Genomic DNA, 61110 nt, shown 5'->3' with positions numbered 1-61110 from the left:
TCCTTCAGGTATACCGGGCCAAGGCAGTTTAGGGCTTTAAAGGTCAGCACCAACACTTTGAAATGTGCACAGAAATGTACTGGGAGCCAATGAAGGTCTTTCAGGACCTGTGTTTTATGGTCTCGGCGACCACTCCCAGTCACCAGTCTAGCTGCCACATTCTGGATTAGTTGTAGTTTCCGGGTCACTTTCAAAGGTAGCCCCACGTAGAGCTCATTGCAGTAGTCCAAGCGGGAGATAACCAGAGCATGCACCACTCTGGCGAGGCAGTCCTTGGGCAGGTAGGGTCTCACCCTGCGTACCAGATGGAGCTGAATAAAGATCAGGTACAGCCTAACCCTCTACATGATCTATGTGCAAGCAAATTAGGATAAAACCTCAATAAACAGGCAATCTGGAGGAGCCCTTAGACTGAAGAGGAGTTCCTGGCAAAATGTAAAAATAGATCCACAGTGCTCCACATTGAAGCAGAAAAGCACTATTTTTCTGTCATGCAGAAGTCCCACATTCAGTTTCTGGCATCTTGAGTTGAAGGCCTGCACCTGAGACCCTGGAGAGCTACTGCAAGTCAGAGCAACCAATAACGGATGAGAGACGGACTCTGACTCAGTAGATGGCAGGTTCGTTTGTTTAATTTGAGCTGACAGCAGGAAGATAGCTCAGCTTTCCCACCCACCCTTCACTCCCACTCAGGTCAAACACCTGAAGTACCGGGTTGATGAGATGCAAATCATCCTTATAATTGGACATTGCTTCCCTGCCTTGTACTCAAGGAACAAAATACTAAGAGTGATGTTTTATGGGTAAGAGGAAAGCAAGCCTGCTTAATTGTCCCAAGTGCACCTCCTAGTGGCCAATAGGGGCATTGCACATATAAGTGGAGAATTAACGGCACACACTCCAGATGATGTAATGCAGCCTTTGCCAACATGGTGCCCCCCACAGCTACTGGATTACGACTCACTTTCAGCTCCAGACAGAATGAGCCTGATGGGAGATGTAGTCCAAAACCTATAGAGGGCACCAGGATGGCAAAGGTTGGTGTAATGTTTGGAACAGGATTATTTTTTCCATGGGAAAAGAAAAGTGTTATGAGAGGGAGAGAGGAATGAGACACACAAATGCTCTTTGTCAGTATTTGGGTATCAGAATAGACTATATATTTTGGAAAGTTTTTTTGTTCGTTATATCTTAAGAGGTGTCCAAATGCATCAGATATGATGCATCTTAAGATAACCAAATTTTGTGTGATGGTTCCTGGACCTAATGGTCAGGGGTCCCTTTATCCTTTATCCTCAGGGGGCATGTTTTCATCTATGTTTAGATGCCATTTTGAATCAAAGCTGCACTGATTTTTTTGTGGTTTCTTAGAATTCTCAACCATTGCCATGTATGGGGCTGCTAGTGGCATACAGTGGTACCTCAGGTTAAGTACTTAATTGGTTTCAGAGGTCCGTTCTTAACCTGAAACTGTTCTTAACCTGAAGTACCACTTTAGCTAATGGGGCCTCCTGATGCCGCCGCGCCGCCAGAGCACGATTTCTGTTCTCATCCTGAAGCAAAGTTCTTAACCCAAGGTACTATTTCTGGGTTAGTGGAGTCTGTAACCTGAAGCGTATGTAACCCAAGGTACCACTGTATATTTTGAAGGGATATGTGAGGAACTGTACTTTTAAAGGTGTTCTGAAATGGAAAGTAATGTTCTGATAGAATGGTTTGGGCAGGATGACCATCACATTAAAAGCAGACACCGAATAAGCAGAAGGGATTTTAGCCCACAATTCTATATAAAGGATGACTGGCTGCAACCAATGCGAGGCTCCAGGACCTTTAGTTTTTGGGGGGGATGGGGAGAGAATTTCGACAGGCAGAGCATAACTATTAAAGGTACAGCAACCTTGCCCTGTACTGCATCTAGACATGCTTCTTGCACAAGATGCCACAAGCCCTGTTGGTTCCAAAAAAAACTTCCTGGGACAGAATTTCTGAGACTGGTTTACTGCAGATTTCTTTAAAAATAAAAATCTGTATCTCACCTATCAGCACAAAAGCTGCTAAGCTGGCTGTCACAAACATTTGGGTTTTTAAAATATATTTCTGAGGAAAATTCAAAACAAACTACAAAACAAAAATATAGTAAAGAAGGCAATAACTCAGTGCTTGAGCCTTGTGTGCAAAAGGTCCCAGGATCAATTCCTGGCCTCTCCAGCAGGACTCACCACTAACACTTCCCTTCCCCCTCCTCTCCCATTAAACCCTGGTTATTTTTTTTCTATTCCACTTTTCATCCAAATGAATCCCAAAGCGGCTTACAATCAATAAACAACAATAACATGATAGAACATCACAAGTACAGCACAAATTGTATAGAATAATTAACAAATATTCTGTGAATTGATTACAATCTATTTTTAAAAAAGTAAAGTTAAAGGACCACTGGATGGTTAAGTCCAGTCAAAGGTGACTATGGGGTTGCGGCGTGGGAGGCGTTTGCCCACTGACAGCTTTCCAAGTCAAACTGCTAGGTTGGCAGGAGCTAGGACAGAGCAATGGGAGCTCAACCCGTTGCAGAGATTCGAACTGCCAACCTTCTGATCAGCAAGCCCAAGAGGCTCAGTGGTTTAGACCACAGCGCCAGCTGCATCCTCTACCTCTACAATCTATGAAACACTGTTAACAAAGGAACAACAAAAAAGAAGCTAAACATCACAATTAAAGCAGAAGTCATATTATATGTTTAACCAGTCAATTCAGCATTTATAATCTATAAAACAATACTAACGAAACAGCAACAAAAAAAAAATAAACTGAGCAGGACTACATTCATACACACACTCTCCACCCTCCCCATGACTCAAATCACCGCCTGGAAACAGATAAGAGGGCTGCAAAACTCAGCAGCGCATGGGGTAAGATAGCCAAACTTCCTTCAGTAGCCCCTGCCTTAAGATTTCAGCCTCAGTATATAGGTAAAGTAAAGGGACCCCTGACCATTAGGTCCAGTTGTGGCCGACTCTGGGGTGGCGGCGCTCATCTCGCTTTATTGGCTGAGGGAGCCGGCGTACAGCTTCCGGGTCATTTGGCCAGCATGACTAAGCCGCTTCTGGCGAACCAGAGCAGCGCACGGACACGCTGTTTACCTTCCTGCCGGAGCGGTACCTATTTATCTACTTGCACTTTGACGTGCTTTCAAACTGCTAGGTGGGCAGGAGCAGGGACCAAGCAAGGGGAGCTCACCCCGTCGAGGGGATTCGAACCGCCAACCTTCTGATCGGCAAGTCCTAGGCTCTGTTGTTTAACCCACAGCACCATCTGCGTTCCTCAGTATATAAAAGGGGCTTAATTCTGCACAGGATGAAACTGGACCCTTTCTAGGTGTTCTCAGGTTTGAGGTAATGGAAAGGCTCCAAGATCTGTCCTCTTGACCCCAAAGGACAGCATGGGGAGCCTGCATGCAGCTAAATGATTATTTACTTATTTATTTTAGATTGGGCAGGTTGGCGGGGGGGATGATCCGTCATAAACCACTTGCAGAAAGCAATTTCCTTCCTTCTCCCATCCCACGTCCATCAGCTACTACAGTGAAGAGAGTCCCTTTGTTTAATTGGTGCCTCGTCCCGGCCTGGCCAGTTTGTTTAGCTGGCCAGGACAAGCTGTCCCTTCTGCGGAAACCCCTTGCATAAGAATTAAATCTAAGCTGGGTTGAGAATGATGCTGGGCTAATCCACTGGAGCATGCTGGGAAGGCACATTTCAAAGCCATCCTTTCTCCCTCTCCTCTCGCCTATATGCGTATCACTGCTGCTGCTGCTCTTCCCGCAGAAGGATGTGCGCTTGTCTCCTCGCTGAACTGGCTGGTTTCGTAACAGCATGTGCTGCCCCATCCAATCCACATGGGGGCAGCCATGCCCACGGAAGTCCCCCAAAGCTCAGCGCCTGGCCTACTCACCGATGAGAAACAAACAAACAAGCCACCACCCTGAAGCTCTGCGCATCACTGCCCGCCCACGCACAGCACACATGTGCTGCTGCTGCTGCCACTCGCTAGTCAGTAAATCCGCATTCTCGCACAGATGCTCATTGTTAAAACGTGCATCCCCCCCGCTCGCCGCTTCACAAATGTGCTGCGCACGTGAATCACATGTGCATCACATACTCCTTTCAAAGCTGCAACGGCTTGCTCTGAATTCAGCACATGGACACATGATGCTCACGGCCCTACCGGTAGGCCGAGGCGGATGACAAAGGGTGGAGAGTGGCAGCAAGGAATGAAAAGCGTAGAGCTGTGTGCCACATGGTCTGCCCTGTAGCCCCTCAGTTAGCCTGCTGCCCCAGGAGCAGGGGAATAAGAGATGTCGCTCAGAGGCTGAGCATCTGCACTGCATGCAGAACTCCCTAGGTTCAATCGCCTGCATCTTCAGTAGGGCTGGGAGAGACTCCCTTTCTGAAAACCTGGAGAGCCATTGCCTGCCAGCGCAGATAATAGATAGACCAATGGTCTCACTCGGTATGAGTCAGCTTCCTATGTTCATATGAGGACACTGTCCTCTTCATCAGGCAGTGTGACTTAAGAGTCAGTTCCCAATGGAATTAGCTTCTGTGTATGGAAAAGAGTGGGAGGCCCCATATCGCCTTTCAACTGAAGCAGTAAAATGTGTCGGGCTTTATGCACAGTCCTCCCAATACGATTTGCTTTAATATTTGTATGCCACTTTTCCGGCAGGAAAAAACAACCACTCTGTGCCCAAATCAGCTTGCAGCAATGGCAGCTACATCAAATAGCATCCCAGTCCAAGTAGCAAAAGCAGTAATGAAACATATCAAAGCCACAAAGGAAATAATTCAGAAACGGTTGGTAAGAATGTAAGGAGAGCCTGCTGGATGAGGCCAATAGTCCACCTAGTTAAGCATTCTGTTCTCACAGTGGCCAACCTGTGGGAATCCTGCTAGCATCGTTTAGTCGCATAGTAATAACAGCCACGGCTAACTGATGCCAATGGAATTGCTTTACAATTAGCAATAATATTTACCAGCCTTTTGATCGTGAAAGCAGGGTGTGAACCTCAGGCACAAAAGCATGACTCACTGGCGTGATTGCAGGATGCTTTATCTGTCAGCTGACTCCCCAAAAGGCTGCTGACACTCTGAGCATTTGGCACACAGCACATGCGCTGTCCATATAGAAGCGCTCCTGGGGTAGGGGGTGTGGAGGTGATGCCCGTACTTAGTCAAATTTCCCCTTTGTTGTTTCTTGCCTTGGTTCCCCAGACTGCTTCTTAAAACTCTTAAACAGCAGTTTGGAGATTGGTTGAAAGGAGCTACTAACGAGAAAGTGCTTATCAAAATAACATCAGAACATAGTGAATCTCATTCTTGGCACATACACAACGCTATCTGTAGAGTGCGGCTGGCCAAGGGGAAGGTATGCCTGAAGGCAGTAAAAATCACACTTAGCAGTTGCGTCTTCCAGAAGGGAGAGGCCTCTTTAGCTGGTGTTACAAGCCTCTCTGCTTTGACTTTCCCCATCACACAGCTGCAATTCCCAGCACCCATAAACTACAGTTCCCTGGATTCCTTGGAAGTAAAGGAGGAAAGCAGGGGTTGGAATAGAATATCCTGGAAGGGGAATAAATCCTTAACAGAAGGACTTTACATGGCACCATTTTGTTGCAAATGCAGCTTGCTAAACAGGAAGCTAAAATATCTGCAATATCCTCTGAAGCCAAAGTATTTTGATTTAAGATTAATGGATGTTTAATGCCCTTTTGGTGTAATAAGCATCAATGGCTCGGGGTTGGCGAGGGTTCCTCCAGGATATGGGGGAGGGACGATGAACTGCAGCCCCTCACACCTGGAGAAACTGGGGCCTTCTTGCCGCATCTTTGAGGGGCAAGATTTGATCCTCTCACCCTTATTATGCCCAAAGGGATTTGCAATGTATGCGAAAAACGCTTGAAATCTCCCAGCTCATTGGTACAGCTGGGCTGGTTGCTATTTCTAGTCGGCGCTAACACACACAGCCTGGTGGATCAAGGCTTAAACTGACGGAGTTAGTGCCTTAATCATCTTTGCCCACAGAGGGCAAAGGGAAAGGAGAGGTGGGGGAAGAGGAAGGCCGTGGTGGAAACAATGACAGTCCGGCATGCAAAAGACACTGGTGTCACACTCACACAATACATTTAAATCACTCCTGTTCCACTTTAACAGTCATGGCTTCCCAAAAGAATCATGGGAACTGTAGTTCATTAAAGATAGCTGGCTCACAGCTAGATTCCTAGCACCCTTAACAGTTTCCAGGATTCCCCACAGCTCTTAAAGTGGTATTGTTGCAGGAATTTATGTATAGGTTGTGGGGAGTTGTCCCTCCAGCAGATATGCACATGCAGACTACTACCAAAATCAGCACAATCACTTTTGTGACTTTTGTGATTTGTCCCCACAAAACACTTCATCAGAGTTTCATCCTATCTATTCAAAGGGCCTTTGCTGGACGATACCAAATGTAACAATTCACTGATAAATGTATCTATGTACTGGCTGACAGGGAAAACTTCAGAAATTCATATAGACATGTGAGCTCAGCTACTCAGAAGCCCCTCTGCCTGAGTGATAATTCCGGGCATCCTGATACCTGAGTGCCAGACAGGTAGCCATTCCAGAAATAACAAACCCAGATGAAGACAAAAGGGTGTGATTAACTTGGCTGGAAAACAGGGAAATGTAAATATCTCTTTTCTTACACTTGATGGGTGTTTGGTGGAGGGCAAGGAGAACCATGGGGCAGGGTCCAGGATGATTAGATTACTGCCACCAGACCTCCCCTTTCATGATGTAACCATGATGTATTAGTGATGTAGTTTGGGGGGGTGTAACATGGGGATTAGCAGCTAATAAAAGTTTGGGGGCTCTTTTGTTTGGGGGTTCCATCTTGTTCCACCTTGTGGCAGGTGGGAGTCCTATCGCGACAGACTTCAATAAAGACCAAGCCTACTGGCTGCTGTTTTGCTCTGGTATTCCTGGCTGGTGTCCTTGTTTTTTGTCCAAGGGAGCCCTCAGATTTCTCCGTTAACAGTATAAGAAACCGTTATATGTCTGGTGTGATGGGACCCCCTCCCGCTTCCCTCCCCCTTGTTGTTTCTACTGCCACCCACTAACTTACACAATTTAGGACAAATCACTTAGTTTTTTTTCTGTATGAGGGGGCTGGTTTGTAACAGCAGCTCTCCCAGCCCACAATTTAAATCCCAAGGGAATTGATAGCGTAAGCAGAGTGTGGTAATATCACAGCTTTGCCACATTCAAGCATGAATTCAGCTGCAGCGCTTGAGCAAGGGCTTTGCAGGCCTCTCCCGTCCCCAGGAGGATTTCATGAGGAGACTTGGCGCCAGCCTTGAATCCCCAGAGCAACACTAAATGGCATTGTTGTTCCCAAGACCCATCAGCGCACTCCTTTTGAACAGCAAAGGTGCACAGACAGGTGTTATTGGTGGTTGCGGTCCCAGTGGCACAAGTCTACTTGGCACAGTGCTGCAAGGAGGTAATTTTGGTCCCTGGAATTCATGATTTTACAGCCCCTTACCCTTCTGCTTTGGACAACCCTGTGGATGCACAGTGGTGAATTAACATTTCCTTTTGTTCCCTTCCCACCACCATTATATTCTTTTGTAACGACCATTTTTACATTCCTGATACCTCAGAGTAACAAATAAGAACAATTTGCCAAACCTGACCAAAAAAAGAAAAGAAAACAAACTCTCAGCACGTACAGTTTTGCACTACTGTCTCACTTAAATCATAACAGCATCGCGACTGTAGGAATAAAATGGGGCTTTCTTCTACTGTCCTGCTGCTACACAATGACATTATGGAACACTCTCCATGTCAACAAAAAAACAAACATATGCTACAATTAGTACACTTTGCAGATATTTGAAGTCCCTTCCCTAAATTCTCACCTTCCATTATAATTATTTTTAAAAGCAAGTCTTCATTTTGTTTACTTAAGAAGACATGGGAGGGGGGCAGCGGGAACATGCCTGTCTTAATTGGACCCAGCTGCTGAAAAGGCAGTAGAGTCTTCTTCCGGCTTATAAGATTCTGGCCAGTCTGAAATGTAACATCAGTGACATTCCAAGGGTGGCATTATATTTTCATAATGAGAAAATACTAAATTTATATATCCTTATGCATTATTGTTTTGCCAAATGCAATGCTGTAGTTGCTTTGGATTCAGTGGCAATAACAGTAGTGGAGAGTGTTGGTGCTTTTATTAAGTACGAGGCTTCAGTACAGAATAAAAGGCAGTGAAACCAGAATAACACAGCATAAGGATGATAAAATACTTCCCCGTTCTATTATCAGGAGCTCCAAGGAATGACAACAGAGAAACTCCAGCTGGCACCCAAGAAGTCATGGCCTACACCAAATCTTGAATGTGAGAGACCCCATCAGGGAGAGTTCTATATTGTTACAGAAGCCGGGTGCCAGACCCTTTCTCTACCAAGCAGTGGCAAGAGCCAGTGGGGTCCCAGGCACACACACAGGGTCTGTGTCCCTTTGGAGAACAGAAGACACGGCGGAGACTGTCATGCTTTAAGAAATATGGTGTGTTTACCTATTTACACCTTCATTCTGCATGTAGGAAGTCCAGCTCTTACAGCATGACAACCTTCCCCCTCTAAGATGGATCTCAGCTCTTTCATCCTCCTACTTCCTCCCAGAAACCTTTGCTCAAAAATGCACCCCATCACCTTGGCAACCCTTCAAACCTCAGGGCAGGGGTAAGTTTTCTTCCATTGGCAATTATCCTCAACAGCCTTCTATTGTTCCCTTAATGGTCCTAGCTTGGCCAGGCTGGTTTGCATAAACTAGCCCAGGAATTCCAGGAATTCCCTGTCTGGGACAGTTGTGCACATAAATCCATATCCCAATTAATGAAACTCCTGGCATTTATTAATTTCTAGGGTTTACCCCAAATCTATAACAAGACATTAGACCTTTAGTGGTTACGTGCTGGCTGGCCTGATATCCTAAATCCCTTACACCTGTTCCAGACGCCATTATTGGGATAGTGTGAGGGATGTTACATCACCTGCCAGGTGAGATAGGCCAATAGACAGGAGCCAGCACAGTTAATTAATCCTGCAGGTGTACTACTGCTGACAGGCACTCAGCCTTCATCCTGCCAGCACTTATCCTTGAAGCCCAGACAGAATCAAGACAATAAATCAAACTGAAAACCCTTCAGAGTCCTAAAGGGTCTAACATCATGGCTGGTGTTTACTGTTTTCCCTTCTCATTTTTGTTTATGCCTTATTTCAGAAATGAAGATTCATGAGATGTATCCCCTCCCCCCACAACTTTTAGTTGGTAGAATTGTAAAAATTCACTAGAAGAGTCCCAGGAGTCCCTGTTATAGGATATAGCTCTGAAATTGCCAAGGTGCTTATTTATCAGTGGACGTGATGACCCAGTTACATAATTTTGCGTGCATTTCTTTTAAAAGAAGGATTTAGGAGGATGGCAGAAATTATATTCACGTGTTCCTAGGAGCAGGTGCCCTCAAATAATCCAGGGGTGCACGTATGATCAACTGTGAACAAGTAAGGGGACATGACAGAGGTGTATAATATTATTCATGGCATGAATAAAGTTATAGGGATAGATTTTTTCTCTCTTCCATAATCCTAGAACGTGGGGTCATCCAACCAAGCTGAATGTTGAGAGATTCAGGACAGACGTACTTTTTCACACAATGTATAGTTAAACAATGGAACTCAATTCCACAAGAAGTTGTGACAATCACTACTTACTTGCAGGCTTTATAAGGGCATTAGGCAAATTCAGGGAGGATAAGGTGATCAGTTGAGTTGCTACTGCTTACCAGGGTGAGGAAGAACAAGGTGGCAGGGAAGATCAGCGCGGTGCAAATGCACCAGCAGGAGCAACAGGTTGGCTCCACCAATGCGTTCACACCATGCCAGCCTCCCCACTGCCTTGTGTTTGCCTTGTCCCTTCCTCGTAAGCAGCAGTGACTCAGCTGTCAGGAGGTCAGGCAAGTGCCATTGCCCCATTATACTGTCTGGTACTGGGGTGATGACTGTATCTCCAGAATCAGAGGCGATATGACTGAGATGCTAGTTGCTGGGGAACAAAGTGTAAGAGAGAGCTAGTGATTTCTTGCTTGCAGGCTTCCCATAAGCATCTGGTTAGAACAGTATACTGGACTAGACAGGCACTGGTCTGATCCAAGAGGGCTCTTCTTTAATTCAGAATAGGAGAAACATTTTCCAAAGGGGTTGCCATGCCAGTTTGTTGCAGCAAAAGCAACAGAGAGCCTTAAGGCACCTTAAAGACTAACCCATTTATTATGGCATATAAGCTTATCTATATGCACACACAGGTTGGTGAGGTCAAAGGGAAATGAAACACAGAAAGTACAGACAATGATACTTGCGCTAAACAATGGCAATTAACAAAACAGTGGCTGGTGATAACATAGACATCCTGGGCAGCTAATTAGCATGTGAATACTGATTTATAAAAACTTTATCTCAGTTCAGCCCTTAAGTGATTGGAACTGAACCTCTTGATGAATTGTAATTCAACAGCTTCAGGTTCCAGGATCCCTCTGTACAGTAATTCCTTTGTCTGAGAGGGCCCATTTTGTTTGATTGGACAGCCCCCATAAGAACATAGGAGGCTGTCTTGTACTGAGACAGATCATTGGCCCATCCAGCTCAGTATTGTGTATGGCAGAGCCGAGGAAACCGTTTGGCTCTTGTGGGTCAGATCCTTAGCAGAGCCTAGCCTGAGGGGCCAAATTTGGCATGTGGGTGATTTGAGACTTGGTGATTGGCTTGCAAAAAGCTTTGTGCACTATTTTGAAGGTGATGGGCACTGGAGCCGACGCCTGCTCTACCTTGCCAATGCACACTTTAAGGTTCCAGATTTTGCAATGTCAGCTGTGCTTCTACCAGCTGTGCCTCTGCCTGTGATCACGCCGCATATCTGGGGCTAGATGGATATGGTTTGGGGAAGAGAGCCTCATGGGCCAAATGTGAGCCCAGTATTGGCCCATGGTCTGGAGGTTCCCCACCTTTGCTCTAGGGTTTCAGAGATGTCAAGTACTGAAAGTGGGACTTTCTGCATACAAACAGAAGCTCTTCCTCCGAACTATTGCCCTTTCCTTTAACACTCCTCAGCATACTTCTGCTGTACCCCACGGTCTGATGAAAAGCACTGGGGTACCTACAAACACTGGGTAGTAAGTGCTCACTTTATAACTAGTTCCACTACTGCCATCTCCATTTTGCTTCAGCTCCTAACTTCCTGGTAAGTACGTGACCAGAGGCTGAAACTCTTGCTCCCTTAAGAACAAGGGGTCTTCCATAAAGGGACTTCTTCAAGGTAGCAGCATAAGAAGTTTAAGTGGGAGAAAACTGGTGAATTGCTCCTTATTTTCCCAGTGGATGCCTCTGAGTCTCCAAGTTGGCCTGACCTGCAATACTCCCTTTTTCTGATGATTCACAGCTGTGCAGTACTGAGACAACATATTCCACATACAGTGGTACCTCTGGTTATGTACTTAATTTGTTCCGGAGGTCCATTCTTAAGCTGAAACTGTTCTTAACCTGAAGCACCACTTTAGCTAATGGGGCCTCCTGCTGCTGCCGTGCCGCTGCCACGCGATTTCTGTTCTCATCCTGAAGCAAATTTCTTAACCCGAGGTACTATTTATGGGTTAGCGGAGTCTGTAACCTGAAGCGTATGTAACCTGAAGCATATGTAACCCGAGGTACCACTGTACTCAGAAAGGAAGTTTACTTGAGCATTCAGCATATGAAATCGGATGTTATGGAATTAAAAGGTGCTGGTCTCTAGATCATATGACCCATCAAAACCCAGCAGGGAGGCCCTGAGGAGAATTGCTAAGATGCTGAAACTGGGATTTCGGTATTATGGGATTTTGATGTGACTAGATCTTAAAGATACTTGAATTCCATGTCAGCTGGAAGGACAATTTATTTGTTGCTCCACTTTGGTAAAGCATTGTTTGGGATGGTCCAGGTTATAAACAGTGGTCCACATAGCTGACTGAAGTGCTAGGATTCACCACAGTGACATTTTGGAGGCTAGAACTATCAAACAATTCAGTAAATTTCTCAAGCGGGGGCCTAGGACAAGAGGAAGGTGGGATGGAGGCCAAATCCATTAATTCACAGACAAACCATGAGGCAGAGATCTATTGACTGTTGCCTAACCTTCATGTCTACAAATTCACCAAGTATGACAGTTGCCATAGGGATTGTGATTGTGACTTGGAGTCTGGAGGGGGGGGGGCTGTGAGCTCTATCTCAGAAAGACTCCATGGTATGAAAAGTCTGGAATAGACAACTTTGCTCTGACTAAGGAACTAGGAATGTTCCAGTCCCGGCTTGGCCTTTGTTATGATGGAAGAGCTCAGATCTTCAGAAATGAGGCCACCTCACCGATTCCTCACAAATGAAGAGCCATTTTGTCAGGTGAGTGAGGCCTAAGCTACTGATGAAGTAAACTCGGCCTCTATGACACCACTTGATATTGACTTGGGCAGGTAATGTTGTCCATTGCTGGTTGCTTGACAGCTTGGCTTTCTCCTAGCCTCTGAGGACTACCTAGAGTACACTGAATCCCCAAGCCCTCATTGCAGAAGATAAAAGGCTGGAGAAAGGTATCTAAGAAGCCGGGTTTAAAAATGGAAAGATTATGAGGACAAGAAATCATTGGTCTTGGGTAGCTGAGATAGTTGAGTCTCACTCAGCTTGGCTGTGAGCCAACTGTAGGCGGTGTGGAAAGAGATGGAATGTTAAATTTTATGTTTGGTGAAACTTTTATGTTTATGTAAGTTGTAAGCAGCTTTGAGATTTTTTTCCCTTACAAATATAAAGCTGTGTAGAGTAACATTGTGGGCATCTGTCTGTCACAAAAGACAAAAGATGTCCCTTCAGGCAGAGGGTAAAAGCAGTATAGAAATGATGATGGTAATAATAATAATAATAATAATAATAATAATAATAATAATAATAATAATAAATGTCAACTCAGGATAGTGCACTATTAGTGCAGTCGTCACTGGCCGGGGGTCCTTCCCCACTAGACGTTTACAGCGGAACTCCTACCCACTGGAATTGTGCTCTTCCAGACAACCCGTGTCTTGAGCATTCACCCTTATTTGCTTGCACAAAGTTTCTGTGAATGTCAGATTGTATCTGGTCTTTACTGAGCATTTGTTCCAATATATTTGCAGAGAGGTTATATGACAATGAATAGTCACTCTGATTTGCTTGTGGGGCATTTATTCAGTTTGCCCTTCATTATTTGTTCATTCTGCACACTTTTCAGTGCACTGCCCATCACTTTCCTAACTACAAATAGTAAATTTTAAATTTTTTTAAAGGGGATTTACTGTTCTAGGGGCAACAGAATGATTTAATTCGCTTCAGTTGCACAAATTTACTGGTATACACTTGAATCTCTTCTACAAAATACTGGGTTTGGAGGCATCCTTTGTTCAGTCACTTTTTATGGGGTATCAACATGACATCATAATCACATTGTTGTCCTCTTGTGTGTCCCCTCTCTCCCAATGTTCTTTCTATCTTTTAGATCTTAAAAAAAACAGTAGTCCAACATCTCTACAGGTGTAGATCACCTTGATGCTCCTTTTCCATCCTTTTGAAGAAATGTGGTTTTGATGTGCACAATAACAAACTAGATGGATGAGCCAGTTTAGCATCATGTTAATTGTTCCCCTCTAATCTGGCACTAAAACACTTTCTAATTTACCTCTCAGAAAAGGCATTGAATTTTAGCATTTCTTTGTTAAATCTGTGTCGTAGAATCATAGAATTGTGGTATTAATTATCATTAAGGTCTTCTATGAAACAAAATAACTTTATTTAAACAAGCTTTCTTTAACTCCTAACTCTCTCTGAACATCCTGGTCTCTCTTTTTATACTTTCTGTGCTGAATCACTTCCTGGTAGCTGTTCCCTTAACCTGCGCCTTCCCTGTGTGTCTCCAAGTTTCTCTCCTTGACTGCTGTTCTAAGCCTCTTATTCAGTTCCACATTCTGTACATTGATATAATGGTGTCTTTCAAAAAGTGATGTCATTGAACATATTGACACTTACTCTTGAGTAAACATGCCTAGGACTGCAATGTTATTTTTGTTTATAAAAACACGCACACATGAATAAAAACATAATTTTATAGGTGCGTAAGATGCTGCCTTATACCCTTATTAATAAATTAGCAGCATCCAGTCTGCCACTCCTGAAATGAAGCCACATGTTGGAATTGTGGGGTGGAAATTGATATAGATCACCTGTGTGGGGTAAATAATAAAACAATTGGCTGGATCCGTAGGTCTAAAGCACAAGGCTAAACATACTCTCTATCAAGAGACTGCCCCCAGCAGTTTACAATCACATAATTACAAACTCCAAATGCCATATTCATGTGTTATTCCATGCAGCAGCAAGTAAACACAGGCAGAAATATTGGGATACAAAATATAGTGAAATAGCTCTAAGCACGGGGGCTGAGCTTGTAAAGAACAAGTTCGCACAAGTCAAGTCAGGCTTACAAAGTGATGTTAGACTGCAATTCTGTTTCAAATTCTAAGAGTGCACCAAAATGCCCTTTTATCACGTTGAATTTCTGTTGATTTTGTCCCTCAAGAATTTTTTTTTCATGTTTCCTTCTCTCATAATTCTGAGTTAGGGCTTGTTATTGTGCAATTTTATACATGTCTACTCAGAAGCAGATTCCCATTTAGCTCAATGACAGTTACTCCCTGAGAAGTGTACACAACATTGTAGCCTTAGACTGAAACCCTAAACACAATGGGTGAATTATATTCATAGTAGACCCATTAAAATTAATGGCTGCAATTCATTTGGCTCCATGAATTTCAGTGGGTTTACTCTGAGTAGAACTTAGTTCACTGCAACCCATTTACTAGAAAGTGAGCCTCAGTGAACATATTGATGCTTACTCTTGAGTAAACACGCCTAGGGCTGCAATGTTATTTTTTGTTTAAAAAACCTATTAATAAAGGCATAATTTTATAGCTGCATAAGACGGTGCAGGATTTCAAACAGGGGCTCTTTCAGCCCCACCTGGATATGCTGTGCATTGAAGCTGTGATCTCCTGCATACAAAGCACAGGCTGAACTACCACTGAGCTACCGTACATCCCATCCTTTTCCCTAGTGTTTTCCCTCACATGTCCCTCAATAAATTGATCCAGTTTTTAAAAAGTAAAAGGCATGGAGCACGAAACCTTAAGACAGGGTAGTGCAGGAGTCAGATTTAGCTTCTTGTGAAAGGAATTTGCAGGAAAAAAGTAACAGTGTCCAAACTTACCATTAAAAAATAAAAGAAAAATATCTGTTTATTCTGGGCCAAGGACAAGACAACAGGCAATTAGAGGGACAATCCAAGACTGCGAACTTTTTGCCTCTTTTGTTCAATGCTGTGCAAGTCTTTGTGTTAAGTGGAGCACAGTGACAAATCTTAGGGTACAGTGTGAGTCCCTAAAACTGAATGCATGCACCTGAAAATCATACGTTTGAAGTAAAATGAAACCATACGGTAAAAAAGAGTGGGGAAATCAATGGGTGGGGGGAAATGCACTTTTCCTTGCCTTCCTGCCAAAATCTATTGCATAGCCTTCTCAGTCTAGTCATGCCAATGGCTAGCGTTTGTCAGCAAACTTATTGAGGTCTGGTCAATATATCCTAAAGTTTGCCTAGAGCAACCCTGACACATTTACACAATTCCGTAGACTCTGCTGGTTAGATGAATGTGTTGCACAAATTAATAACAGATGGGTTTCTGGAGTTTGTGTGAGCTGCTATACTCCCATGGGCAAAAGGTGCTTAGGAACATTGGGAGGTGACAGAGTAAATTGTTGCAGCATTACTTTCCTGTAGGTGTGGCTGTAATTAATTTTGTCTGAGGCCAGCTTAGCTTGCATACGAGCCAACCAATGAGGGGTTCTGGGTGCTGATAACAGAGCCTGCTTGCTGATATCTTTAAATTACTCAAGAATCTTCTTTCTCTGCTTAAAAAGCGTAAAGCTGAGTAAAAGAAATCCAAGTGGATTCTTAGAGCTTTGTCAACACATGACATACTTGTCACCTCAGTTTTCTGTTGCCCAGAAAACTAATGCAAAGCGCTGTGAAGAAGTCTGGAATTGTTCCAGATGTAACAGGGCAACCAAAATATCCCCATATTGATATTTTGGTGGATAGCTGGTTTTATTATGTCTTTAACATGAGTTATTTGTTGGATTGTCATGTTATGTCACAAAATGATATGGGTCACATCCACCTCACACACTGAAAGCTCAGATCTTTGCCAGAAAATCCTGGGACTCTTAGTTTCCTAGAGGTGCTGGGAAATGAAGCTCTGCAAGAGGCTCGACTACAGCTCCCAGGATTCCATGGGGAAAGCGATGTGTCTTGAGTCTTGACTGTGTTTGAAATGTCTGGTGTGAATGTCATCTTAGTATTTTGTTACTGTAATGATATCTTGATCTGCATTTTTGTTGTTCTGTTGTGAGTCACTTTCAGCATATATTTATATGGAAAAGCTGCATACAAATTTAAATATATAGCTTGACTATCAGCCTTGACATATCCTCTATGAATTTGTCAAATCCCCTTTAAAGTCATCAAAGCTACTGGCCGTGACCACATCCATGTGGCAGTGACTTCGAGGAATTAATTATGTGTGTGTAAAAAAAATAATACCCTTTTTTGGGCTGCATTCACACCACAGTTTATTCCATTTGCCTGATGTTTCCCTAACTAGTTAATTTTTGTGTTATAGATGAACTGTCACACCACATAAAAGCCACTTCTGGAAATATAGCAGAATATAGTGCAAGTTTAATATTTGTGCCCATGTTATTTGCTTCCAGAAAAAACACACGTATGTAAATAACAAGGAAATGGGTGGGTGCTAAACCTTCTACAGTACAATATTTCCCCAAGTGGTTTTTACACTGTGGGAAAGCTCAAATATACTGTGGAAATTAACAATTTGGGAAACAAAATAAACAGTGGGAAACAGTGTGAGTAAAGCCTTTGTCTGTCCAGTAGCCACTGTCAATCAGCTAGAATCATAGATTCTAACCTTTGAAGTTATCTAGCAACTCCAGCCTCTTGTCTAGTGCAGGATCCGCAACACAGGGTGATACAGCAGCATCATTGACAGGTGGCTTTACAGCCATTGTGTGAAGCTATTTTCACATGTATAACACATGAAGCGGGTCCTTGACAGAGGGAGAACTTCCCTCTATCCACTTTGAACCTCAAGTGTAATTTTATAAATTTGCTAACTAATTTCATTTTTGTGTGGCTACAAGGACACCATTGTGGAATCATCACTGTACTAACACACATACACATTAGAGACCCAGGTTGAGTTTTGTCACCAGACAAAATATTAGCCACAGGCAACAGGGTTTGCTGAATCCAGACCAAGCTTTGTGTCTTCACTGGTTGTTGTTGTTTTTGTAGGAATCCTACTTTGGCCATTGATTGATTGCATTTATATCCTACCTTTTTCTCCAGGGAGCGCAAGGTGACATACATGGCTCCCCTCCCAATCCCAGGTCCTAGTCTGACACTACTCTACCGCATTGGCTTCCTCTGGCTACCACAGACTGCAGCCACTCCCAGATGCTTAGGGAAAGGGAACAAGGGTTGGGCACCTCAGCCAAATTACATGAGCATACATACGCACTCCTTGGTTTGGAAGGATGGCCAAGCTAGAATTGGAGTGACCAAGCTGAGAGAGGCTGTGTTCTAGGAAGCTATGCAGCACCTCCAGTTAAGCAAGACAAGGATGTCTTATGGCCCTAACCATAACCAGGGCCACAACCTAACCAGGGCAATTGCTGTACGGCATACAATTGCAGTATTGTGCAATTATTTGATGATAGATGCTGCCGACCTTTTTATCTGCTCTACTTTTGTTAATGGAGAGGTCACATCAACACCATACATTTAAAGCACACTTAAAGTACATGTTTTTCCCCCAAAGAATCCTGGGGCAACTTGCCCCTCACAGAGCTACAACTCCCAGCACCTTTAACAAACTACAGTTCCCAGGAGTCTTTGGGAAATGTATGGTATGGATGTGACCGTAATCTCCAAGTGGTGTATAGTAAGGTTACAAAAGATACAATAAAGAGACTGTAAAATCAGTTAAAGACAACAAAAATCAGAAAACTTAAATTGCTTGCTGAAATTAAGTGCCGGAAGTTCAACAGGGAGAGGGCCTGTCTGATATCACCTGGGTGGGGAATTTCACAGAACTGGATCCACAGTATTCAGGAAGTAGTAGTCATGCTTGTCTTGTGACCTTTGATCAAACACATCCAGAGAAATGTGAACCATTTCAGAACATTCATATACAGGTATGTATATGAATGATCCAAAGACTGATGGTTCTAATCAAGTAAATGTTGTTTGATAAAACTATTGGCTGGAAGATATGAGGGAGAGGAACAGCCATTCTACAGGCAATGCAAATGACAGAATGCAGCCTGAAATGTTTATGGTTTGGATTTTGTGTTTGACTTTAAGCTGAGTTTTGAAGACAAGCATACAGCCCATTCCTAAGCGAGTTTCTTGGGATGTTCCACCAAGCACCATGAGGCAGATTGAAGCAACTGCCTCAGGCAGCACATGATGGCTGCACAGACATGTCTGAGAACAAGCACTTGCAAATGGCTCAGGGTCCAATGAGTAAACAAAAGCAAATAAATGTTGTAATGAGTCTAGAGTGTTAAAAATATTTTGGTGTGGAGACTTGAAACATCTCACATTCTCCAGAATACAGTGGTACCTCAGATTAAGTACTTAATTCGTCCCGGAGGTCCGTACTTACCCTGAAACTGTTCTTAACCTGAAGCACCACTTTAGCTAATGGGGCCTCCTGCTGCCACCGCACCGCCAGAACACGATTTCTGTTCTCATCCTGAAGCAAAGTTCTCAACTATTTCTGGGTTAGCAGAGTCTGTATCCTGAAGCGTATGTAACCTGAGGTACCACTGTACAGGCTGGATGTTATGCAAAGCAAGCCACAATCTTGAGATTTTAGGAAACACAGGAGGCTGCTAGACCTTTGGTCTTTGCAGCTCAGCACAATGGCCTGTGCTGACAGGCAGCAGTTCTCCAGGGTTTTAGACAAGGGTCTCTCTCTCCCAGCCCTACCCCCTGGAGATGCTGAGGGTTGATCCTGGGACCTTCTGCAGGCAGTGCAGATGCTGTCCTACTGAACACTGCCCTTTGTTGTCAGAGGGATACTTCCAGCTGGATCCTGTGCATGTTTGGCTTGGTAGGAAGTCTTAATGGGATTTACAAAAAGAAAACGTGTGGAAGTTTTGGCTGTTAATGCACTAACTACATTGGGCCAGGCTTTAGGACTACAAGCTCCCACATCTCAGCCCTTTGTCCGCAAAATATAACTTTTCTGATCTTGAGGTGTTTATCTGTCTGTGGATTATGGGTTTGCTAAAAAGCTTTGAGCTGTGCAACAGAGCTGGATGCGTTGGACGCCTACCCAGAAAGTTAGGATGAGCTCAGCTTCCCCTCCAGCTTAACATGTGCAGAAGCTTGCAGCCTCTCTTGTCCTGAGCCGAGCAATGGGCGCCTTTTCGTTTACCCAGATGAGAGGCATTTGGCGGCCGTTCTTCTGGATTCCGCGCAACGCGATAGCGATGCACTGCGGTCCAGGTGTGAGCTAGACAGCTGCTAACAACTTTCACAAAATTGCGCCGGTACATATTTTTTGGGGGATGGGTAGCGGGTCATTTCAGAACCCCCGTCCCCCGCGCGTTTATTCCCCCCCTCAAAAAAAGCGGTTGCCAGCGTGGGCTACCAGGAAGCCCTCGCAAAGCAAGAAGCAACAAAAACAAGCCACTGCCCCTTTAAACCTCCGAGGGAGGGCCCAGGGCTTTGTAGGATGACATCAGTGGGTTTGGCCCTGAGACTCAATGGAAACTCAATGAGCGAGAGCCTCGGCTGTACACACACCGAGGGAGGCTGGAGGGGAAGGAGGGAGGCAGCTGAGCAGGCAGAGCACAGAGAAGGAGGAAGCGGCGGCGGCGGCGGCGGCGGTGCTCAGAGCTGGCTACGGCCGCCTTTCCCAATCCTCCGTCATCCTTCCTTCCCCGGCGCCTTTCCTCCCTGACAGCCCCGGGAGCAGAAGCGGCAGACAGGCTCCTTCCAGGCGGGGTGAATATTGTGGGGATCCGGGCAGGTTTTGGGGTGCAAATCCGGGGGGAAAGGCGGCCCCTCCGTCCCTTTGTTTTTGTGCTGAGAGAGGAGGATAAGGCGGCGGGGGGGGGGAGGGGGAAGAGGCTCTCGCTCGCTCACACACAGCACACAACGCGCACATACACAACACAACGCACACTTACACAACACGGCGCACACAAGGCTGGGCTGGCATAGGGCTGCCCCCCCCCCCGTGGAATTTGGTGACAGGCGAAGGAGGAAGCTGTAACCGAAACGGGGGGACGACAACAAAAGGCTCGTTTTCTCTCTGTGTGTGTGTTTTAATTTTTGACGGAGACAAAGGATTATGCAGGCATCTTTCTCCCCCCCCCCATTCCCGGCTTCACTTTCGGAAGGACACATTGAGGGGCTCCTGTATCGCTTTCCCCCCCGTTCCTCCCCCCCCCTTGCTGTCTACATGCAGAAATGGCTCCACTGACTTTATATATATATTTAAATTTTACTTACTGGGGTTTATGCTCAACCTAATGCCCAAGTCAGTGTGTGTGTGTGTGTTTGTTTTTGAGAGGAGGGGGTGATTGCTGCTGCTTCTCCCCCCTTTCTCCCTTTTCGTTTCCTATACTTAACATCTGTGTATGGCTTCACAAACAATTGGTTGTGAGTAACGGGTATCTCTCATTTCTCCTCCCCCCCCCCCCCGCTCCAACCTTTGGCTGTTTGTGAGGGGGTTTTTTGGGGTGGGGTGGGGGGGACACCAATAGTAAACACTGTTGAATTTCTAAAAAGGTTATATTTGACAAATAGGGTTGGTATTGTGAGGTGGAGGGGGGAGGAAATGGCTGTTATTGTAAATCACTATCTCCTTTTGTGCACTGGGAAGGTTCGGTATTGTAGGGAGGGGGGTGAAGAGGGGGGTAAGATCTCACCCCCACCCCCACATCTTTTCTGAAATGTTGCTTCTTTGTACCAGCTCAGGGATTTGTAATGAGGATTGCATAGTAAATAGAAGTTTTGCTGCTATTTCTGCTGCCTAATTCTCATTCCTCGCTGCATTATTCTCCCCCCTCCCTATTTTATAAGATGCTTCTGGCGCTGGAAGAGGGTGATTTAATTTTAAGTTATACTTGTGGCTGAGTGATGAGATGATCTTATCAGTTTTTATCTTCCTTTTAATGCTTGCATTTGTTGTGTGTGGTTGATCTGCCTTCTTTAGCTCCTTTTCTTTTTTGGTAACTGCTCTGAAGGGAAATGGAGAGGAAAGAGAGGAGGAAGCAAATATCTCTGTTGTGGCACATTGCTTTTTAGAAAAGTATTGCTATATTTGTGTGCACACTCCTGTTCCCCCAATCCTTTGAAGCTGATATGGAATACTCCCCCCCCCCCCCAGTTCTTCAAACCCAGAAGCATCCATTATATATCTGGTCAGCTCTCGCACAGTGTGGCCTGCTGTAGTCCTCGATGCATCCTTGATTTCTAGCAAATAAAGTAAAGCTGGTATGGAAGTCCTCTTGTTTACAATAATTGCTTGGGGGGGGTTGCCTATGCTGTACTGTAAAGTGCTGAATACCAGATGTGTGGGGCCTGCTGTGTGTTTGCACACATATTTTTATTATATGATTGCATTTACATAATGTAGAGTAGGTTTGTGTGTGGTGCTGATTCGAATACAGCTTTCTAGAATGTGTGTGTGTGAGAAAGAAAGAGGGAGAGAGATAGAAGTGGCTATTAATATAGTATAAGCATCCACTCATGCAGAGTATATGCATTAGAGTGTGTGGGAGTCTTTCTAGTTTCATGAGGAGGGAATTCTTGGCTGGCATCTTGACTGCCTAGGGCTGTTGCTCTAGTTTGAGGAAGGCCATAGAGTTGGCTTAATTCCTTTCTGTCTCTCTGGATGGAGGAGGTGAAGGCCTGAGAGTTTGGAGAGAAACTGATGTGGCAGCAGGGTGGGTGGGTAAGTGTTCCCATCCCCAGCACCTGGAAGCAATTCCTAAGGTGACTGGTTGATTTGTTGTTGCTCTTGGCATGAACTGGTCTTGCTGCCTTCTCCGAACCCTCTGTCCAAAGCATTGCTTGCCTTATTAATGTTTCAATCATATGCATGCTTACTAGGAAGCAAGTCTGATAAAACTGGAGGTACTTAGGTGTGTGCTTCATTATTCTCTTTATGAAAGGGAAATTGGGAGATCTCATTCTTTGTCTCCGCCCCCCCCCCTTGAACAACATCTGCTTTTTTAGAAAATGAGTTTGAAGGCCAGTCAGCTGTAAAGCTGTGTGGGGTACTTCCGAATTAAGCCCTAATGTTCTTGCAGGAAGTTAAAAGGTCACAACTAACTGCAAACCACAGTGAGCAGCTGGGCTCCTGTTTGCTTGAGCCCAGTTGTTGTCCTGAGTGAGATGGGTTACTAGCTGCTGATACGCCGGTCCCTACTTCTGCCTGTCCTCTTGGGTTATGTGTTGAAGAGAGCTGGCAGAGAAACCTAGGAAACTCCTAACCTTTAGGGATCAAGCATCTCCAGAGTAACTTCTGAAAACTGCTGGCTCCTTCCGGTTCGTGTGTCACCAGTGTTTATAGGAATAAAAAAAACTTATCTTGTATGGAGAGCAAGTTAGAGTATGAGTCAAATGTATATGCAGTTACATTCCTAGTTTAATTGGGGTAGTGGAAGGGATCAATCCTATCTTCTTGCTCGAATATAACCTCTTGATTCCTGTTTGTTCCCCAGGGCTATACTTGAGCTGTGTATTCTGCTTAAATTTTAAGACAAGAGAATAACTCTGTAGTCCTTGCAGATTAACAATCCTGCATGCTTGGGTACATGTTTTAGCAGGAGACTCTGCCTTCTGTTGTGCTTTGAGTAATTGGAACTGGGTATTTAGGGTTCATGATGCCCTGTTAAAGCTTACAGTGAAATGTGTGCCTTTAAGCTCCACCACTTCTCTTTTTGCAGTACATGATTAGTTTGGATATGACTAGAACTCCGCTTTACTTTGCTTATTCTGGCATATTGCAGACCTTGGGGTGCAGCAGAAAGGAAGCTGTAGACTCCATCAAGCGAAAGGACCCCCTGTCTGCTTAATCCTTGCCTGTTCTTTCAAGCAGCCTACCCACCCAGGAGAGCAAAGCCTGCGTACAGTACATTAATAAATATGCATTACATAAATTAACCATACAGCAGCATCCTTTAAAAAGAGCCACAGTCTTTCAAACAGATCCACGTTACTGGAACAGTGGTGGGGCGGGCAGAAGGAGACGGGAGAAACACAAGATGGTGGTCTTCTGGGAGAGGATATTGCTGGGAGTCTCCAGAACAACATTTGGCACAGGCCTAAAGGAAGAAGTTGGCATGCATGGCTGAAGTGAAGGTGGTAGTGCTGGGGTTTGGGTGGATCTCTCATGTTCATGAGCGTGATGTGTGGGAACATATGGTGTGCCTAGTGTCAAATGTGGCATGCAGATGTGCACCTTGGGCCCAGTAACTGGTTGTGAACCATGCGATTGAGGAATTTGTCCTGTACTACCATGCTACTGCCCAGAAGGAAAGTGAAGCAGAGTAGAAATGTTGTGTGCCCCAAATCCCAGTTCATTGGAACGCATGCCAGGTGTAGGGTTCTGGCTTATCCTTGAGAGGGGTTCACTTTCTCCACCATAAAGTTCTCTGCTATACATTTTGTTTTAGCCAGAGACCCACATTCTGGTTCCAAGTGTGTTTTATGTTCAAGTCTGTCTCACTGAGGCTTTTTTCTAGGTAATGTTGCAGCCAAAGTTGGCCTTGCAGTCAAGGTTACTTTAGGTGACTGGTTTGGTTGAACTGTTACTTCACCACATCTTCTGAATGCCCCCCAGCCTGGAAAAAAACCTGTTAAGAAATATCAGACTACTGTTTACTAAATTGAGGGTTTTATTGTGACAGTCCGAGAGTCCCAAGTGTTTAGGCAGCAAAACTGGACCCAAAAACTTTAATTGAAGAAGGAATAAACCAGGGGTAGGAACCTCCTGATGTTGCTGAACTCTCATCACTTATAGCAAGCATAGCCAGGGGCCAGGGTTGATGAGGAGTTCCCCACACCAGAAATAAATATTGGGTCTCTCGTATGGTAGCTGAATGTGTTGACTTAGGTCATCTTTCTAATCTTACCCTGTATGTCCTCTGTTTTATTCCCAGAGCAACTGAATCATGGAGCTTCGAGTGGGGAACAAGTATCGGCTGGGAAGAAAAATTGGTAGTGGATCCTTTGGAGATATTTATTTGGGTGAGTTTGTCCTAACTGTAGGAATGCATCTTCTAATAGCTTAGAACATTTTGGAATAGTGAACTGGTGTATGTTGGTTCTTATGTGTTTCTTCAGCCTTGTATTCTCCTCTTAACTAAGGAGGCTAAGGGCCAGAGGAAAAACAACTCCTTTAGACAGAGACCGGGGGGACATACTCTTTTTATCTGATGCCTGGAATTCATACTATTTTTAAAAATTGAGGTGTGGTAAGATTTCTGTACTACTGTAAAGACGGCAAGCATTTCTCACAGGGCTTCTGTTCCTGGCCCCTGCATTCGTGTTGGTGGAGCGCGTATAAATGTGCCCTCCTTTTCCCTCTTCTGGGTCAAAAAGGACCATGCATTGGCTATTGTGCGAATTGGATGCACCTAAAATAGTTGCCGCCTGTATTCATTAACAAAGATGGTGGTGGAAGTTCTCAAGCTGCAATATGTTCAGCACTGTATAACAGTCTGACCCAGCCTGGTGCTTTCCAGATGTTCTGGACTTCAACTTTCATCAGTCAGTAAGAGTTGTCAATGATCGGGGATAATTGAGGTTGTCCAACAACATCTAGAGGACATCTGGTTGGGGAAAGTTGCTATAAAATCTTGTATCTGTTTTTTGGATTTTGTATATAAAGTACATGTTTGTTATTTTATGAACATTTATAACCAGCTGAATATAAAAGTATTCAAGCAGTGTATAAAACATAATATATAAAAGCAACAATGTTTTCTTTAATCTCCACATTATAATAATAATGGTAAAGTCAAAATAGTTGGTACAGGTTTCAGCTTTCAACAACCTGATGGATTACTTAGATCAGAGTCCTTGCTGGTAGCGCTATGTCTAGCAAAGCTAGGGCAAATGAAATAGGTCTTTAAAAAGATGTCTAAAACAAAGAAAAGAAAAGGCAACACATATGGCAGAAGGAAGAGTGCCAGGGTAGTGGTGTTGCTACCAAATGATGGTCCATAAGACATGGTGCTACTGGTAAGGAATCCTCAGATAAAGAAATCTAGCAGGTGGTTTTCAGGTAACCTTGTTTTAAAAACCTTTATATCCACGTAACCCTTCTACTGCAAGGTATTCAAGATAGCTTATAAGCCAAAGCAATCGGTTAACAAACACACCACACAACAATGGAAATGGCAGCAGCAAAATAGGCAGGCAAGAAACATCAATGACATGTTAATGGCCGAAAAGTTGTGAGAGTATACTGGGACTTGACATCTAAAAAATAGAAGGCCAAGTATCAAATGTGGGTCTTCCTGCAGAAAATAAGCCCTGCCCTTAGTCTCCGCTCACCTGTCCCCTTTGACAGTGGGGGCACCCAGTTCAGGACTGTAGGTGTTACGCTGTGTTGCGTGCGTTTGTTCCCTAATTGGGAAGCTCTTTTTGCTAGCTTGTGGCAACTAGGCTATGAAGCTGGCTGCTCTCGGGAAAACTGGCTTGTGTGACAAAACGTGCTTTGCCACTCTGCTGTGTTGCACATCCCTGGTGTAGAGTATGCTTGCTAGGTTATGACAATGGTGGTCTTAAGGATTCCTCCTCCTATATGTCTCATGTAGTTCTGATCACTGAGGGCGTGCAAGGGCCAGAGAAAAGAATTCAAATGCTTACCTCCTGTATTTCTCTGATTGGGAAGGGGGAGATTCTTTTAGGATACCCCTTGGGTTATGAATTGGGGGGGGGGTGCTTGCCTTTTTTCTTTTTTTTACTTTTGAGGATGGTGGACTTAATTATGTTTGTCAGTGCGTTGGCTTATTTTTATACTGCCAGGCTTCATGTCTTCCTCTTGACAACCCAGGGATCTCTTCTCATAATCAGACCAAACTATCTATTGTTCTGAATGACCCTACCTTTTTGTGTGTGGGGGAATATATAAAAAAATTAAAAAATTGTCCAGTAGCACCTTAGAGACCAACTAAGTTTGTTCTTGGTACAGTATTAGCTTTCGTGTGCATGCACACTTCTTCAGATACACTGATACAGAAGTCACCAGACCCTTATATATAGTGGGAGGGTGGGGCAGGGTGTTTTTGTGTGTGTGTTCACTTAATGGTGTGCCTAGAGGTAAATAAAAAGTCCTAGGTGCGGCTTCCCTTCCCAGGGCTGCATCCGAAAGGGCTACCCTCTGAGTGATCTGTAAGGTGATGCCTCTGCATGCATAGCTTCTGTGTAGCATGTAGCTGGCTTTCCCAGCTTCTAGCAGGGTGTCACATTGCAACCTCCCATCTCCAGTTTCCACTCTGGCATTGCCACAAGATTTGCCAGCCCCACTGTTTCCCAGATTCCTTCTCTTGAGTGTGGTTGCTTTGGGTTGTTTTCTTCTGAGCTGCCCTGCCTTAGTTTTCCAGCGTAAACCTTCCATTTTCTGCTTATTTTATTGATATATTTATATATATTCAGATTTTTATAAGCTGCTTTTCCACCTAAAAGAGTCCTCAAAGTGGCAGGTGACAATGCAGTTATTAAGGATACAACTAAATTAAAACAATACAAATTAGCCTGTGTTGTCATCCTTCTGGCTGTGTTTTGAGTCCTCCTGTGGGTGGATCATAATACTGGGCCTGTGTTCTTTGCCCACTGGAAAATCCTGTTCCTCTCTGACACCATGGAAATGGGCTTGTTTGATTTTAAAATTTTATATCCTCTTCATTTTACTTAAAAACAAATGAAAAGTTTAAAAAACAATATTTTTAAAACCCAATTTGTTATGGTATTAAGTGTGGTGGATATGGTGTCTCTGGCTCTATCCTTCTATGCTTAGGCCTGTTAACTTGTACCCCATCTTGTCACCTTTTCCTTTGACTATTTATTTCCAAGATTCTGGTTTCCACTTGTCAAAAGCCCTCTGCTCCAACTGGATATCTGCCATACCTATTTAGCAACCAAACTTGTATTTCTCTCTCCTTCCAAGGTCTCAGGGTAGTTTTCTCACACTATCCCTTTTTACCCTGTGAAGTAGTCTAGCCTGCAAGTGATTTTGTCTAAGCCCCTGGTGAGCTTTGTGGCCCCGCAAGGATGCAGCTTTCTCTGTGTCTGCAGAGTATGGTTTGGACCATACTTGCAGTGGGGTTTTCTGATCTACTCTTTTAATGAGGTTCTGGAAACGGATGTGACATAAAGTGACATGGATTTTAAAAGCAGTTCCCCCCACGATAGTAGTATCTAATAATAATAATAATAATAATAATAATAATAATAATAATAATACCCTATATGTTTGTGTGCCTAATAATTGATGCAAATTGTTTTCAGAATACCTTTGAATGAAGCAGGATATGAACATTTAAATTGGGTGTTGAGTCTGTCTGTGCTGGGAGAGCCACATGTTCCTAACTCCCGCCAGGCCTCATGGCCAGTGGTCATGGATGATGCGACTTAAGTTCAACATCTGGAGGGCCACAGGTGCTCCACCACTGGCTTAAATAAACAAACACAACTTTGAACCCAGGTCCCTCTGGTCCAAGCCCTATGTTTTTCCAACTGCATCCAACTGGACTAGCTTTTTTTTTAAACCTGAAAGAAGACCCCCACCCACCTAACAGGCTACTTCAGCAAGAGCCGTTGGGCCCTATTCTGCTTGCACCTTGAATGCCTGCTGATTTCCTTCATCGCCTCTGAAATGTTCATCCATCCCTTTTATTCCCAGCCCTGTATTGGTTGTATATTTTTGTTTGCAAGCCCTTGCTTACAAAGTACTTCCATGGTCTGTTGTGCATCAGCTAGGAACTTGCTGCTACGGTGTTCAGTAATATGTAATTTGTAGTTATCAATTGATTATGGTAATTTGGTAGCACTTTGCTGGCAGCTACATATTTTTTTAGCTTTTTCTGCTATTCCAGAACTGGTGCACAGGTGGGGAGCTACAATATTTATTGCCTGTATTTTAAGTTCAGCCTTAAAAGGGTTGACAGGCTTCAAGCAAGGGATGGTGGTCACTGACACTGCACATATAGTGGTTGTACTGCAAATGCATGATTGCTTTCTAAGATGAGGGTCAGCAAGTATACTTTGGGCACTGCCATGTTGAACATAGAGATGAAGCAAGGTGCAGTGTGCCCTCTAGGAATAAAGATGGCAGAACTGTCCATCCCTTTTTCTTGCAGTTGTGAAAGTATGGGCATAGGCAAAGATGGAATATGTCTGGCTTGAAACCTTTGCAATTTTGCAGTATAAGATAAATGCTGCATATTCTTGATTAGGAGTATTTCATTATAGTTTTTCTGTTAAGTAACAGACTCTTAAGTGATGGCAGCTTGTTTTTTCATTCCTCCTATTTTGAATTTTGTGGCGCTGCTCAAGTGATGGGGGGCACCAGTTCTCTGGCCAACCACGAGTATTGGAAAGCTTCAAAAATTGATGTCTGATGAGCTGGTGTATTTAATCCTTCCCAAGATCCAGTAGCCTTTCAATAGTTTCATCTCAATGTCAACATGAGCGGATTTGAAAACATCTCAGTCAGCTCAGCCCCCACTGTTCTTTCTCTCCACTTGCATCCTTCCTCTTGGTCTTTCCACCTTTTTTATTTCTCTGTCCAATAAGTGCCAAGTGAAATGTATTTCATTAAATGCAAGCACTTGTATTTCCTACCCCACCACAAAATAACTGAAAACGAAGTAGGTAAATCAAAAATTGGCTGGCTGCTTCTGCACATGCCAACCACCGTGTGGATTTATTGAAATTGTGCTCTCAGGATGCCAGCCCAGTTGTGCAAATCAGACTGGAGTGACTTACCCCAGAGGGAGGTTGCTTGTTGCTTGGCAGGCCTGGTATTGGAAAAAAGAGCATTGGAGATCAGGCCGAGAGACTGGGGTGTCCTGGACTAGACACCCTATAAGCCTCTTTTGCATTCTATGATTCTGTAATTCAATGGCTTTTATAAACACACGTCTGGAATGTGGAGACTTTGCTTTCTGTTGTGAAGACTGTTTGGTTTGGGAGGCTCAACTGAGCAACACTGCTGAACCAATGGTGTGGGGGGGGAGAGGTGGGTGATCCTGAACACAGTAACTGCTTGGGAGGGGTGTGTGTGTATTGTCATTGGATCCAGAGGGAGAACTTTTATCTGCAGGAGTTGCTACAGGTTGGAATAGAGATTTTTCTCCATCAGACACGGAAGGCTGTTTGGCAAAGCAGGGCATGCTGGGTAGCTGGTGGTGTCTGCTTGGACAGTTCCTGATGGCAGGCCCCTCCCTCGGAGGGAGGGGGTGCGTTCCCTTTGTTTCCTAGCTAGTTAACTCTCTCTCTCCCTGCCTGACTTCACCCATCTGCTCTATTCCCATCCTTTTCTTTCGCGGCTCGGTAACAAAAAATGACAGGGAGGAAAGGTGGTGGCAAAATGTCGTTCTGCTCTTGAATGCCAATAGGGGTGTGTTGAGTGTATTTATGTGCCCCCAACAAGTCCATGCACCTAAATTTTCCAAAAGGGTCCCTCGTGAAGACTGTCATTTTCACTTAGGCTGGTGGCATCAGTCTTTTTGTAAGACTTTCTCCGTCATGCCACCCCCACCTCCCCACATTTGAGCAGTTTGAAACAAATGGATTTTGAAGTACGCGGCCCACACGATTGAATGAGACAGGGGGTGGATGCTGCGTAGGATTGTTGATGATTTCCAGATTTCTCAGATCACTGAAGCATAAGGTCTTGGTAGCATTTGTATCTATATGGAATGAGGCAAAGGAACGGGATTGCTTCTAACTACCCTTTGTTGTCTTGGCTGCTTCATAATCTTATTTGTAATAGCAAAGGCATGATTATGATTGGATATGGTTTCCTGGGGATTTATCTCGTATGGGGACGGTGCCTGGTGTTCACTTGACTCTTCCTTCTGTGTTTGAACAATGAGGTGGGGATTATGGGGTGGGCTGGGGAAAGACAGGAGAGCAATGGAGGGAGTTGCAGGTAAAGTAAGGCGGTTGGGGGTTCAGGAAAAGGCTGGCTGAAGAACTGGGGTTCGAGGAGGAACCTAAATGGAAATAAGCTTTATAAATGAGCCTTAGGTATAAGCACCAGTATGGTTAAAGACCTGGGTATGAAATGGGGAGAAGTATGCTATTTTCATTTTTAATGTAGTCTTTGTTTTTGAAAGCATTTCTGACTTTTAGCAGGCAAGTGGTTATTTATCATTACATTTATATCCCACCTTTACTGCAAAGAAGATCAAAGTGACACACAAAAGCTTCCCCTTCTCTCCATGTTACCTTATCAACAACCGTGTGGGGCAGAATTACACTGAGAAACTGTGATAGTGAACTTCGTGGCTGGGTTCAGGATTTGAACCCAGATCTCCCAGATTCTTGTCCAACACTTTAACCACTACTCCAAATAGGTAGAGTTCTTGTACTCTGAGCTGCATTAAATTCAGTCTTCTTCTTACCTTGTTCTCTGGTGTAGGCAGCAGGGGCTTCTGTCATGCATAACTGGATGGGACCAGGAAGATTTTGGACTTGGCTATGAAAGAAAGTTGGGTCTTTGCTCATGCCTGCTGCCTTTTGTATTGTCCACACTGCTCTGGGCTCCTTGACTGAGCAGTCCAGAGACAAAACCACTCCAAAGAATGAATGCTACATAGATACGTAGAATGTATGAGTGAGATAATGACACCACCTCCTGTTGTGGATCTGACTTGTGAGGCTTTTTAAATATATTATCCTCCCCGTATGCTCTGCTGCCCTAAAAAAATCTAATTAGTGAGTCACAGCCTAAAATACAGTTTTTAGGAAAAGGTAGGCAGCTTATGTAGTAGTAGTAAGATGTTGGTGAGGATTGCTAAATAAGCAGTTTGCATACAACTTGTGTTGGGGAAGGACCCCCATGGCATGAGGACAGAGCACTATGCTTTGTATGCGCAAAGGTACAGTTGCTCACACTGGTATCTCCAGGAGGGAAAAAAGAGGTTTGGGTAGCAGGTGATTGGAAAGAAAGCTCAGCCTGAGTCTCTAGAGAGCTGCCTGCCATTTCAGAGCAGACAAAGCTGGGCAAAATGGACCAATTAGCTGGCCTGGTCTAGAGCAGCTTTCTACATTCTGCTTACAGATTCTTTCGAGGTGGAGGACTATTTTGAATGGCTGCTTGGAAAAAACCAGGTACCCCCCTTTCAAGATGTGTGTGAGGCCTCCAGCCTAAGGGAGAGGCATCTTGATACAACTTCTCACATGGCATTCTCAATACTGCCTTAACACTTGTAGGATTCTAGACCAGCTTACAAAAATACCTTGCGTGTGGCCACTGATGTTATAAATGGATGCCATTTTTCCTGAGTCTGCAGACGACAGACCTGAAGCTGTGACTCAGATGTCAGCTCCTATGTGCCCACAGCCTCCCTCCTCCCGGCTAATCTCATTGGGGTTGTAGCTTTAAAGCCTAGTGACAACACTCTTTAAATGTCAGCATTAACTTTGGTTTGCTGATCATTTTAGCAGATGGAGTGAGAATAAAGCCCATGGGAAGGGGGGGGGGGGGAGAGAGGACTAGGAGTTCCTACAGAGAAGGAAATGCAAGAGAGAGAGAGAGATACAGAGAGAGGTAGGCACCGCAGGTTGTATAACTCTGGTCCTAAGGGGGAACGTATCTTCCTAATGAGTAATGCTGGGCATGATGATAAGATAATGGCTGAGAATTTAAAAGCGGAAATATGTGTTATGCAAGTGCCATGCACTATCCTATTCAAGTGAAGAACTGAGTTGGTGGATCACATCCCTGAATTTACACCTTGCCCTCAGGGCTATGACTAAAATGGAGTGCAACTGCTTTGCCAAACAAAGTTCACTGACAGGTTGTGATGGCAGTACTTTTGTCTCTGTGGATGTTTGCTTCTCTTCTCTCCCCCCCCCCGACCTGTTCAAACGATTGCTTCACACACATGTTCCTGTGGAAAATGGAAATCTTCCTTTCTCTGGCTGGTATATCAGAACATACTATATTCCCAGCCTGTTGTGCCTTGTTCTTCATTTCCACAAGAGAGAGAATGTTGCTGATGAACACAGAGCAAGATAGGGGCTGTTGCTGTTTTTTGCTTTGGCCATTTTTGCCCACAATTGCAGAACTGTGTGCTTGTTGGCTATTCCTGCAGCGTAGATAAGGACAGAAGTCTTTTACTAGGTCACTTGCCAATGGGGTTCAACCCTGTTGGGAAATACTGCCCCCTATTCCCAGATGCATAGGAGCAGGCTGCTGTTGCACTCTGCACATACATAGTGGTGTTTTTTATTGCTTTACATTGTCAGTACCAACTTCCCAGAACTGTACACAAGTTAAAAGGGCTTTCCTTGGTCCAAACTGCTCTGTGCTGCCATACCTGTGCACATAAGTGTCATGAGATGACTTTGAGGTGGTTCACACATAATGCCAGACCATGGTTTGTCCCAACATGAAAGAGCAGTTAAAGATGGCTTGGAATCTCATGCTGCTTCAGTGTGGCACTTCCCATAGCTTCCCCCCCCCCCACTGGGTACTTAGTGTGTTCTTTCCCTACAACCCTGTGTTGCATGACAGGGAGCCATCCAGATGTTGGACTCAACACTCATGAGCCCCAGCCGGCATGACCCGAGGTTCAGGGGTGATGGGAGTTGTAGTCCAGCAGCATCTGGAAGGTCATGGGCTCTATATCCCTGCAATATTGGAATCGGGATCAAATGCTGATTTTCAATCCTGGCTTGCAAGTTTAGTGAAAACTGTGGTTCTAATACAACAGCAAATGATGCTTTGTCTCAAAGTAGAAGGGCAGAGATCAGGCCGGAGAAGAATGGTGGGAACTGCTGCACATATGCAGTGAAGGGAGCCCCAAGGCTTACTAAGCTCTGCTCTTTTGAGTAGGTCTAGTGGGAGTTTCTGCACCTTAGGGTGAGTGGCTAACTGGCAAAGTGGATCACTCCTGAAGCCCCAAACTAGATTTGTTTTCTCGGAAACTTGCCCCAACATGTCCCTTGCATGATCATGATTCTGCCTATAGAAGGTCACTCAGACTTTGAAAGTTCAAGAAGCAGCGACATTACAATACTGTATATAGAATGGCAACTGACCAGTTTATGGTAAGCCTGAAAACCTCAATTTGTGTTCAAAGCAGTGCACCTCCTCTTACCTTTCTGTTCATGAAGGGAGGTTAAATCAAATATTGCTGCGCTCTCTGTTCTCTTATCCTATGGCCTGTTGATTTGCCAAGCCTCTGTTTTGCATGGGTCATTCTTTATTAAGCACTGCAATTTGCATTTGAAAGAAACAGTACCAAGCTACATTCAGTATCCTACTTTGGACTGTGAAGTGTAGGGTCTAGGTCACTTTTGAGCTTTGCATAGAAATGTCCCTGATAGCATTCCATGGCCTCGGGCTCTGTTGTTTACAGCATTTTTCTTATACCCATATGTGTATAAAATAAAAACATGCATAATATGTAATTTAATAAAAATATAAACAATATATATTTACCCTTTGCAGCCTTCCCTGCTCCTAGCTTTCTTACCTTTCGCTTGCTACATAGTCTCTAAGCACCTTACAACATTTTAGTAGCATAACAACAATACATTGCAATTTTAAAAACCAAAAAACTTGTAGAATAGACTCAGTAAAGCAGCAGCAAAGCTACAAACATGAGTCTGACCAAACTGCGGGAGGCGGTGGAAGACAGGAGTGCCTGGCGTGCTCTGGTCCATAGGGTCACGAAGACTCGGACATGACTAAATGACAACAACAAGCAAAATTTCTTATCAAGCAAAATAATCAGAATCAGACAAATGCCTGGGACAAAAGTTCTTACCTGGTGGCAAAAAGACATTAATGACTGGGCCAGGCAGACCTTACTGGGGAGAGACCCCCTGCACAGACAGGAAGCCAGAACCAAAAAGGACCTCTTCCTTGTTACCATTCCTCAAATCTCTCTGCGAGGAGGCACCCAGGTAAGGGCCTCTGATACAGATCTAAGAGCCCCTATAGGGTCATGTTGGAACAGACATTTCTGAAAAATACTGGGGTCCAGATCTGTATAAGGCTTTAAAGATCAAAACCAACTTTTTGAATTGGCCTTGGAATGTAGAGGCACCCAGTGCAGCTGAGCCAATATCAGCTTTATATGATCATTTTGCCTCAAATCTGTTTGCAATTGGGTAGCTGCATTCTGCACTATCTGGTGTTTCTGAACAGTTTTCCAAAGCAGCCTCATGTAAAGCACAGTGCAGCCAGGTTATACCTGTTCAGATAGGGTTGTAGCTGATCAGCAGCCTAAGCTTCTGGAAGGTGGAACTTGACCCCACTGAAGCTACCTCTTCAAGTAACAGCAGTGGATCAAAAACTATGAACCTGCACTTTCAAAGAGAGCTCCCCATCTCCAGCATGCTGCACACCACTCAGCTGAACAGGTGAACCACCCACCAGCAGCATCTCAGTGTCATCAGGTTTAAGCTTCACTTTATTCACTGGACACTCATCCAGTCGGTTATTGCAACTAGGCAGCAATTCAGCACATCACTGCCTCACCGGCAGAAGATGAAAAGGCAAACTAGAAATGAGGCCGTTTCTAGTGACAGCATTCTTCAGAGCTCTGTATGACTCCTGCTTTTGTGTATATGTTAAATAGCATGGAGGACAGAACCAGCCCTGTTGGACCCCCTCACTGGAGAACCCACAGGGGCGTGCTGTATTCTCCAGGCACCACCACCTGGAGCCAACTATCCAAGTAGGAGTGGAAGCACTGCAGCATTGTGCCTCTAGCCCAGCAAGTCATCCCAGAAGGGTATCATAGTTGATGGTATTGAAAGCCGCTGAGAGACGAGAGCATCAAAAGGGTCACACTCCTCCTGTTTCCACCCCCCCCCTCAACACAAGTCATAATCCAGAGCGACTTGAGACGATTTCTGTACCCATACTGGGCCTGAATCCTGATTGAAATGGATGTAGAAAATTAGTCTTCTCCAAAGAGTGCCTGGATCTGCTTGGCAACCATCCTCTTGAGGAACTTTCCCAGAAAGGAACCTCTGCTGCTATTCTGAAACTATTTTGAACTTCAGGGGCTTCTTTAGGAGTAGTCCACCACCACCTTCTTCAGGTGGCCCAGGCATTAATTACCTCCCTGGCCCAGCCAGCTGCCCCCTCCCAGTCAGGTTTTGTGGGCCAAAAGGGACAAGAGTCCAAAATGCAAGTAGTTGCACAAACCTAACCATGTACCTTCTCCAAGTCCTCAGGCTGCAGGATCTGAAACTCATTTAATGATCTTTTACCAAAAAAAGTGCTCCAGGCCACCTCACCAGAATTGTTTGTTTGTGTGTAATTATCTCTGCTGTCTGTTGATAACACTTCATGCATCTAAAGTGGACGCTAATCCATAAAACCTGTTAGTGGTACCTCGGGTTACATATGCTTCAGGTTACATACGCTTCAGGTTACAGACTCCGCTAACCCAGAAATAGTGCTTCAGGTTAAGAACTTTGCTTCAGGATGAGAACAGAAATCGTGCTCTGGCAGCGCAGCAGAAGCAGGAGGCCCCATTAGCTAAAGTGGTGCTTCAGGTTAAGAACAGTTTCAGGTTAAGTACGGACCTCCGGAACGAATTAAGTACTTAACCCAAGGTACCACTGTATAATCTTCAAGGTGTCATACAACCTCTCGCTTTGGCCATATCTAAATGTAACTTTTGATTGTAATAGTCAGAGCTGTGCATTCTCAGTGACTATGTCCAACATGGGATTTGGAAATGGAGCAAATTCCAGTATTCTAAGAGGGATTTTTTTTTAAAAAAAGCTATAGGACACCAGAGGGGTCTAGGAAGCTCTGTGTGCATAATTTCCTATGGCTGAGGGCCTAAGTTTCAGACCTCTGTAGAACATCTTCCTCTTTCACTTGCCTTATTTGGGGCAGAATAAGATATGCAAAACATGCATAATATATCCAACTTCTAGAATGCTACTTCCTTTGTATAGGCATTCTTTAGCCGCTGAGCGTTGCTAAGTGTAACAAGCCTGACACATTTGTGGCAAGACTATAAAGTTAAGATTTTGCAACCCCGGAAGCCCTAATTGTGTAAGCTTGTTATAAGCAAAATAAGTGGTGCTTCTGATCTTGCAATAACTGATTTCTTTGACATAACACTGTCCTCAGCATTCACAGACAGGCTAACCACTCGAGCTAGGTAAACCAATACTGATTACAGAATAAAGCAGGACCAGAACGGGAGAAGAAAGGTGATTTAATTATAATTTTTATAAGTGGTAGGTAGGGGAACTGAGAGTGGAGACTGCAAAAAGTGAAAATGGTTTCCTGGCCATAAAAAGCACATTCCAGAGTCTCACTTCCTCTTCCTTCCCTAGATTCTTTGTAAATCAGGGTTAGATGTTTGTTTATATCTTACAAAAGTGTTTCTATACTACTATATCATAAAATGTCAGGACAGCGTACACCATTAAAACATAAAACACTTTTAAAACAATGCAGATACTGAGGTTCCAAGAATGCTGGAACGCATCCCCATGACTTCTGAATGACATATCCTAGAGCAGGATTCCTCCCCCTCAGCCCTCCAGATGTTTTTGGTCTACAACTCCCATGATCCCTAGCTGGCAGGGCCAGTGGTCAAGGATGCTGGGACTTGTAGTCTCAAAACATCTGGAGGGCTGAGGTTGAGGAAGCCTGTCCTAGAGAAATCTGCTTCTTTGTTACAATTTTGCATGACCTGTGCTGATTTTAATTACGAATCTTGCTTGTTTAAATACAGATGAACTGAAACTGAGCTAGTTTTGCACAAGGTGACAAATCAGTTCCTTTTGGAATCTCTTTCATTGGGGCCTTCTCTCTGCTTGCTCTTCCTGATGAGCACGACGAGCCTGTTGCCAAAATGAATGGGATGATATTCTGCATCATGCTGCAGTGAAATCACTACAGCACAGTGTGGCGAGGTGGGAAGCATCCCTGTTTCCAAAGCAACTGGGGCAATGCTCTGCCTTACTAGTATAGTGCAGTTGCCATGACAACTGGCATGTTCCCTCCCTGTGCTGAGGGCGCAAAGCATTGACTATCTTCTGCCTTCAATGTCACAGAGCCAAAACATGGGTACATAGCCTCATGATGTTATGTTCCCTACATGATTCCTAACTGGTTGGGATCACTCAGAAGAAGAAAGCAGAGCCCTCTATCCCACCCAGCTGCAATGGCAGCACAGCAGAAGAATAAACTGAGAGCTGTGAACCGTTACCAACAGAACCAAGAAAGATACTATATACATGCATTTCAGTCAGGGACTTAGGTAGGCCCGACCTGCCTTGTTATGTTATGGGGTGGGCTCCCTCCACCCAAATAAGTATATTGTGAGGGGTCTTGGTACAGTGGTACCTCTGGTTACGAACTTAATTCATTCCAGAGGTCTGTTCATAACCTGAAACCGTTCTTAACCTGAGGTACCACTTTAGCTAATGATGCCTCCCGCTGCCACTACGCCGCCCCCAGCATGCGATTTCTATTCTCATCCTGAGGTAAAGTTCTTAACTTGAGGTACTACTACCATGTTAGCGGAGTCTGTAACCCAAGGTGTTTGTAACCTGTGGTGTTTGTTACCTGAGGTACCACTGTACATGCCAAAAGGATGTCCTGGTCTCAGGGTCTTTGTGTTTAACCTTTTGTTTAAGGGGAGGGGGAAGCTGAAATACTTAGAGAATTAACTTTCATCAATTTATTGTAATCAAAAAATTATATGCACACACCATTATTGCAACAGCTTCCAAAATGCTATAGATGTTTTGTCCTATGTATGTTTGATTTGGGCGGCATTCGACTAAACTTTACTCAGATTAGACCCATTTAAATTAATGGGCTTACTTTAATCATGTTTATTAATTTCATTGGGTCTAGTCTTGAGTACAGTCTTGTTTAATACCATCCATTGTTTCTTAGCTTGGATGCCTTATGCTCAATGATTGCCCACAAGGAAAGACAATTGGATGTATGTGTTGGCTGGGGATCTGCCGCTTTATTGGGTTAGAATTCCACCTCTGAATGTTCAAAAAATGTTTTTCACCTTCTAAAAGCTCTGCTTTTGCCTCAAACTTTTGGGAATGCAAATTTAGCACGGTCCTAACATTTAATTGTTAAATAGCTGGACATAATTTAGTATATAAACTGAAAATAAATGGCACCAAGAAAAAAGGAGGTCTGCCACCCGGGCAAATTTTGCATTTTGTTGATGGGAAATGGTAAGGAGTTACACGGGAAATCACTGGAACAACTATTTTTAGAGCAGCAGAGAGCCTCGGCCCAGATTCAAGTAAGCCTCAGTTCTGGCCCTCAGCTGCACCTGGCTCCTTACATGAGCACTGCCTAGGAGCGCCTAGGAGCCAGGAGAATTGGTTAATCAAGGCAAGAGAGACTGTAGCCTTCAGAGTTGAAGAGGAGGCAAGACAGGAAATGGGCAACAGTCAGAGTGGTCAGGAAAGGGGAAAGGAAGTAGGTGAAAAGGATGGGTAGGCAGGGAGAGAAAAAGAAGCCTCTGGAGGAAAAAGGGCCCAGGAAAGCAGTGAAGGGATTTTGAAAGAGGTACGGTTAATATTTATTATTTTTTAAAATAAAAGAAACAGTGCATTGAAAGGCCGGGGTTAAGAGAGGAAAGCTGTTGTAGGAGGAAAAAGTGGATGTAAAAAGAGCAGGGAGAGGGAATAGGGTGAAATTAAAATGTGAAAGGCAGAAGAAGTGATGGGAGATGAATTAAAAAAATTTTTTTTGAGAGTTGGAGTGAGAAAGAAATAGAAAATAAAAAGCTTTCTGTGTTTAGAGCATCTAGATCAGCAAATTCCACCAGAAGTATAGAGGGTTGAATGTTACCTTTATTCTAAAACCTGCCATCCAACCAGTTGATTAAAAATGTGCCTCTGCAGCAGTGCTTAAAAACTAAGAAAAAAGAATAAAAACCTTCTTAAGATAAATTGATGTCTGGATTAGCCCCTTGTCAGAGTGAGTCTGGTAGACCTCATTGGGAAGAAAATTCCATTGGGAAGGCACGACCACTGGTAAGGTTCTGTTCTTTATAGATGACAGCTTAGCCACCAACCAAATTAGGGCCTCAGCGAAAGATTGAAGGCTGTGGGAATGGGTGCATGGAAGCAGGTATTTTAGTACACCCTTGGATTTATTTGGTTAAGACTTGGGTAGGCTGTTGAGCAGATTAGGAATAATGAGGATGAAAAATGTTGATAAGCTCTGAGAGGGCTATGTGAGAGTAAGATGGAAGTGGGTTTTGGAGGAGTTGGTGGCCTGAGGGTGTTGAAGCAAATACTTGAGTTGATAGGGTTAGATATTACTGGCCCAAGGTCTCTCTTGAACAGGGGAGACAGCCACTTGCTTGCCTAATTTGTGAATTAACACTGCCCAGAATGGCTACATGTGATTGGGAGGTGACAAGACACAGAGAGACATGGGTGGGCTTGGAATGGTGTAGCAAAACTTCCCCAAGGATATGGGGCTACTGTATTCAGGTATGCTGTGGAGCCTCATACAGTGAGGCCTAACAACACTCACCCTCTAGTTTTTGTTAGCTTCTGACCTACAGAATTGGAGTGTCCTGAAATAAAAGCCATCTCTTAACGACTTATTTGACAAGTCTGAGATTGGGAAGGAGATGGTGGCGTAATCGTTGCAGGCAGGCTGAGTGCAAATCTTGTTGTTGTAATTTTTGGCTGGTGGAACCTCTCTGTTCCCATAAGGGGGGGAAATGGCATGCTCCACCTTCTTCTCTCGCAACCAAAAGAGCAAAACAAAAATGATTTATTTAAAAAACAAAATAGGGTTGTGTGCAGCACTTAAGCAATTTCTTGTTTTGGTGGCAGCTAAATTTAGCTCCACCCGTGTCAACATTTAATTAAATGAGAAATATAATGGCACCCTGTGTGTCGTAGTCCCTGTGTGGTTTAATTTGCTAGTGAATCTTTTTTCTTCATTCAGAGTGTGTGAGTTAATTGATAAACCAAATGGGATTTTAAAAAATATTTCCAAAAGTATAATTGCATGCTTTGTTGAATAGGAGGGCACCTGAAGAGAGGGAGCAGGTGGGACTGATTGTGGGACTTAACAAAAAGAAGCCAGTTGGTTGGTTGATTGTTTGCTTGCTTGTAAATGGTTTCACTGCAGAAATAATAATATGCACATTGTTTTGATGGCAGTGGCAAGAGTCCTAGGATACAAGGTGTGTGAACAAGAGCTACTCCGCCAGAAGGATACCTCGGTGCTAGGAGAATTGTGGTGTTTACAGTGCTTGCAAAGCTACTGTGCTTTTGCTGCCAGTGGGCAAAAATGGGGTGTTCCATACATTTCTGGGGTACATCAGCATGGTGTGTCTGTAGTCTTGTCAATTATTGATCCATGATGTTGCTGGTTCCCTATTTTATGTATGTTGTCCTCGGCCCTTATTGCTGCCCATTCTGATCCACACTCCTGATGTGAAAACACTTGCCCTCTTTTTGGTGTGTGCTCTCATCCCTGAAAGCCATTTTGCGCATTGCACAACGGTGAGTGTAGGTTTGCCCTCAATAAGACACTCAGCAGTAAGGTGTGCAACCAGTTGCATCTTCCTGAGAAGTGTCCCGGCATGATGAATGTGTCTCTTTCACACTTATAAAATGCAATGTGTGAAGTTCCAGTTTTTTTTACCCTGTGTAGCTAGGGTTAGATAATTTCCTTGTCCAGTGCCGACCTAAGAATTCCAGGCTAAATTGAGATTGTAATCTAGTTATTTATTTAGGTTCATGCATTATCTGCTGGACCAAATTTAGCACCTTGGGCTGTGTTTTTTTTAGTAATTGTGTGCAAACTGGTGAGCCACTTACATGCATTCAGATCTCTGCTTGTGGCCTCTGATGCATCCTTTTAGGAATGGCTTCTTTACATGGATGGTATCCCAACACTTTAAATGTCTCTTATGGCTGTGGTATATTTATTGCAGCTGATACATGGCTTATGATGAATGTGCTAAAGCCTTCACTGCATCAAACAGCCTCTGTGCTTTCCATGCCATTTGAGGCTGAAAAGTGCAAACAAACATTTAGCTAATAAAAGCCAACTGTTTGTTTATACTTTTCACATTCGGAAGGCTCCATCCGGTGAGTAGTTCATCACCTGAGGTTTCGAATGTGTTTTTTTAATCAAATGCTTGCTTTGGCTTGAGGGTCTTAATCTCCTTCTAGCTTGACTAATTATAAAACAAAAGATTTGCCTCAAATTCTTAAGGTGGATCTGCTACACAATATTTAAAAGGTTAGCACCATAACTTTTATTTTGTGAATAATATAAGCGTTTTCACCCAGGTCATGTGCAATGGAGATCCAGTGTGGAGTGAGATTAAGAAGTGTGCCAATAGGACCAAGGAGACATGGAGTTCAAATCGCTTGCCAGCCTTAGCTTGATGGGTGACCTTGGGCCAGTCATGTAGCACCCACCCAACCTAACTCACAGGGCTGTTGTGTGCATAAAACAGGGGAGGGGAAAGAACTGCCCTAAGCTCCTTGGATGATGATAATGATGATGGTGATGATATTTATACCCCACCCATTTGGCGCTGTTTTCCCAGGATGGATGAGAAAGAAATGTACTAAATAAATAGTCACCCCCCCCTTTGTTTTTGTGCAGGTGCCAATATTGCCACTGGGGAAGAGGTAGCCATTAAGTTGGAATGTGTGAAAACCAAGCACCCGCAGCTCCACATCGAAAGCAAATTTTACAAGATGATGCAGGGAGGAGGTAAATTCAGCAAATAATGAAATACGAGTTGCTGTGAGGTACAGTGGAGTTTGGATATTAAACTTTGGTGCCTGCTTCTTGTTGTCTCATAAGGGGTATGTGTGTTTCTCTTCCCTCTTAGTGGGCATCCCTTCCATTAAGTGGTGTGGAGCAGAGGGCGACTATAATGTGATGGTGATGGAACTTCTGGGACCCAGCCTGGAAGACCTCTTCAACTTCTGCTCTCGCAAGTTCAGCCTCAAGACTGTTCTGCTCTTGGCAGATCAGATGGTGAGTTCTTATAATCTGTTCTTTATGCTCACGTGTGCCTTTCTTCTCAGTTCCCTTCTTTGTAGCAGTAGTTCAAGATTTAATTATCCTAAATTATTACGCTTGAGTGGGGAATGGAGAAAATGTGCACAAAGGGTGTCTTGTTCTGCAAGAGCAGGAGAAGCATAAATCCTCATGTAGGAGAGATGGGGGGCATGTAGTGTATGTGCTATTGGCCAGTGCTGGAAGATGCTGAGGGCAATGGGGTGTGTTGCTAGAGTTGGTAGTTTGTGATGCACTTAGACCTGGGTGTTCTGAGTACATGTTTACACACCCTCTTTGGCAGCAGCAGCAAGAAAATTCTTCTTCTGGCTCCCAAGTAAATGCATTTGAAATGTTCCTTTTGAAAACTTATTAAGCTCCAGAGGTCCTGTGATTAGGCCCACATTTTCACTTTCCTGCTACCGAAGGACAGAAAGTTGGGATTAAAAGAAAACTTCAGGTTCCCTGATTTCTCTTTGAGATAACATTGCAAGTTAGAGGAGACTTCAGGTTAACCCTCTTGTGTGTATGCGGTTTGCTGTGTAGCTTGCAGTGCTATTAGTGGCTTTGGTTTCACAAATTTCTGTGTATATTCTCCTTCCTGGCACCATTTCCCAACCCATTTTCAGATCAGCCGTATCGAATACATTCATTCCAAGAATTTCATCCACCGAGATGTGAAGCCAGATAACTTTCTTATGGGGCTCGGCAAGAAGGGCAACCTTGTGTACATCATTGACTTCGGCCTGGCCAAGAAGTACCGAGATGCCCGCACTCACCAACACATCCCCTATCGGGAAAACAAAAACCTGACTGGCACAGCCCGCTATGCCTCTATAAATACTCACCTTGGAATTGGTAAGCTTGTCTTATACTTCCTTGTTACTATGGAGAACATGGTTAGGTGGAGAAAAGTTGTTGTGGCCTTCTATATGTTGCTGGACTCCCATCAGCATGCATAGCCAGCGGGCAGGGATAATGAGAACCTTAGATCCACATGGTCTCCAGCTTTGCGTTAAACAGTAATCCATTTAATAGTAGTTATAGTTTTGCAAACTTGTGTAATAACTGCAAGGTACCACTCAACACTGAGCTGAGCTTTCTTGGTCTGCAATTGTGTGCTTTTTCGAAGTTCTGACATGGCCCAGACCAGGGGTCATTTAACCGGCCCACGAGCTGCCCCCAAACCGAGCCGCCCGCTCGGCAAGTCTCTGCACGCTGTGCTAAACCAGCACAGCGCAGGGACTCTCTTCTGCGGTGCCAGAAATTGCATCTGCACAGACGCCGGAAATTGTGGGCGTGCGCGTGATCCAGCCCACAGAGGGATCTCTCCTGGAGTGAACCTGCCCAGGTGAGGTAAACCTTGCCGACCCATTCCCCAGACGTATGAGGCCACCTTTTTTTGTACAGCAGGCCGAGGGCATTCTCTTACTTGGCTCCTTGCAGACTCCTTTGTGATGCTACTGGGTAATGTGTGAGCTAGCAACCTAATAACTAATAACACTTAGCAATGGAAGCCCATGGCATTAGTATCCGGTATGAGGTCTGTGTTTGAAACTTCAAATGGTGTAAACCATTCAGCTTTTCAAGCAATTGATTACTCAAATTTTACACAATGAAAAGAATTCTAATGCGCTTTTTTGATACGTCATGTGGGGCAGCCTTTTTTGAAATGCCAAATAACTATTTTGAATGCCTTCCAGTGTTTGGATAGAGCCAGGGAAATAATGTCAATTTCTCCCCACTCCCCCTCCCCAAAAAAGTGGCACAGGGGAAATGGACTAGCAGATCTCTGTACTCTATGTAGGCTGGTCCTTCAAGAGTTCTAGAGGTCTTACTAGCCACACCCAGTTATTCAGGGAAAATGTTTTCTCTCTTAAGTTTTAGTTGATTGTGCTCATTAATCAAAGTTTGCAGCCCATCCTATGAACTTAGTCACAGTGTCCAACGGTTAGGCAGAACATTTTGTTCTATGCTGGTTGCCCTGTCTCAAAAAAGGAATTAAGAGAGCTGGGGAAGGCTTAAGGAGAGCACAACTGAAATGACCAGGGACTTGGAGTATTGGAGAACTTTTTCACCTTTAGTTTAGGGGGAAAGAATGGCTAAGGGGACACAGGAGAGGATATAAAATCATGAATCATTTCGAGAGAATCTGATAATTTATATCTTTCAGAGTACTGATAATTTATATATTTCAGGTTCTTCAGGTTGCTAAAAATCCACCTAAGGTTAATTATGTTCATGCAATGCATAATTAACTTTGGATTAATTGCTCAGATGGCTTTTTTTAGGGGGGGAGGATTAGACAAACGTGTGGAGTCTTTGAATGGCAATCGCCTATGAAAGCTAAAAATGGTATTTCCTACCAACAAGGTATAACTGTTAACACCATGTTCTGCTTGGAAGCTTACAAGGGTCATCCTGCTGGACATTGGATCTGTAGTGTGGCTCAGAAAGGCAAGTTGTTGTGGGAAATTCCCATCCTCTGCTAGCCTTTAACTGTGCTGCTGAAGATGAAAGGAATGCATAGCAGAACTGAAGTAACAGTAGAACATGTTTTTTGGGCCCTTTGGCAGCTTAAGCTTCTGGACAATTGGCCAGTGACCTGGTCAGCGCATGATTAAATGTCAAATGTTAAACAGTCTTAAAATTTATCTGTCACGATGACTTCCTTTTGCTGCCTTGCCAAAAGAGAGAGAGAGAGAGCGAGAGAGCTAGCTTATACCACATGCCTCAAGATCTGCTGTTGCCCCCCCCCCCCGGAAATTGGAAAGTGCAAATAATTTTTAGGCATGCAAATAATTTTTTATAGCTGCAGGAAAGCCATTGACCTGCAGAATATCTTCCTCCCCATTGTGTTGAAAACAACAAAGCAGTAATGTTGCTACGTGGAAGATTGGAGGATCCCATTATTGTAAATATGTTCTGCATCACATTGAGATCAATAAGAGGGAAATGTTTCACATGCTTTGTGTTTTGAGAGACATTTACTTGCATTTCCCTTAGTTGGGTCTGTTTTTGGGTGATTGGAAGCGTGGGGCGTGGGCTTCACTCTTTCTTCCTTGAATAAGTGGTTGTTGTTGTTTATAGTGTTTGTTAACATATTTACCAGCAGAGCAAAACTGACCCAATTCTGGACAGAATGTGTCTAGTACCAGTGTCCACTGGTAATGGGGGACAATCCATTCTTCAGCTTTAAATAATCCTAATAAGCTCCTAGGGAACAATGGAGTTCCCAGGAGTAGAGCTTTAAAATAGTATTATCATCCCCATCACCGGTCCCTTAAGAGTAATATTAGTTTTGGCTTTTTGTATGAAATTCTAGCTCATGGAGACTCTTAAAATGTGGAACCTCATAACTAGGGATTTACTTTTGTCATCATGGCAAATTGTCTTTATGCCATTTGGTTGGTTGCTGTGTTCTTTTGATAAAGTGCATCTGTAAGAATCTTACAGCGATGAGCTTCATCAGCAGTAGCCAACATGGTGCCCTCAGATGTTGCTGGACTTTAACTTGCATCATCACTGACCGTTGGCTGTACTGGCTGGGGCTGATGGGAGTTGTAGTCCAGCAACATCTGAAGGGCACCTTGTTGGCTACTGCAGTGTACATGCTCTGTAAAGGCTGAAATTTCAGACAGCTTGGTCTTTTTTAGATAGCAGTACAGTATGTAACAAAAAGCAAATTACTGTTTTTTAAATGGTATGGCGAGTCTTACACAACTATATTGTGAGGACTAGTGCTTATTACTGATTCAAACAGGAATCTGATAAAGAACTTTCCTAATAAATTAGTCATCTAATCAGTTGCATGAATGTGAGAGACTAGTTGGTAGATTAGTATTGTTTGGGATGCTGTGTATGCTTGTAAAAAAGCATTGAGGGGTATTGGTAGAATATGGTTGCTATTTGTATATATTTCTCTCTTATTTATTGTGTAGATGTTCTGTGCTTTGCACATTGGAATTTTCCCTTCTCATTGTAAACCATTTTGGGTACCCTCTGTAGAAAAGCAGAATACAAATAATAATCTTGAGTTGTGGTCTGTGGTAGTTTATGAAAAGAGCTGACAGACCACGGTTTGTGATCAGTCAGCAAACTAGAATCTGAAACCGTGGTTTGAAATTGTGGCTCACGCTGTTTTTTGGCATGCTGTGTCCCCCTTGGCCAACCATAGTTAAGGTCTCTGATCTGCCTCCAGAGCTCATTATGCCTGCAAATGGGGATGCTGAATAGACTGAAAATGAAAGCAGATAAGCAGCCCAAACCATAGTTGTGAACCGCCCTGAGATCTGCGGATGAAGGGCGCCCACACCCACCCACAAAACTATGGTTAGGTGCAAAGCAAGATTTGCCTGTTTTAAGTTGCCTGGGTTGATAAAATGTGTGTTGGTCTTTATCTGCGCCTGTTGTGCAGGCCATGTGTACATGCAGCAAGATTAAGAAGTTTACAATTGTCATGCAGCTTGTGTACAACTTCCTGCGTGGTGTTTTTCGTGCAAGAATTTTTTCATGGCTGAGGGGTTCCTTAGTCAAGGTTCTTTCAGCAGCGCTAACTGCTAGACTGTGTATGTAGTAGCCATGCATAAATCAGTCCCAGCTGCTGTTTGCATGAATGGATCTTTTGGACTTGGCAAATAAGCAGCTAAAGTGTGTGTTTGCATGTTGATTGGAGGGACCTTAAGACTCAGCAGTCTGACTTGCGTATTGTAATGAATGTTTTGACATTCCTCTTAGAAAGGCATACTGTATAAACCTGACTGATCTAGATCTTTCAACCTTAAATAGTAACCTGCTGGAAATTCTGCTTTTTTGTTTTTCATTTAAATGAGTGGCTTGTCTAATAACTGCAAGGCTAAGTAATCAGAAGCTCTAAATTTAAAAAAAAAATCTGTGGTGGGAGAAATCAAACTCAGGAAGCTGTAAATCCGTAAGCTACATTGAGCATGCAGATTTTGGAAATGTATCTTTTATTTTTTATTATCTTTTATGTTTGGATATTGTGGTACTGAAAGGCAGGGTGTAAAACACCTTCACTTTACTATGCAGGAATTGTGTTTTACTTTAAATGCACAATTACAGTCAGAGTTCTTCATTTAAAGAAAAACAAGTTTAGTGACCAGAATCTCATGTTAGATTATGACACAGTATTATGTGCAGTACTATGTACTGTGATCTATTTTGAGGCAGGCCTACCAACTTGGAAGCCCCTGGACCAAATGCAGCATGCCAGTCATAGATTGCTGGCGGTCTGGGGCTGGATAGTCGCGCCCCCAGGCTGACCCTCCGTGTTAACATAAACTCTGCGCTGCTGAAACCTCATAAATAAAATGGGCTTCAGGCACTTGTTGTACGCAAGGCCTAGTGGATTGTCTGAAGTCTTGTGAGGAGTCTAGGCAGGAGCTATAATTGGAGCCGGCAAAGCTTTTAAATGGACGTTTGACAAGTTTGCCATTATTCAGAGTCTAGAATTTTGTGCTTTAAAAATACCACCTTCTGAATTGGCAAATGTGACTGGTTGACTTCATTTTGGCTGCCCAGCTTTAGCAGCGATTTTAATGAATGGACCTAGTACATTTTTATTCTGTAGTATACTTGTGTTTGATGTTTTAGGGAGGAGGGGGGAAATGCATTCTGTTGAACTTAATTTGGCTATAGTATTCTAAATTTGAATGTGCAGTGCAGTGATTACAGTGTCCAGAGGACATGCTGGGTGTGTATCTATTCAAACACTGAGTCGAGCGCTTCACCTGGACCTTGCAGGAAATATTACTAGGAGGAACAATTTGGAAAAGGCAGCTCTCTAGTCAGCATGGAATCAAGCATTCCAGTCAACTTTCACATGCTCAAAATATGTCTTCCAGCATATCCTGCACCCTTTAGATCTCGAGATATATGAAACAGACACCCAGAAGTGCCCAGGGAGATGGCCTGTAACAGACTTTGTCTAAATAGCTGGAGGAGAAGGGCATAAATATCCGATAAATATTCCTCCCCTCTCCTTGCTCCAGCTGGGCCCCAGAGCCTTCCTGCTGATCCTCCCTTCTAGCACCTATAGTTGATTTCATGCCAAAGTGTAAAGCATTATCCACACACTCCAGGTCAGGGAATCAAAATTTACTGATTTCTCTGATTTTAATGTCAGTCAGCAGCAAGCAGGATCAAGCCCCAAATTGGCAAGATGTTGCCTGATGCTGCCGCTGCTTCTCCAGTGGGGTGTGGGTGGCGCAGGTGGCTGTGGCAGGGCAGGGCGGCACCTTCCCCAAGTGGCACAATGGTTAATCATGAGCCTGGGCCCCAAGCACTCCAAAGCTCCATTCTGATTTATGATTCAAAATAGCTTCTGGTGCTGCGGGAAGCAGTGAAAAAGTAGGTGCACGCCTGCTTCTCACGGTTTTTCCGCTGCCATGGTGAAACCACCTACAGTGTCTGAGGCCAAGTCAATGTGAATAAACATAAAACTTTCAGAAGTTACATTAAAAACAAAAACAAAACCCTGCTCCTCCCTGTTAATGTGTTAATTTAACATTGTTCTCCACAGACAGTTGAACGCGTCTGTTCAGCTGAAGGAGCTGTATGACTTGAGTTGTGCCACAACAAATTTATTAGCATCCTTTAATGTGCCTCAGGACTTTGGTCCTCTGCTGTAGCAAAAACAAACCAAAGGAGGCAAGCTTGTGTTTAGAATACAGGAGCAATGGATCCAAACTACAAGAAAGAAGATTCCACCTAAACATTAGGAAGAGCTTCCTGAGAGTAAGAGCTGTTCGACAGTGGAATTTGCTGCCAAGGAGTGTGGTGGAGTCTCCTTCTTTGGAGGTCTTTAAGCAGAGGCTTGACAACCATATGTCAGGAGTGCTCTGATGGTGTTTCCTGCTTGGCAGGGGGTTGGACTCGATGGCCCTTGTGGTCTCTTCCAATTCTATGATTCTATAACACAAAGTCTCCACCCAGGAGCCCAAAGGGTGCGCAGGTGCTGAGACTTCCCCTCGAGACACCTCCCTGAACTCTGTTGCTTTTCTCTGAGGAGAGCTCTGGTGCTAGTCGTGAGCTCAGCTGGAAAAAAAGCGCTGGGGTGAGTGGGGGAGAGGCTGTGGCAGGCTCAGGCTCAGGGTCCCCCTGCCAAATGAAGAAGGACCTTTTTGGGGGGAGTAGCATCTTGGCAAGGGGACAAGATTCCCAGGCACTATCCTTCTGGTCTCCTTTTGCACCAAGTAAAGGCCTTTGTGTTCACCCAAGCCCTTTAAAAAAGTCTTATGAAACCTGGACTATCTGTGTTTACCTCTCGGGGTGCGGTTTAAATGTCTGTGGCATTTTTCTTTATATTATGTACACACACACACACACAGAGAGAGAGAGAGAGAGAGAGAGAGAGAGAACTGTCCAGGTAACATTATGTTATGTTAGAAGGTGCATAGAAGATATATATGCATATAGATAGGTAGAAACACACAAACATACCTCTGCTTTATATATGACTGGGGCAACCCCACTTTTCAAGATTCACATTTCTGTTCCCTTTGCACCTAACAACTTTTTCACTTCTTTGTTTACAATTTTTTTTATTCTGCCTCTCCACCAAATAGTGTTTAAGCCAGCTAACAGTGATAAACTTGTTTTTTAGCTTGTTCACTTCATTTGTGAATTGCTTCTCATGAAGCATCCCAAAACACTTCAGCAATAAAAACAAATACAAGAACAAGTTTCAAGTCCAGTCGGGAGACACATTGGATTTTTAAAAATACCCAGTAGTTGGGGAGAAAGGTCTTTGGTGGGTACTGAAAGGGTGATAGAGAAGACATGCCTGCCTTATATGAAACGCAAATGAGTTCCAAAAGATGTAAAATGCTAAACATGGGTACTTCTCTGGGGTTTGTGTGGTCTGTTTTTTTAAAAAGAAAAAGTTGCAAGCTGCTTTTCTCCTACTGTATTTTCCCCTGTATCTGTAAAACTTTAGTAGTTTAATTTGTGGCGGCTTATAGCATTTTGTATGGTAGCATTTGTTTTAGAATATTTGGTTTTGATTACTTACTTATTTGTAACCTTCCTTTCTTTTAGGAAGCTCAGGGGAGTGCGCACAATTCCCCCCCCCCCCCGCGTATTTTGTCCTCACAGTAACCCTGTGAGGTAGGATTGGCTGATAGTGTCTGGTCCAAAATCACCCAGTGAGCTTTGTGACTATGGGTGGATTAGAACCAGAATGGCTGTACAGTACTTCACTTTGAGACAATGAAATCCTTTCTCAGTGATTAAAAATTCACTTGGGTCGTTGCTGCTACTTAGCCGCAGCACGGGTGCTGAGGATAAAATTGGATCAAGATGCATTGTAACCTGCCTTGAACCCTTATAAGCTAGCTGAGTTGTTATTAGGGAGTGCTGGAGAAATTAGTACAATAAGAAAACAGCTAAAGGGAATACTGTATCATTTTTCATACTGACAGTGTGATGAGTTTTGCTCAGTCTGTATGCTAAATAGATCTTTTGGACAGGAAGCTCTTTTCTATATGGACAAATCTTTCAGAGACGGAGCTTCTTCCGTAGTAACATCCCCCCCCCCCCCCCACGTTCCAGATACGATCCAAACAAGGAAATGGCACAGATACAGGGAAGAGAAATCCAGCCACAGTAGAAAGATATTTCGGCCAAATGCACGCTAGAGGCCAAGTAATAAAGGTCAGGGCCACAGTCCATCACAGTTAAGCATGCTTAAGCCCATTTGATATCAATGAGCTTAAGAGTGCTTACCTCTGTACTAGATTTTTATTTTTCTTCTCCTCAGCTGCACACTGAAATATGAAAGGTTTCTGTTCTGTTCTTGTTTTTTACATTACTAGTGCTATCTGAGAATTTTTCAGCTATTCTGGCATACGGTAGGGTAAAAAGGCAGGGTCAACTGAAACTTTAGGTAGCAGGAAACATGAAAAAGCTGAAGGTGCCACAAGGATCCACAAGAGGCAAAACATACATTTTGGTCATGTGTGTTTCTCTCTCTTTCTCTCTCTATTTATATTTATATTTATATTTATATTTATATTTATATTTATATTTATATTTATATTTATATTTATATAAAAAATAGGGCAGGCAGACAGAAGTTATCCCTTTATCAACACACTGTGGTCTTGATGAAAATCACTTCCTTGAAGCTGATATTTGCATCAGGAGGGAGTTTGCATTTAGACGGCAGCTGCTATTTCAAAAAGACAGGCCAAACCCACATGCGTTAACATAACACACAGTTCCCCCCGCCCTGAAACCAGTGCTAAATGTGGGAGTGCCGTCCTTCTTAGAATCTGAGGAAGGACAAATCATATACAAAAGATAAGTTGAATTCTAAAAAGCATCTAGAATTGATTTGTATCATCAGTTAGTACAGAGCCTTGTAAATAAGCTCAGAAAAGTTACAAGCCTTCTATACACACACACCAAATACACAGACAATGGGCCTGCTAAGGGCTAGCAGAGGAGAGATGACTCTGTCGCCCTCCTCCAGCAGCCTGTTACCTTGCTTTGATGGGAGTTGAGGAGATGGGTTTCATCCTCTGGCCGCCTGTTTGCTTTCTACTGGGCACCACCAACCTGATCCTTTATCTGCATGCTATTCCTTGTCACCCATGGCTACTAGGCAAGTGCTTAAATACAAGCCTGATTATACATTTACTTTGGATTATTAACTTTGGCTTCTGTTGGTCATGGGGAAAGGTAACTATCGAAGCCTTGATTATAGGAAATCTTTGCCTACAGCAGTTTCCTCAGAATCTCTTCTTTGCAGTCTTGAGTGCCTACTTTTTCAAAAGAAAAAAGGAAGAAAGCTGAAACTCCAAAGATCTTGAATTGTGTACCAGTTTCAGTACCTCTTTTCCCTTCCATGGTTTTGTGCAACACATAGCCCTGCCTGGATCTCAGTCTTGCCACATACTTGCAGGACTCCGTCAGAGGGGATGAGCGCTGGGCCTGCTTTTTAAAATAATAAATATAAACAAATCTTCATTGCTTGGCAGGATAAGCCAAATTCTCTGTTCTGTAGCTTGTCTATATCATCACCTTGACTTTTCTGACGTAATGCAAGCTATTGCTGGAATAGCTCTGCTTCATGCATGTGTGTGCATCTGTTTCCAGAACAAAGTCGCCGTGATGACTTGGAGAGCTTGGGCTATGTGCTGATGTACTTTAACCTTGGCTCACTGCCTTGGCAAGGCCTGAAGGCTGCTACAAAGCGCCAGAAATATGAGCGCATCAGTGAGAAGAAGATGTCGACGCCCATCGAGGTGCTCTGCAAAGGCTACCCTTGTAAGTTCTTCCTTTGCATGCACAATTTGCACGTGCCCTTGCATCTCCTACACTTAGAGATTCATTTCTCCATAAACATACTCAAATTTGTCTAGTTGCCGTCATTGCATGTGCTCTGTGACCTTGCTACTTATTTAGGATCGAGATGAACGTTGTTCCTCTGATTGCAAAATATTGGGTGAACAATCGTTAGTGGCTAGGGAAGCCCAGCCAGATGGGCAGGCTACAAATAAATTATTATTATTATTATTATTATTATTATTATTATTATTATTATTATTTCAGCAAGTTCTGCCCCCAGTAGTCTAAAAACTGTAGCTAAATGGGCTGCCTCCAGAGGTAAAGGACAAGCCTGGGGAAGGGCCATAGCTGAGTGGTACAGTATCAGTTTTGCATACAGAAGGTCCCAGGTTCAATCCCCAGGTAAGATTAGGAGAGAGCTGTCTGAAACTTTGGAGAGCTGCTGCCAGTCAGTGTAGACTCTACTGAGCTAGATGGCTCAGCGGTCTGCCTTGGTATGAGGTGGCTTCCTATGTTCCTAAAGCCTTGCTTGTACCTGAAGCAGTCTGCTGGGTATATGTTGGGCAAGCTCATTTCAGAGTCTCCAAATATAGGCCTCTGGGGCTTACGCAGAGCAGGATTAAGTCCATATGCTATTCCCTTTATAGAGGGAATTGGAAGCCTTAAATGTGTGTATTCAAGTATGTTAAGTCGCAGAGTGTGAGGGACAAATTTCACTGCCTATGAACAGATGCACAGCACTCTGTCTTTCCTGCTTAAAGCATGGCCTCTCCCTGTACAGCACCAATACCAGAGGTGCATGCCCTCCCAATATACAAGTCCTGAGTCTCGATGGGCCGACCTGTATTTGTGAGAGGAAGGACTGAAAATCTGGGAGGAAAGTGGAAGGGGTGGCATGCAAGCCTGCCCGTAGGTTATTTCTCTCTGGTTTTGGGAAAAGGGGGGTGAATTGGGGGGCATGTATTTGGCAGGTTTCTGTGGGAATGAACTGGAGTAAGAAGGGGTAGGAATAGTCATGTACCTGTTACCTTTGCAAATGGACGAAATAAAAAGGGTTTTTGCACCAGGTGGTGTAAGAAATAGCCAAAATAGGAAATGAACACAACCATATAATAAGGTCATGCTGCTCTGGCTCTTTGAAGTTGGAGAATTTATCATTGTTTATTTAAATACTTGAAAAAAATTAAACATACATAGAATAGAAAGACAAACAGGAAAACTAAAACATAATAACAAACCGTAATAGAGTAATATTAACAGCAGATGATATATCTAAAGATTTAAAAGACATTAAAAGATATTAAGGCTGGTGAAATTTCTGGGGGAAACGAAAAAGGCTTCACCTGGTGCTAAAAGTTGACAACTTAGTGCCGGGTGAGTGTCTCAAGGGAAGGCATTCCACTACAGTGGCACCTCCGAAAAGGCCCCTCTAGTAATCTATAACATGAAGACTTTATGAAGGCAAAGAAGGGAACAGCAGTGCCTCACTGGGGGGACTGCTGTGCTTGATGGCAACTAATAATCTCTCCCTGCTTTTCTCCCAGCTGAGTTCTCAACATACCTCAACTTCTGCCGTTCGCTGCGGTTCGATGACAAACCAGATTACTCTTACTTGAGGCAGCTGTTCCGTAACCTCTTCCACCGCCAGGGTTTCTCCTATGACTACGTGTTCGACTGGAACATGCTCAAGTTTGTGAGTAATTCCAGTTCTGAGCCTTTCTGTTGTGTCCTGGAGTCTGTGTGTGCTTGTGAGCTGCAAGTGGAGGCGAGTGGGGTGAACAACAGTGATGGCCATGCTTGAGGGTCTCTTTTTTATTGATGGACTCTTGTGTTCACACATTATACTACAAATTCTTTTTAGCAGCAGAGTTCTGTGTCCTGACCTCAACTGCTGTTTGTTTGTTTTTCAAATAAAAAGCATGTTCAAAACCCTGTATGGCTGTAGAAATAAGCTTGGAAACAAGTGCATAAAGATCACACCCACACAATTCATTTAAATAATATTTAAAGTGCGTAGTTTCTTCTAACAAATCCTGGGAACTGTAGCTTGCCTCTCACAAAGCTACAATTCCCAGTACCTTTAATAAACTACATTTCCCAGGATTCTTTGGGAAATGTGTTTTAAACATATGATCTGGATGGGACCACAATCTGAGAAGACACACGATGGGGTTTCTTGTTCTGCACTGTTCCTTGTTGGACCATAGCCAAATCTTGTTGTGATGGTGCCTAAAGATATGCTGAAGTGGCACTGTAAATTGATGGAAAAACTTAAATATTTAGTTGCCGTGTTCTTAGTTTTGGCTAACCATGAGAGGGAGCATGGGCTGGTGGGTGGTGTACCTTCTCACTTCCCTTCCCTGAATGTTCAGCTTTCTTTTTTCTTAAGTGAAATCAGTCTCTGTCCTCAAACGTAAGTTGATTAGATATTAGATAACAGTATAAGGACAAACCAAGCCCCTGATCTAGCAGGTCGGAGGGGGCAGTTGTACACTTGCACCTGGCCTTGCCTGGCCTCCTCCTGCAAAGGAAGTTTCACTCATCAGCAGGAAAGCCCTTCTGCTGAGGAGCAACCTCATGCATCTGCCCAAACAGCCTGGGAGCTGGCACAGCGAACGGGCATTTACCACCACCTTCTGTCCTGCCCGGCATGATCATCAGGTCTGTGGATGCAGCGCTGGCTGCGTCACTCCACTAAGCCGCACCACTGCCCCCCATGAGTTATGGTTGCAGCATCAATTCCAAGCATTTGTGTCTCATCTAAGCGCCTTTGCACTCTATGTCCAGAACACTGGAAGGCAGGGCAAGTTACCATTTACTGAGCAGCAGCAGTAGAACATTGCCTAAACTTTTACTTCTTTTCAGCTTGAAAAGGGTAGAAACTCATTCCACTTTTTTAAAAAAGAAAGAAAAGGAAAACTGAACATTCAAGGAAGGAGCCTAAGGGGGTTCACTGTCCACCCGCCCACACTCCCTGTCATGGTTAGAAGAAATAAAGAAAGCAAAATAAACCAGCATATGGAAACTGTCCTGTATGATTCAGTTTTCCTTCCCTCCTCCCCATAACTCTTATCTTGTTGCATGTGCAGCTAATTCTGCATATGAATAAAGTGATTTTTACCCCTCCCTTTTTTTAACCTGCTTCTAAAATCTGGATGCGTTCTGGGGTGTTTGATATTCCAGGGAGCAGCCCGGAATCCTGAGGACATGGATCGGGAGAGGCGAGAACACGAGCGAGAGGAGCGGATGGGGCAGCTCCGGGGTTCAGCTACGCGGGCACTGCCCCCTGGACCTCCTGCCGGAGCCACAGCTAACCGCCTCCGCAATGTCGCTGAGCCCATGGCCTCCACACCCACCTCCCGCATCCAGCAATCTGGTGAGTAGAGGGAAGGTCACCTGCAAACCTGTTCTCTGCATAGCAATGAATTGCACAGCCATGGGCTCGTCCCTAAGTAAAGTAAATCCTCCGTATGTGTAACTACAGCTGCTCACCTTCTTCACGGCTGCTTGCTCTTGCCTTTCCCATTCCTTTCCCATTCCTCCCCCCTCTAGCAGTGGTGGTTGTGGGACTCTTGCCCCGTCTCTGCCCTGCCTTTATCCTGTTCAAAATTTAGAGTTTAAGCTCCAAGCGGAACAGACTCTTCCTCACCCCTCTTTTTCTTACATTGCTCTGCAAAAAGCATCATTTTTACAAGTTAGTAATTTGCCCCTTGCCAGGAAACACGTCCCCCAGGGCAATTTCACGGGTGGACAGGGAGCGGAAGGTCAGCATGAGGTTACACCGAGGAGCCCCTGCAAACATCTCCTCGTCTGACCTCACAGGGCGGCAAGAGGTGTCACGAATTTCAGCGTCACAGGTGGGTTCCTACCAGCGGCCAAGTAGGGCCAGAACTGCTTCCATCTGCTTGTGGGCTGTGGCTAGAATTAAGAAAATAGTAGAGTTAAGAGTCTCACCAGGTCATGCTAATCTGGTAGCTACCCAGTTGGTGCAAATCCTTATTCTGCTTCTTTGTGGGACTGCGTTAAAAATGGCCTGCTCCTCTGAAAACGATGGCAATTACATCCTTGTGTGAAAGGGGAGAAATTACCAACCTTCCAGCTGTTGAGAATTTAAACATTCTGGCAGCCCAGCGTGAGAAGCAGAACAGCTAAGCTAGCTGTGTTGCAGGGCTTGTCATACGCTGAAGTGAAAAAAAGAATCTTTAGTCTGAATTCTTGTGTGAAGTGCTATCAGAATAGTCACGAGCCACCAAATATGTGCAGCAAAAATAAATTACGGCTGCTAATCTGCTTTTCTCCCACCAAGATACATATGGCTCAGACCCATGGGGTATTTTGTAGATTAATAATAGTACATTGAATTATGCTTGGGAGTCAGTGTTGCAGTGCAGCCTATGTGCATTCTTGTCTGCTGATGTCAATAGGAGGCTCTTGCGTTCCGTACTAGTTGAACTTCCCGATTCTTTTCAAAGACACAGACCCATTGCAGTGATTTATTCAAGTCAACAAGAAATATGGATGATTTTAACCAGGGAAAAAAGGACAAAATCCTTGGACTAGCTGGAACTGGTAGAAAAGCACTCATGGCTGCAGCAATTGCCTGCTTCCCCAAACTGGGAACAGGATCAGCCAAAGGATATGTATCATAGCTGTCAACTTTCCCCTTTTCTTGCGAGGAATCCTATTCGGAATAAGGGAATTTCCCTTAAAAAAAGGGAAACATTGACAGCTATAATATGTATGTGTGACACTGTCTCCTTGGAATCTAGGAACCATCAGTCGTCATCATTGCCTCCTTTTTTGTGGATTTGGTTTTAGCTTTATTAACTAATCATGAGTTAAACAATGCTTGAATCTGCTGAAAAAGAAGTCAACTGGGAAATAAGGTTGAAGTGCATTCAGTGGCAAGCCATCTACCAGTACTTTGATGAAAATTATCCTGTGTTTGTAGGTAGTTGAATGTACTCCTTGGAAGGAGGAGGTGGGGTCTTGCTGAGACAAGGGTGGGAGAAAGAACCTGGATGACATCTCTTTACCCACCCTTGCTAAAGTCCTCTTCTTCAGCCTACTCACTTCTCTATTTGTTTGTAGACAAGTGTGCCATTTGATCACCTGGGGAAGTGAAGAGAGGATTCCACCGGACCAGTGTTTGCTTAGGTGAGTCTCTGCCTAACCCCTTCTCTTTTGTCTACATGGATAGTGGATCTTCATGGGCTGATATGCTTCCTTTCTGCATGTAACCCCAGCATAATGCCCCATGGTTATAGAAATGGCACAAGTGGAATGTTTGAACAGCGCCAGCTGTTTAGAACCTATGACAGAGAGATCCAAACATTCATTCTCTCTGTGTCTCTTGGTTGGTAAATGTTCCAGGCCTAACCAGTATCACAAGGCCATTTTTGAACATTAATGGGCATGGCTAAACTTTGGCTAACATGCCACGATTAGCAAACCATATAGTTTATTGCTGTGGAAACATGTAACCCTAGGCATATATTAAGAGATGCCTGTTGAGGAATGCATTCACCCTACAAGCTCAACTGCTAGGAGCTACCTAACAGTTGTAGACCTCACCCTTGAGTCTCACTCACATGGGACTCTTGAAAGATGCAATGTGCACAATTCTTTAGCACGCCATAGGTTGCTTTCTTGGCCCCTTGGGTGAAATCAGTTGGTCAGAATGCTTTTTCCAAAAACAGCTTGCTCTGCCCTTCCTTACTTGGTTGGAAAGGAATATGAGGCAGGTTGCTACTTGCCTTTATTGCAGAGGGTGAAGGAAGGCAGGTTAAGGGGGAAGAGCAGTGACTTGAGTCCTCTTCCCAAAAGCATGCAGATGTTGATATAGAAGTAAGCCACTGCTGTTTTTAAAAGCAGGCCTTTATGTAGCTTACTGGACTTGGCCCTAACTCTCTAGCGCTCTTTGGATGCTCTTCCCTGTGGAATTACCATTGTGTGGGTGGCGGGGAGAGAGTGCGGATATGTTCCCTAGCCTCACCTCCCCACCCCCCAAAATTACATCATTGTAGCTTTCCCCATCACTCCCCACCACATCACAGGGGCTGAAATTCTGAATCAGGAAGCCTGCCCTGCTTCTGTAGGCTCCCTCTGTGATTATGAACCCCGATCTGAAGAAGTGTGCATGCACACAAAAGCTCATACCAATAACAAACTTAGTTGGTCTCTAAGGTGCTACTGGAAGGAATTTTTAAAAATTTTGTTTCAACTATGGTAGACCAACACGGCTACCTACCTGTAACTAGAACCCTGATCTATCAGGGTTCTCAGTTATGCCAGGAGCCTCTTGTGGAGCAGAGCAGCCTGCCGATTGCAGAAGTTCAGCCCCCAACCTGTTCAAAGCTGCAAGAGTGTTGATGGTGTTATAGAAGGAGAGAGGCCATGGAGTGTGCCCCTGGAATCGCAACACCCTTCTGATTCAACCCGCCTTTCTTGCTGTGTAGAATTTTGACTTTTCTTTGGGAGGTGGGAAGAGGCTAACTCTCCTTGTCTGATGCTTCCAGCATTAACTAAGGCGAGCATCTTTTCAGTTTTGGGGCTGCTTCCAGGATAAAGCAGTGCACGCCCACGTTGCAGATACGTTGTGAAGCTGAGGGAAGGAACAGGAAGCACCATGTATACTGTTTCACAAATGTCCTTTCTAAAGAGGGTCAGTGGCACAATCGGCTGACACATTTTCACAAGTGTTGCTGCTGTGTGTAGTACTAGTAGTAGTAGTTATTAGTAAGATTTGTCGTAGGGTCTCCACTGTTGGATCGGGGTAAACGTTTTTAACAATGCTCTCTTCTCCCCCCCCTTTTCTTTTTCTAGTGTCTTCACTGTATTTTTCTTTTAAAAAACAAAATAACAAAAACAAATTTAAAAAAAGAAAAAAAGAAAAAAAACCCAATTTCCCCCCCCTGCCAGCAACAAGGAGAGGAGCTGCCCTATGCTGGCGTCCATGTCTTTTCTGAGATCGTTGCCTGCGTTCCCGAGCCCAACTTGCCTTGGACAAAGTCACAGACGCAGGAGGAGCCTTGCCGAAACACCTCTGCTGCCATCGCGCAGTTTCATCTCCGTAGGCCTTGCCCCATTTCACGCCAGCAGGCTATGGCCAGCCACCCTCAGCTTCTCACTCCCTTTTTTTTGATCTGTTTGTATCATTGGGAAAAGGAGGAAAAAAACCACACAACACAAAAATCAAACCCCCGACTTCCATATTTTTTAAAAGTTCGGTTTGTGTAAGATGAAATTTGTTTCCAGCATAATTTTAAATTCCATTGGGATTGTGGGGGGGGGGGTTTGGGGAGGGGAGGGGAGGGGGGCGGAGGAGGAGGAGGCAGAGGAGGATGTTTGAAGCAGACTTTTACAATTCCAGGCCAGAGTGGAGTCAAAAGCTGGCTTTAATATTCATTTTAAATGTGAACTGCAGTTTCTAGCAGGCGCTGCCTTTGTGGGTGGCAGGGGCCGGGGTGGGGCAATGGTGGAAGAAGCATCCTTTCCCTAGGGGACACCACTGCCCCTCTGTGCATTCACGGGCATGTTGGGAGATGCCGCGGGCAGACCAACGAGGCGAAGAGTACTGGCACAGCGGCAGTGCATATGGGGTTGAGGCATGTGCTGCGCAAGGCAGGAGCAAATGTGAAGGACGTGGAACTGTTGCCTGCCTCATATGCAGGCAGTGGGGGTGGGTGGGCGTCTCTTCTTTTTTAAAAAAAATTGAAACAAAACTGCGTGTGTTTAGTTTATATTTTTTTAATTATTATTTTGTACTTCCTCAGGAGTCGGGGAGGGTGTTGAGGACAAAGGGGGAGAGGTATGTGAAAATAACAGTGCGGGGAGAGTCCCTGCTTTTACTTCAGGGGGGTGGAGCCTTGTGTACCACCAGTTTCCCAAAGGACCACCCCAGCTCAGACGCACAACCTCTCCTCACGAAAAGGTGTCTCCCACCCTCTGTATTCACCCCCCATTACTATTTTAATTTTTTTAAAATAAAGACTTTAGGCTTTCCTTAAGAAAACCGATCCATCCTGGGATGTGCATCGCCACAGTCGTTACCATGCCCTGCAGCCTCTTGCTTGGCACACTTTCTTAATTTTATTTTTTACTTTGGACAGTGTGGAACCATTGGAAGTGGGGGTGGGGCTTGGCATATTTGGTTCTTTTTATTTAACACACAGCTCTTTTTATTTTTCCCCCCTAATTTATTTACCCTGCTTACTGTGTCTTTCTTCCTTTCTCTCTCTCT

The 61110-nt window shown here is 44.1% G+C and overlaps 1 protein-coding gene across 7 annotated transcripts; it reads left to right on the top strand.

Moving 5' to 3' along the window:
* Positions 1-12338: 12338 nt before the first annotated feature.
* On the top strand, positions 12339-60846 carry CSNK1E (casein kinase 1 epsilon). Of its 7 annotated transcripts, none has more exons than XM_083462360.1 (11): positions 12339-12523; positions 24466-24553; positions 42156-42266; positions 42388-42536; positions 43187-43415; positions 52677-52847; positions 54413-54561; positions 56052-56244; positions 56586-56725; positions 57960-58025; positions 59694-60846. In XM_083462360.1, the coding sequence occupies exons 2-10, from the start codon at positions 24478-24480 to the stop codon at positions 57990-57992; spliced, it is 1251 nt and encodes a 416-aa protein (XP_083318486.1). In that variant the 5' UTR covers positions 12339-12523; positions 24466-24477; the 3' UTR covers positions 57993-58025; positions 59694-60846. The 7 variants fall into 7 exon arrangements, 6 of the variants coding, with proteins under 6 accessions (XP_083318486.1, XP_083318490.1, XP_083318488.1 ...); XM_083462364.1 differs by having other exon boundaries at positions 12355-12523; positions 59790-60846; XM_083462362.1 differs by lacking the exon at positions 12339-12523 and adding an exon at positions 12571-12711.
* The last annotated feature ends 264 nt before the right edge of the window (positions 60847-61110 follow it).

This window comes from Podarcis liolepis, assembly GCF_965112155.1.
Source record: "Podarcis liolepis genome assembly, chromosome: 10".
In the NCBI taxonomy this organism is placed as follows: domain Eukaryota; kingdom Metazoa; phylum Chordata; class Lepidosauria; order Squamata; family Lacertidae; genus Podarcis; species Podarcis liolepis.
The sequence above is the reverse complement of the archived record's forward strand: the minus strand, read 5'-3'. Positions and strand labels throughout refer to the sequence as shown.

What these genes read in the sequence shown, in the direction of transcription:
- CSNK1E (XM_083462360.1), top strand. Translation starts at nt 24,478, where the DNA reads ATGGAGCTTCGAGTGGGGAACAAGTATCGGCTGGGAAGAAAAATTGGT. An exon ending in AAATACTCACCTTGGAATTG is followed by an intron (nt 43,416 to 52,676) that starts GTAAGCTTGTCT and finishes ATCTGTTTCCAG; the next exon opens with AACAAAGTCGCCGTGATGAC. An exon ending in CACGAATTTCAGCGTCACAG is followed by an intron (nt 56,726 to 57,959) that starts GTGGGTTCCTAC and finishes ATTTGTTTGTAG; the next exon opens with ACAAGTGTGCCATTTGATCA.